At 40.1% G+C, this 72,048-nt stretch overlaps 1 protein-coding gene across 1 annotated transcript; it reads left to right on the top strand.

The window, feature by feature from the left end:
* Nucleotides 1-21,715: 21,715 nt before the first annotated feature.
* Nucleotides 21,716-59,824, top strand: pes (pescadillo). The gene is made up of 15 exons (XM_048556287.1): nucleotides 21,716-21,822; nucleotides 22,252-22,331; nucleotides 26,129-26,282; nucleotides 29,091-29,200; nucleotides 38,334-38,505; nucleotides 41,212-41,301; nucleotides 44,863-44,979; nucleotides 46,772-46,852; nucleotides 46,942-47,028; nucleotides 48,420-48,550; nucleotides 49,241-49,366; nucleotides 50,916-51,100; nucleotides 54,146-54,300; nucleotides 55,122-55,289; nucleotides 58,022-59,824. Exons 1-15 carry the CDS (start codon nucleotides 21,799-21,801, stop codon nucleotides 58,103-58,105), a joined length of 1,764 nt encoding a protein of 587 aa, XP_048412244.1. The 5' UTR covers nucleotides 21,716-21,798; the 3' UTR covers nucleotides 58,106-59,824.
* Nucleotides 59,825-72,048: the final 12,224 nt, after the last annotated feature.

Genomic DNA, 72,048 nt, shown 5'->3' on the forward strand with positions numbered 1-72,048 from the left:
TCTAATGGCACAATTAGCTCTTTTCTAATGAGATTGTCAAGTCAATTTACAGCTGTCAACAAAAGTCAAAAAAAGAACAGAATAAAGCTCACCATGAAACTGCATCCTTTTGTGCAGTTGTCAGGCTCCAATAAGGACTAAAGCGAACAAGTTGTGACTCTAGTTTCAATACTGCAATAATATCTGTTCAGTGTATCCTGGAAACTAATGGTCTAGCACACAGTGCATCATGGAATTTCTCATGTACATAAACAACATTATTGAAGGAAGCACAATGAGGGCAAGCAGAGGGATCTGGAATATTTCCTAGGTGAAATCTATGGTTATAAATCATCATTTTTTAAAAAATCTTACTATTGTTTTAAAATTACATATTCATAATAGTTATCCTGAGAGATTAAATCAAAGGACCACAAAGTAAAATAAAGTCAAAGAATTTTGATTTGATAATAATGCAGACATTAGTTACTTTAAATACTTATTTTAATATGAAACTAAGTAATAATTTTCTTCTGAATTCAGGAAAATAACAAGATGATAGGAATGTCATTGCCTTTGATTCATATTTTTGTGTTATCCAATTCATACTTATCCTTTACTTCATCACCACAGCTTGATCAAAATCCTGGAATGCCCAATTTAATACTATTCTAGGAGTATCGTCACTATAAGGGCTGTAGCAGTCTGAAAGCCCACCATCTTTTTAGGAGAATTTGGGGTGGACATTATAATTAAAAATGCAAAACTGCCATAGGAACTCAGCAGGGCATGCAGGAACCGTGAAGACAGAAATAGAGTTCTGATGTTACAGTGCCAGCCTGAAACAGTAACATGATTCATCAAGTGTTTCCAGTTTTATTTCAGATTTTAAGCAATGAATGAAAATGGTCAATAAAAATGTGGTTCCTCAGCAGTTTCCATATCATAGCACAAAGAAAATAACACTCTGTGGGTGTCAGGAATTCCAGGGAATTTACAAGGCTTCGGTTGCCTACAAAGGCTTCCTTCCCTATAATGAATTAAGACAATCTTAACCCAATTCATACCAATAAGCTCACAAAACACAAACTTGCTACTATTTTGGCACCTCAATCTCAGTAACAGAAGCTTCAATGTTGATTTTGTTGTATAAGGCAATGTTTCTGAAAGGGTTAATATTAGACACTGCATTAAAGTGAACTAATTTGATGATATCATGCCATCTTGGGAAAGGAAATCAGGGGAACTGCTCTGGATTTCAAAGGGATAGATGTGTCATCTATGTCTCCCAATAGTCTTAATAACAGTGTGTAACTAGTAAATGTAACGCGTACCTAATTACTATTATGCAATAAACTATATCTTATTAGGACAAAAGCTTATTTTTAAGACTCACTAATGATTATTCCTATACCACTGTAAATCAAATAGGCCATTAGTTCCAGTCAACAAAAGAGGAATAGTGACAGTACCATCCAACCCACTAGTGTTAACAGGTTTCTCCTGAATGTTAAGATACTGCTGTAGGCGGTCCTCTGATGCCGTTAGCGTTAAGACATTTCTGGAGCATTAGCTCTGTATCTATCACATGTCATAAGAATTGGGAATGTTTGATACTGACAACAAGGGACTGGAACAACAAATATTTTGTTCCTCAATATTCCCACAGTCAAGCACAAAACTGGTCAAGATAAACTTTTACAGGCACAAATATAATTTAAAACTATATTTTACTGAATTTTACCAGCTATCAGCAAAGTGTCAATTGTAGGGACGTTCACGGAGAGTTTCTTCATATGGCGCCCCAGTCATACTAACTTACATACACAAGTGGCAGGAGTACTTGCCACTGCAGGGAAGTGATGTCAGACAGTGATGCCCACATCCCATGAGTAAATGTTTCACAAATTTGCTGATGCCAAAATCTCAGCTACCCAGAAGATTAATTGTCCCGTTCCATGCTGCTGTCCCAGTACTATCACAGTGAATGTATTCTTAACATACTCAAATTTCTACCCCAGTTTGGCGACTCATTCTCTTTTGCTAATTGGAGGCACCAGTGGCATCTACACAGTCTCTGCGCTCAGGAGAGTGGTGCCAAAGACATTATCTTCCATGAGGGAAGAGGAACCTTGATTCGCTCCAGGTGCCCCTTCCTCACATGAAGGAAGGCTGGTGCCAGGCACCCAACTGCTGGAGATACCAGATAAAAGTCCCCCAAAAGTCTACAACAGAACAGGATTTTGTGAAGACTTCCATCCACTTGTAATTTTACCCTTCATTAAATAGCATGAACCATATAGGAAGTTCAAGTCACATTTGCAATTTGGATTATGTAGGGGATGCAGGCCTCAGCAACATCATAACATTTCACAGTGAGCGAAGGATGACTACACACAACTCAGTTCCACTGAACCATGTTCACAAAGTCTGTGTGGCTTGGGCCAGCAGTTATTTGTAGCAGAGATTCATAGGATCAAGGAGCAACCTCTGTCTGAACAGTACTGGTATGAAGCTGCAAATATGAATTCCCTGGAAAGTTGATGTTGAGGGGACATCTAATGTCCCTCATTGGTCCTAGTGGAAGAATGTGTTGCATTGCAGAAATGCTGGCCATCATTATGGCATTCTGACCTCCACCTCTAGACACAGTCTTGCACCACTGACCCTCTCTCATTGGCACAGCATTTTACAGAAGAGCAGTGACTATGGCTCTCCATCATCTTTGGCTGGGTGGCTCAGTGGCTCAGTGGCTAGCACTGCTGCCTCACAGCACCAAGGACCCAGTTTGATTCCAGCCTCAGGCAACTGTCTGTGTGGAGTTTGCACATTCTCCCCGTGTCTGTGTGGGTTTCCTCCAGGTGTTCTGGTTTCATCCCACAGTCCAAAAGTGTGCTGGTTAGGTGGATTAGCTATGCTAAATTGTCTGTACTGTCCAGGGATATGCAGGCTAGATGGACTAACCATGGAGAATGTGGAGTTACAGGGATACGGTAGGAGCCTGGGTCTAGGTGGGATGATCTTCAGAGGTTCAGTGTAGACTCAATGGGCCAAATGCTTCCTGTGGCTATTCTATGACATTACGAGGGCACTTACAGCTACAAGCTCCACTTTTACTTGATGTTGATAATCCTCTACTATATCCTTGACCTCCAATGTTCTATTGTCTCTGTCCTTATACGTTGAGTTGCACCCCCTCCCCAATCTTCACAATTATTATCCCCTCTTCATCCCAGCATGCTTCCTGCAATCCACCCCAATGAGGTCCACAGCACCAACGTAGCAGTGGCCCCTGATAATCTCCCTGCCCCTTGACTTTCAGTGGATAGACACCCAGGACTGATCTTGGCTCACCTTAACCAACTTCAGTGGTTGCAGAATCTGACAGTTTTTTCTTAACATCAAGAATCTCATTTCGGCCAATCTGGTCATATTTTCCCATATTATTTGCCATCCCCCATTTTTTTCAATGTCTGGGAATATTCTGTCTAATATTACATTCTGATGACATTCAAGCAAATTTCCAAACTGTTCTGAAGTCTGTCTGTGCAGTATTTCTTGGTATCTGCAGCTTGGGTTATAAGAAACTCTAGTTGTCAAATCCAATAGGATTTCCCGTAGATTTAAAAATCCATCTTTGTGAAAACCAAAGCCAAAATTAAGCATAATTCTACGAAAGTATTGAACAAGGTGCATATAAAATGTTTTCAAAGGATGGAGTAATAACCTAGTAAATATCTTTGTGCTAACTGAAATAACTTACCCAGCACAACTGAAACTTACAACTGTTATCTAGCTTTATGTGGAAGAAAAATTTTACATCGCAAGGGTAGATAGGAATTTAGGCCAAGCCAGAAAAGGCAGCCTTGGGGGAAACTGATGGCATAGAGAAATAATTTTAATCAGTTAGCATGCGGGATTTTAATGAGCTTAGCAGAAGTCGGGAGGTAGTTACTCAGACTGTGTTATCACTATGTGCATGTTACCTTAGCTACAGTTACAGAAGTATCTTTTGATATATTGTCACTATACCAAGGTTTTAGGCTGAATTAGAGATGTCCCTTGTATCTCTTGTGGAGCCTAGTTACTAACAAGCTAGAGCTTCAATCAGACTGTTTATCACTCCCTATGCTAGCTGCATGCCGAAGGTCATTTGAAGAAGTAATTATTAAGGTACCTGTAAGACAGCATTCCTGTCACCTCAAGTAGCGTCAGTTTTCTTTAAACTTACAATGAATGAATCGACAAACACAAGATGTCATGGGAACACCCTGCTCTGAAGTTAATGGTATAAAGGAGATTGTTATACTCTGTATTAGCAGAGTCGGGCGTCGGTGGAGATCGACACTCACCTTCCTTTGTACCAATTAAGAAAATAAATTGCTTTGAGCAGGAGCCGGCGTCAAGTCTCATTATTAGTTAAGTAGAAATAAAAATAAAAATTTCTACAATGCCTTGTTGTTTTGTAATCACCGTCCTGACCCCTCTAAAAATGGATTAAGGTAATATTGTAAGTGTTTGTTCTTCCTAACCAGTTGACTGTGACTTAGTATTATTTGAAACAGTTATAAGTGCATGTCAAGGGCTCTCATCCATATTTAACACAGCAATCATCACTGTAACAAGCGAAAAAAGAACTGCTACTGCATTCCAACTGAATAAACTGCCTTTTCATATTTTCTGGCCATGAAGCAATACAAAAACAAATTAATGTAAAATCTGCACCAGTTTGCTAAGATCGGATTTGAACCCATGCTCCAGGGCATCAGTCTAGACCGCTGACTTACTATGCCAGTGACATTACCATTACCACTATGCTATTCACTGTCCTGAAGACTGCAATTCACAATACTCATATACTGGATACCGAATCAACTGAATTGACCAGCAGCTCTAGAAGTCCAGGCGGCATCAAAAGACTACTTCTGAGACTTAAGGGAGTTCCCGAGATGAGGAAGACATGGCCCCTGGACTCAGTCTGGGGTTTTTGATGGGCAATCTATTGAAAGATGGGTGTATGGAACAGGTTTTGTCAGCAAGACCAGAAGTTGCAAAGATCCCAGAGGGACTGCCACCAATTCGCAAAGAGAAAGCCCAAAGCAGGCAAACTGCTCCCTTCATTCCCTTTCATCAACGGTGTTGAAAAAGAAACTGCCTGCACACTCTAATCCATCTTTTACCAGCCAGTATATCAAGGTGCTGGAAATGGACTATGGGCCAAAATTGCCCACCAATGGGCTTCAATAGGCATAAACATAGTGTGATTTTTTTGACCTCCATATTCTGGGGACCAGGTCAGGGATGGGCAGGAAGGATGTGAGTTACCACCCAACAGACTGTATGTGTATCCCACAGAAATATGTCCAACGAGGCCATGAAAATCCAACACAATGTCTAATGATTAATGTTGGCATGTTACTACTACATGCAAAGGATATTCCACATATATCCTATAAGCTATTACTCCTCTGGACTGTAAGGGAAGGGCTCTGTTTACCATTTTTTGCCATGATAAAGATAGAAAATAAACTTGTAGTCTATTGTTCTGTTCTCATCTATTACAGGTAGTTTTGTATGATGTATTGGGTAAAGCTGGAAGTTGCCTGCATATTTTGAAACTCAGCCCGTATCTTCAGATGACGTTGCCAACGGAAAGCATGCAGATGAAAATAAAAAGTAGCAGGATATGGATAGATCTTTGGAGGAGTCTGAGGTCATGGTGTGGGGTGGAAGTGAGTCCATTGCTGCCCAGTGCTCTGGCTAAATCAAATAGTTAAGAATGGATCCAAGCAAAGGTAATCACAGTGAGCTAGACAGTGGAAAGGATCAATCATAGCAACGGGTGAAGAAAGGATGGTGAGGGATAATTCACCTTGGTCACAGTCACAAAGTCACATTTCACTTAGAGCTGTGTCAGTAATGACAAGACCAAAAATTTGATTAAAGATACTTAGAGTCATAGAATCGCGGAATTATACAGCATAGAAACCTTTCAGTCCAATTAGTCCACACTGACTGTGTTCCCAAAATAAACTAGTTGCATTTGCCTGCAGTTGGCTTAGGTCCCTCCAAACCTTTCCTATTCATGTACTTATCGAAAAGTCTTTTAAATGTTGTAACTGAACCTGCATCCACCACTTCTCCTGGCAGTTCATTCCATGCAAACTACTTTGTGTGTAAAAAAGCTGTCCCTCACGTCCTTTTCAAAACTTTCTCCTCTCACCTTAAAAACATCAAACAGGGAGTTGGTGGAAATATGCACTTCAATGGCTCAACCTAACACAAATGTCCTGGGGAAAACTGTGGCATGGTCCCAGACTTGGCTGTTGAGACTGTAGCCTTTTGGATTGTAGTGTTGTATTCTTGGATGAAAAGTTTTCATTTACCTGTTATGTCTTCAGTTTTTTTGTTAGTCAGCATTCTTACAGAATCTTCAGTTTATGGGGCTCCAAAAGGAGGTCATTGGTCCAACCTTTTATGGCAGCTCTCTGCTGGGGCACCCAATAAACGAAGTCCCCGGAAAACAAGATCAGGAAACCCCTTTCTACCTCACTTATTAAGTCTAAAGACCTAGAATAATAAATCTAACAAATATAAGTTCAAACCACAGAACAACAATTTAAGTACTTGGATTCAGTTTGAAAGAATTCTGCAAATAAAATGTTGGTACCAATAGAAAGTGACCATGAAGCTGTAACCCTGTCAAAATCCAACCAGTTCCCTGGGGTCCTTCTAAGAACGAAACTGCTGTTATTAGCTTCGGCTGGTCCATATGTGACTCCTCACCAACTGACGTGACCTGGCAAGCCATTCAATTTTATCAACTTTGTTACAAAGAAAAAGTATGAATCAAGAAAGCTGCTCACAAACACCTTCTCATACATTTGGGGATGGAAGTAAATGACAAATAAATTGGCTTCAAAGTCCTCATCATAAGAATGATTTTTTTAAATAAAAAAAGAGCTGAAATAACAAGTTTCCACCTTAATTTTAATTTTTTAATTTTCATCTACTCTGGCAGCACAAATTCCCAGGCACAGAAAATGACAATATCAACAAATGTGACAGTACTTCTTTCTATCTTGCTTTCTCTCAGGATCATTACAATAAACAGGAAAATCGTGAGGTTTAATTTGAAAAAGGTGCAGCATGTAGAGTACCTGGGTGCGGAAAGCGTATAGAAAATGCCAGGCTTGTGATTGTTTGAGCATTTGGACAACTATCTGTAATTTCTATTATAGCCACATGATGGCACCAAAACAGCACACTGTTAGAAAATCCCCCTCATCCTCACATGCTACCCCACCAACCTCCGGATCCAATGCATCATCCTCCGACACTTCCACCATTTGCAATCCTTCCCCTGCAACTGCAGGAAGTGCTACACCTGCCCCCACACCTCGTCCCTCACCCCCATCCCAGGTCCCAAGATGACTTTCCACATCAAGCATATGTTCACCTGCACATCCGCCAATGTGGTATAATGTAGTGCGCTGTACCCGTTGTGGCCTCCTCTACATCAGGGAAACCAAGCGGAGACCGCTTTGCAGAACACCTACACTTGGTTCACACTAAACAACTGCACCTCCCAGTCACAAACCATTTCAACCCCCGCCTCCCATTCCTCAGACGACATGTCCATCCTGGGCCTCCTGCAGTGCCACAATGATGCCACCCGAAGGTTGCAGGAACAGCAACTCATATTCCGCCTGGGAACCCTGCAGCCTAATGGTATCAATGTGGATTTCACAAGCTTCAAAATCTCCCCTCGCCCCCCTGCATCCCAAAGCCAGCCCAGCTGACCCCACCTCCCTAACCCGTTCTTCCTCTCACCTATCCCCTCCTCCCACCTCAAGCCGCACGTCCATTTCCTACCTACTAACCTCATCCCTTCCCCTTGACCTGTCTGCCCTCCCCAGACTGACCTATCCCTTCCCTACCTCCCCATCTACACTCACCTTTACTGGCTCCATCCCTGCCCCTTTAACCTGTCTGTCTCCTCTCCACCTATCGTCTCCTCTATCCATCTACAATCCGCCTCCCCCTCTCTCCCTATTTATTTCAGAACCCTCTCCCCATGCCCCTTTCAGATGAAGGGTCTAGGCCCAAAACGTCAGCTTTTGTGCTCCTAAGATGCTGCTTGGCCTGCTGTGTTCATCCAGCTCCACATTTTGTTGTCTCGGATACTTTGTTGTCTGCAGATTTTCCCCAAGTTTTATCACAGCATCTTCAAAAAGTGAAGCACTCTTCCTTTTACGTCATTAGGTTAAGTGCCCAAGCCAAGGATGAGGTAAATTGCAGTAACTGACATCAATGCATGTGGAAGAGCGTAATGCACTGAAATCGTCTTCTTTGGTACTTAAGTAAAGAGGCCGAGAGTTCTGGATAACATACACAATATAATGAGATCTCAGGCTGCTGCTAATATTTATTGGAAGACATAAATTCGAATAATCTGTAGGTTATGCTGTCTCATTTTACCTTTCCTCCTCTGCAGAACAGTTTAACTTCTGTGAGTTATTGTCTGAGAGCACGCTTGAGGTTATAAACTTACCGCTTCGGAGTAGCAATGAAAATAGAAATTCATAGACCACCATACGAAACTTCACCACAATGCATGTGTTTTTAATTTCTGATTCATAGATGGTCTAAAAATTCAAATTCTACATGGATGTTTTATAAAAAGATTGCTTTCGCAAAAATCTTGGCTAGCATTGCACTAAAAAATGCCTCTGACATCCCCTCTATACTTTCCACCAATCAGCTTAAAACTATGACCCCTCGTGCTAGCCATTTCTGCCCTGGGAAATAGTCTCTGGCTATCAACTCTATCTATGCCTCTCATTATCTTGTATACCTCAATTAGGTCCCCTCTCCTCCTCCTTTTCTCCAATGAAAAGAGACCAAGCTCAGTCAACCTCTCTTCATAAGATAAGCCCTCCAGTCCAGGCAGCATCCTGGTAAACCTCCTCTGAACCCTCTCCAAAGCATCCACATCTTTCCTATAATAGGGCGCCCAGAACTGTTTTGATTTATTATTCTATGTGTTAAGATGCCGCTGGAGAGTGGCAACACTATGCAGCACTTTTCACTTTATTTTGTAGCAAAGAACATGTGACAATAAATTAAATCAAAACAAATCAAATCAAATCAAATCAAATATAATGGACACTTTCCTGGAAGGTGTTTTTCCCCTGTTATGGCAATAGGACGTTCCCTCCATGCAACTCCATCATGTTGATTCTCACCTAGTCAACCGTTTATAGGAAGACTGATAACACATTCCGTATTAGACTCTTTCAGCTTTACAACTTCTCGAAAGCAGCCAAGTTTGTTTGAACTGTTGCCATGGCCTATGCCAATTTTATATATCTCTCCAAGATCAATGAAATTAATCTGAACAAGCAAATAAAGGTTGTGCCTCATATAAGATTCAGTCCAATATAAATGGGGCAGCACGGTGGCTCAGTGGTTAGCACTGCAGCCTCACAGCGCCAGGGATCCGGGTTCAATTCAAGCCTCAGGCGACTGTCTGTGCGGAGTTTGCACACTCTCCCTGTGTCTGCATGGGTTTCCTCTGGGTGCTCCGGTTTCCTCCCACAGTCCAGAGATGTGCAGGTTAGGTGGATTGGCCATGCTAAATTGCCCGCAGTGTTCAGGGGTGTGTGAGTTATAGGGGGATGGGTCTGGGTGGGATGCTTCAAGGGGCAGTGTGGACTTGTTGGGCCAAAGGGCCTGTTTCCACACTGTAGGGAATCTAATCTAATCTAAAGGTGATGTAAATAAAGTACCAGAGAATAAATGACTTCTGTTATTAAAACAAGAAGATTTGTGAAACTTATAGAGCACAAGACTAGACGTGAAAGTAGAACTTTGATTTTTGTGAGATTATTTTATTGTGCTTTTATGTTTTGATTAAAAGATCAGAGTACTCAACACTTTGGTGAAAGGTAAATCGCAAACTCTTGATCCCAGGAGAACAGATAAAACAATTTCCAGGCAAAGTGAAGAAAAATTTTAAAAAACTATCCAGTAATTAAACAGGGAAATGGTAAGCCAAACTTGTCATCACCCTCAACAACTTCTCTTTCAATTCCTCCCACTTCCTACAGCCAAAGTGGGTGGCCATGGGTACCCGCATGGGCCCAAGCTATGCCTGCCTCTTTGTAGGATACGTGGAACAAACCATCTTCCATAGCTACACTGGCCCTAAACACCACCCCTTCCTCCATTACATTTATGACTGTATCCCACAAGGAGCTTGAACAGTTCATCCACTTCACCAGCATCTTTCGCCCCAACCTTAAGTTCACCAGGACCATCTCTGATACCTCTCTCTCCTTCCTTGACCTCTCTGTTTCCATCTCTAGCAACCACCTGGAAACCGATATCCCTTTCAAGCCCACCAACTCCCACAGCTACCTAGAATACACCTCCTCCCACCCACCTATTCCCAATTCTTCTGCCACATCTGCTCCCAGGATGAGGCATTCCACTCCCGAACATCTCAGATGTCCTCATATTTCAAGGACCACAACTTCTCCTCCTCAGTGGTCAAGAAAGCCCTAAACCGTGTCTCCCACGTTTCCTGCAACTCATCCCTCACACCCCGCCGCCGCAATAACCACCAAAATAGAAGCCCCTCGTTGTCACGTACCATCCCACCAACCTCCATATCCAATGCATCATCCTCCAACACTTACATCATCTGCAATCCGATCCCAACACCAAAGACATTTTTCCCTCCCTACCCTTAACTGCTTTCCGCAGGGACCACTCTCTCCATGACTCCATTGTCTGCTTCACACTCCCCTCCAGCCCCACCGCATCCGGCAATTTTCCCTCCAACTGCAGGAACTGTTACACCTGCCCCTACACCTCCCCTCTCAACCCATCCCAGGCCCTAAGAAGACTTTCCACATTCTCCTGCACATCTGCTAATGTGGTATACTGCATCCGCTGTTCGCGTTGTGGCCTCCTCTACATTGGGGAAACCAAGCAGAGGCCTGGAGACTGCTTTGCAGAACACGTACTCTCGGCTCGCAATAAACAACTCCACCTCCCAGTCGCGAACCATTTCAACTCCCCTTCCCATTGCTCAGATGACATGTCCATCCTGGGCCTCCTGCAGTGCCACAAACGATGCCACCGAAGTTTGCAGGAACAGCACCTCATATTTCACTTGGGAACCCTGCAGCCCAATGATATCAATGTGGACTTCACAATTTTTAAAATCTCCCCTCCGTCTACTGTATCCCTAAACCAGGCCAGCTTGACCCACCTCCCTAACCTATCCTTCCTACCACCTATCCCCTCCTCCCACCTCAAGCCCCATCCCCATCTCCTACTTACCAGCCTCATCCCACTCCCTTGACCTGTCAGTCCTCCCTGGACTGACCTATCCCCTCCCTAACTCCCCATTACACTCACCTTTAGTGGCTCCATCCCCGCCTCTTTGACCCGTCTGTCTCCTCTCGACCCATCTTCTATCCATATTCTATCTGCCTCCCCCTCTCTCCCTATTTATTTCAGAACCCCCTTCCCCTCCCCATTTCTGAAGAAGTGTCTAGGCCTGAAACGTCAGCTTTCCTGCTCCTCTGATAGTACTTGGCCTGCCGTGTTCATCCAGCTCCGTACCTTGTTATCTCTAGTATTGTACAAATTGTGTTAATGACTTGAACAAGCTTTTATCAACAGTGAGTGCTGGAGGAACACAGCAGTTCAGGCAGCATCTGTTGAGAGAAAACACAGAGTCAACGTTTCAAATCCAGTGACCTTTGGTCAGTTTTGGATCACTGGACTCAAAACATTAGTTCTGTTGTTCTCTCAACAGATACTGCCAGACCTGCCGTTTTGGTCCAGCACTCTGTGTTTTCATTTCAGATTTCCAGCATCCACAGTTCTCTGTGTTTAAACTTTTACCAATATGTTAAAATGAAAACTACCATCAAAATTAATTTTATTTTCATTTTCTGTAATTGTTCTATGTGTGATATAACGTCTAAACTAAAGTATTTAAAAATGTAGTGCTTAACATACGTGTAATCCAAGAGAGATTACGAGCAGAAATAGATCACGGGATTCAAGTAATGTAAATTGAGAGAATGAAACTTGAAAGACCTATCAAACTTGAAAGATCCAATCATCCGTGACGCATTATTGCTTGTAACTGTAGTCAAGCCTCCACACTTCAATCTACTTTATCAGTACGTTCACTACCTTTCATTATTTCTGTAATATATCATTTATATCACTTGGAACCATATCCAACATGCATTTATGTAATTGTTTGGGCTCGATTCCATTTGATCCACAAGTTGAATGCATTAACATATTCGACTGGCTACTGTCCTGTTTGATATCTCGGTGTTTTTGTTTAATTATTATCAGAAGTCAAGGAAATTAGATACGGCCCCCTGTTGGGAAATTCCCATATTCTGTGTTGCAACAAATTAACTTAATTTAGAAATTTAGGAATCAGAAAAATAATCCTGAAAATTGAAATATTGTCATAATATCATAGTGATTAACAATACTGTTTAGGGACTACAGCCTGACAACCCTGTCCACTATAGCTTACATACAGCTGCAAAGAATCTCTGCAAGGTTCCAAGACTGCAGGAAAGAAACAGGGGCAGCAATTAACAATACCATTCAATACAACTTTGGCTTCAACTTCATTTTACCATTTGCTTCCCATATTCTTTGATTCCCTGAAAGACCAAAAATTTGTCTATCCCAGTTTTCGATGCATTCAATACTGGAACATTTACAATCCTCTGAGAATGCAGAATTCCAATGATGCACGATGCTTCGGGTGAAATAATTATTTATCTTATTTCATCTGTGCCTCCTGTGTTTTAGATTTCATGATTCACAGAAATAACCTCTCAGCATCTACACTGTCAAGTCCCTTTTGAATCTTGAGCTCCAATGACGTTGTTTTTCATTCCTCTGAACACCAGAAAATATAGGCCCAATTTATTCAGCCTTTCATCACAGAACACCCCACTCGTCCCAGAGGCCAATCTAATGAACTTTCCCTGTACCACCTCCGAGCATATCCTTCCCTAAATAAGAAGCTAAAATTGCAATCAAAGAGAAAGAAAATTAGTACACACCAACAGTCTGCTGATGTTCACCAAGACTGTTCTGGAAGCAAAATGCATATCAGGCAGTCTTGAGGACTGGATTTCTGCTCCTCAGTGACTGAACGTCCTGCCCTTAACAGCTACCAGACAATGTGACCAGGCTCGCCCTAACTATAGAGGGAATGCAACAACGGTTCACCAGTCTGATTTACAGGATGGTGGGATGATCATATAAAGAAATTGTGCTAACATGTTCTGTGTTCTCCAGACTTTCAAAGAATGAGAGATGATCTCCTTGAAACCCCTTCAAATACTTAAAGGGGTAGACAGAATTCCACAGCTGAATTCCACAGCTGAGGTGAGAGTGACAGCCCTTGATGTTGTTGGAGGTCAATCACCTTAACTCCAGGACACCTCAGCAAGAGTCCCTCAGGGTAGTGTCCTTGGCCCAACCATCTTCAGCCGCTTCATCAATGACCTTCCCTGTATCATTAGATCAGAAGTGGGGATGTTTGCTGATGATTGCACAATCTTCAGCACCATTCATGACTCGTCAGATCCTGGAGCAGTCCATGTTCAAATGCAACAAGATCTGGACTATAAGTGTATCAGAGATAATGGGAACTGCAGATGCTGGAGAATCCAAGATAACAAAGTGTGGAGCTGGATGAACACAGCAGGCCAAGCAGCATCTTAGGAGCACAAAAGCTGACTTTTCGGGCCTAGACCCTTCATCCTGTCTATTGGGGATGATCTGGTTCCGTAGGCGGGTGCTCTAGGAAGATGATGTGGCTGTGGTACCTGGTTTGCCTCAGGACATGGCCGAGCAGTTTCAATGCTGAAGAGATTACAAGAGAGTTGCAGTGGGAGAGATATCCCCTGAGGTTTGTCTGGAGGGAGGAGGGTAACTTCTTCAGGTTAGGCATCCCGGGAAGAGGCTTTGCAGTGAGGTTAAGATTGTATCAGAGATAATGGGAACTGCACATGCTGGAGAATTTGAGATAACACAGTGGATGAAGGGTCTAGGCCTGAAACATCAGCTTTTGTGCTCCTAAGATGCTGCTTGGCCTGCTGTGTTCATCCAGCTCCACACTTTATTATCTAAGATCTGGAGTATCCAGCCTTGGGTTGACAAGTGGCAAGTGACATTCGAACCACACAAATGCCAGGGTATGACCATCACCAATAAGAGACAATCTAACCACCACCCCTTGGCATTCAATGGTGTTACGATCACTGAAGCCTCTAATTCCAACATCCTGGTGTTATCATTGACCAGAAACTCAACTGGACTCACCACAGTGGCTACAAGAGCAGGCCAGAAGCTAGGAATACTGTGGCAAGTAACTCACCTCCTGATCCCTCAAAGCCTGTCCACCATCTACAAGGCACAAGTCAGGAGCGTGATGAAATATTCCCCATGTGCCTGGATGAGTGCAGCCCCAACAACACTCAAGAAGCTTGACACCATCCAAGACAAAGCAGCCTGCTTGATTGACACTAAATCCACAAGCATCCACTCTCCCTCCACCGCTGATGCTCAGGAGCAGCAGTGTCCACTATTTGCAAGATGCACTGCAGAAATTCACCAAAGATCCAGGCACCTTCCAAACTCATGATCACTTCCATCCAGAAGGACAAGGGCATCAGACATGTGGGAACACCACCACCTCCAAGTTCCCCTCCAAGCCACTCACCATCCTGACTTGGAAATATATCATCATTCCTTCACTGTTGCTAGGTCAAAATCCTGGAATTCCCTCCCTTAAAGGGTCAACCCACAGCAAGAGAACTAAAGCAGTTCAAGAAGGCAGCTCCCCACCTTCTCAAGGGCAGCTAGGGATGGGCAAGAAATGTTGGCCAGCCAGCAACACTCACATACCACAAAATGAATTGGAAAAGAAAGTTAGATGCAAGTAAGGCAAGTAAGGGGTACAATTTCTAAATAAGGAGGATGCCATTTAGAACTGAGATCAGGTGACTTTTTTTAATCTGAAGCTGGTGAGTGAGTCCTTCCAAGTCCCAGTGCCTTCCAACGCCAATTCAACCAAACGGTACTGTATTATTCAGCAGTTTAAAGAATGTACATAACTCAGTGAAAGGCAGGTATTTTTGATTCATTCTCCAAAGTTAATGCTAAGCTGGATGTTATGCGGAAAACAACATTTAAAACAACTTCTAACATGAAGGCAAGATAACAAAGTGTGGAGCTGGATGAACACAGCAGGCCCAGCAGCATCTCAGGAGCACAAAAGCTGACGTTTTCGGGCCTAGACCCTTCATCAGAGCTGATGCTGCTTGGCCTGCTGTGTTCATCCAGCTCCACTCTTTGTTATCTTGGATTCTCCAGCATCTGCAGTTCCCATTATCACTGCTAACATGAAGGGTCTTGAGGCGTAGAAGCAAACACCAGAAAAACTTGTCAATGATACTTAATGATTCAACTTGTCTTTTTATATCTCAGAACAGTGCCCCAGTATTATCAGTACGTTCAATTCCATGGACTACTGTTTTGTTTTACTGATTTTCCCTCATCATCAAAAGTGTCACTGATTTTTTTTATGTTCACTCATGTGACATGGGTATCATTGGCTGGCCAGCATTTTATTGCCCTTTTCTAGTTGCCTTTGAGAAGGCAGTGATGAGCTGCTTTCTTGAACCGTTGCAGTCCACATGCTGTAGGTTGATCCACAATACCCCTCAGGAGGAAATTACAGAATTTCAATCCAGTGAAAGTGAAGGAACAGCGATATCTTTCAAAGTCAGGATGGTGAATGGCTTAGAGGGAAATCTGCAGTTGGAGGTGTTCCCACGCATCTGCTGTCCTTGTCCTTCTAGATGCAAGTGGTGGTGGGCTATGAAGGATCTGTTTGAGGATCTTTTGAGATTTTCTGCGGTGCATCTTGTAGACAGTAAACACTGCCGCTACTGAGCGTCAGTGGCGGAGGGTGTGGATACTTGCTTATGTAGTGCTAAACAAGTTGGCTGTTTTGTTTTAGATAGGATCAAGCTTCTTGAGTTACAGCTGCAACCATCTTGGCAAGCGGGGACTATTCTATCACACTCCTGACTTAATAATAGAGTCATAGAATCACACAGCATGGAAACAGACCCTTCATTCCAAACAGTCCATGCTGGCCATAATCCGAAACTGAACCAGTCCCACCTGCCTGCGCTTGGCCTGTATCCCTCCAAACATTTCTTATTCATGTACTTATCTAAACATCTTTTAAACACTATAACTGCAAATACCATTTCCTCTGGAAGTTCATTCCACACACAAACCACTCTGTGTAAACAAAAGTCCCTCCTATACTCCTTAAATCTTTCTCTTCTCACCTTAAAAATATGCCTTCTCATCTTGAAATCCTCCACACTAAGGAAAAGACACTTGCTGATCACCATATCTTTACCCCTCGTTATTTTATAAACCTCTGTAAGGTCAACTCTCAACCTCCTACACTCCAGTGAAAAAGTTTCAGCCTATTCAGCCTCTCTTTGTAACTCAAACCCTCCATTCCCAGCAGCGTCCTAATAAATCTCTTCTGAATCCTCACCAGCTTAATAATATCGTTCCTATAACAGGGTGACCAGAGCTGGACACAATACTCTGGAAGAGGCCTCACCAATGAACTATACAACCTCAACATGACATCGCAATTCCTACACTCAAAGATCTCAGCAATGAAGGCATGCAAGCTAAATGCCTTATTAACCACTTTATCTATATGTGATCTACACTTCAAAGAATTATGTACCTGAACCCCTTGGCCATGGGCACCCGCATGGGCCCCAGCTATGCCTGCCTCTTTGTAGGTTACGTGGAACAGTCCCTCTTCCGCACCTACACAGGCCCCAAACCCCACCTCTTCCTCCGGTACATTGATGACTGTATCGGCGCCGCCTCTTGCTCCCCAGAGGAGCTCGAACAGTTCATCCACTTCACCAACACCTTCCACCCCAACCTTCAGTTCACCTGGGCCATCTCCAGCACATCCCTCACCTTCCTGGACCTCTCAGTCTCCATCTCAGGCAACCAGCTTGTAACTGATGTCCATTTCAAGCCCACCGACTCCCACAGCTACCTAGAATACACCTCCTCCCACCCACCCTCCTGCAAAAATTCCATCCCCTATTCCCAATTCCTCCGCCTCCGCCGCATCTGCTCCCACGATAAGACATTCCACTCCCGCACATCCCAGATGTCCAAGTTCTTTAAGGACCGCAACTTTCCCCCCACGGTGATCGAGAACGCCCTTGACCGCGTCTCCCGCATTTCCCGCGACACATCCCTCACACCCCGCCCCCGCCACAACCGCCCCAAGAGGATCCCCCTCGTTCTCACACACCACCCTACCAACCTCCGGATACAACGCATTATCCTCCGACACTTCTGCCATTTACAATCCGACCCCACCACCCAAGACATTTTTCCATCCCCTCCCCTGTCTGCTTTCCGGAGAGACCACTCTCTCCGTGACTCCCTTGTTCGCTCCACACTGCCCTCCAACCCCACCACACCCGGCACCTTCCCCTGCAACCGCAGGAAATGCTACACTTGTCCCCACACCTCCTCCCTCACCCCCATCCCAGGCCCCAAGATGACATTCCACATTAAGCAGAGGTTCACCTGCACATCTGCCAATGTGGTATACTGCATCCACTGTACCCGGTGCGGCTTCCTCTACATTGGGGAAACCAAGCGGAGGCTTGGGGACCGCTTTGCAGAACACCTCCGCTCAGTTCGCAACAAACAACTGCACCTCCCAGTCGCAAACCATTTCCACTCCCCCTCCCATTCTCTTGATGACATGTCCATCATGGGCCTCCTGCACTGCCACAATGATGCCACCCGAAGGTTGCAGGAACAGCAACTCATATTCCGCCTGGGAACCCTGCAGCCATATGGTATCAATGTGGACTTCACCAGTTTCAAAATCTCCCCTTCCCCTACTGCATCCCTAAACCAGCCCAGTTCATCCCCTCCCCCCACTGCACCACACAACCAGCCCAGCTCTTCCCCCCCACCCACTGCATCCCAAAACCAGTCCAACCTGTCTCTGCCTCCCTAACCGGTTCTTCCTCTCACCCATCCCTTCCTCCCACCCCAAGCCGCACCCCCAGCTACCTACTAACCTCATCCCACCTCCTTGACCTGTCCGTCTTCCCTGGACTGACCTAACCCCTCCCTACCTCCCTACCTCCCCACCTACACCCTCTCCACCTATCTTCTTTACTCTCCATCTTCGGTCCGCCTCCCCCTCTCTCCCTATTTATTCCAGTTCCCTCCCCCCATCCCCCTCTCTGATGAAGGGTCTAGGCCCGAAACGTCAGCTTTTGTGCTCCTGAGATGCTGCTTGGCCTGCTGTGTTCATCCAGCCTCACATTTTATTCCCTTGGTCTCTCTGTTCTACGACAGTGCCTCAGGCCCTACTTTTAATTGTATAATTCTTGTTTTTGTTTGTTTTTCCAAAATGTAAAGCCTCGCATTTACCCAAATTGAACTCCATCTGCCACTCTTCAGCACATTGACCTAATTGACCAAGATCTGTTTGTAATCCTAGATAACCTTCTACACTGATAGCAGGAACTGCAGATGCTGGAGAATCTGAGATAACAAGGTGCAGAACTGGATGAACACAGCAGGCCAAGCAGCATCAGAGGAGCAGGAAGGCTGACGTTTCGGGCATAGACCGAAGGGTCTGAAAAAGGGTCTAGGCTTGAAACGTCAGCCTTCCTGTTCCTCTGATGCTGCTTGGCCTGCTGTGTTCATCCAGCTCTGCACCTTGTTATCTCTAACTTTCTTCACTATCCACTGTACCACCAATTTCCGTCTCATCCACAAACCGACTAAACATGCTTTCTGTATTTGCACTTAAATAACATATTCATATGTAAATGTCAAACAAAAGTGAACCCGGTGCGGATCCCTGTGGAACATAACTGATCACAGGTCACCAGTCTGAAAAACAACCCTCCACCATCACTCTCCGTCTCCTGTTGTTCAGCCAATTTTGCCTCCATTTGGCAAGCTCACCCTAAATCCCATGTGATCTGACTTTAGCAATTAGTCTACCATGTGGAACCTTGTCAGAGGCTTTTCTAAAGTTATGACGTCATCAATCTTTTTGGTTACTTGCTCAAAAAGCTCAATTAAGTTTGTGAGACACAATTTCCCTTGTACAAAACCATGCTGACTTTCCTAATCATTCCTTGCTTCTCCAAATGCTGTTTCAGAAACACTTCCAACAACTTTTCCACCACAAGGTCAGACTTACATGTCTACAGCTCCCAAGCTTCTCCTTACACCCTTTCTTCAGCAGAGGCACAACATTAACCACTTTCCAGTCAGTTACAGATGATACAAATATTTCTCCTAGGGGCCCAATAATTTCTTCTCTAATGTCCCAAAAAGTCCTAGGATTTACTAGATAAGATCCTGGAGATTTATCCATCTTTATATTTTGTAAGACCTCCAAGAGTTCCTCTTTTGTAATGTAAACTGTTTTCAAAACATTAACATTTATTTTCCTGAGTTCTCCAGCTTCATTTCTTTCTCCACAGTAAAAACAGATGCAAAATATTCATTTATTATCTCTCCCATCTCCTGAGGGTCAACACAAAGACAATCTCTTTGATCCTTAAGGGGGTCTGCTCTCTTGATATGCGTTCCCAATTACTTTTGAATAGAGTGGTTTGCTTTGTCATTCTAGACAACAGTTGAGAGTTAATTTAGAACGCTCAACAAATTATATCGAATGTGACTTCTCAGGTATCGAAGCAGTTTGTGTCCATGTGCAGCAACACCTGGACAACATCTAGGCTTGGGTTGATGAGTGGAAAGTAACACTTATGCCATACAAGTGCTAGGCAATGATCATCACTTCCTGATGTTCAATGACACTACCAATACTGAATTCCTATCAACATTTTTAGGGTTACCCTTGACCAGAAACTGAATTAGCCCAGCCATATAAATACTGTATCTACAAGGGGAGGTCAGTGGTTAGGAATTCTATGATGAACGACTTACCTCCTGCCTTTCCAAAGCCTGTCTACTAACTGTATGACGCAAGTCAACAGTGTGATGGCACACTCTCCACTTTTTTGGATGAGTGCAGCTTCAACCAAATTTAAGAAGCTTAATGCTAATCAGCACGTAGCAGCCTGCAATACTAGTGCCCAACCCACCTTCAACATTCACTCCCTTCACCACCTAATGCACAGCAGTATGTGCCACCTGCAAGATACACTGCAGTAACTTATCAATACTTTCCCAATAGCACCTTCCAAATCTATGACCTCTATCACCAGGAAGGAAAAGGGCAGCAAGATATGTGGGAACAGCACCACCTGCAAATTCCCTTCCAAGCAACACACTGTGAAGACGTGGGAACTCTTTCACTGTTCCATTGTAATATCATTACAGGTATCACTATGCATCAACGATTGCAGCTCACCACCAGCTTCTCCAGGGCAGTTAGAGATGGGAAATAAATGCTAGCCCAGCCAATGACATCTAATTCCATGAATAAATATTTTAAAAAGGGAGTACGGGGATAGAATAGGGATTTTCAGTAACAAATCAGCATCCTTACCCCTGAAAGTATGACAAGCAGGTATATGGACAATTTATATCACCAAATCCTGACAACAGTTCAGAGATAACAAGGTGTAGAGCTGGATAAACACAGCAAGCCAATCCTGCTCCTGTGATGCTGCTTGGCCTGCTGTGTTCATCCAGCTCTACACCTTGTTATCTCAGATTCTCCATCATCTGCAGTTCCTACTGTCTCCTGATAACAGTTCCATTAGCGTGACACCAATGACCCCAACTCTGCTGATCAATTGTTTGATTGGTAGAATACCTTTTTGGAAACAGTAGACACACATTGATGAGTCAAGAGATGAGTTACTCGCCGCAGAACTCTGAGCTTCTGACCTGCTCTTGAGCCCCAATGTGTTTATGTGGCCAATCCAGTTGAGTTTCTGGTCAATAGTAACCCCCAGGATGTTGATAGTTGGGGATTTAGTGGCAGCAATACCATCAAAGGTTGGTGGGTTGGATCATTTCTAATTGGCAATGGTCATTTTCTTGCATTTGTGTGGCACAAATGTCACTTGCCCAAATCTGGATAGGGCCAGATTTTCTTGTATTTGAACATTCAGCATCTAAGGAGTCGCAAATGGCGCTGAACACTGTGCACCGATTGGTGAACATCTCAACTTTTAACTTTATGATGGAGGGAAGGTCATTAGTGAAGCAGCTGGACTTGGTTGCGTCTAGGACACTGCCCTGAGAAACCCCCTATGACAGAAGAAGCTACCCACAGGGTTCATTAAATAACCATTAAATTATATATTTCCCCACCAGAGAAAATAAGGTCTGTCCATCTGCTTTAATGAATTACTGCACCATTTTGAATATCTCAACTACATGACATACTCCACAGAGAAAAAAACAGACTCCGCCCCCTCCCTGAAACTGGGCATGCACCCAATGGGACATACTCAGGCATCCATGAAATGCCTGTAATTAATTCCTGAAAGCTCTGACTTCTCAATACATTGTTTCATTTTTATATGAAAAAAAGTTGATTATGTAAATTTGCAACGTTATTTCTGAATGCGGAACTTGTGCCTATTTAGTACGGCGTGGGATAGCCAACTCTGTGACGACGTCCTGGGGGTCTTTCAAAGTTGTCCATGTGCGGAGGGGTTGTTGGAGATGGGTGGACTGGAGAAAAAGAAGGTGCGGGGCTTGGGAGGAGAGGGTAACCGGCCGGGAATGATTATGTAAAAATCTCTTACAGTTCTGCCGTCCGCTTTGTCTTGAGCGATTCGGCAGCATTACGAATGTGACTTTTTACGATGGCAGCCTCGGGCCTGGACCCAGCAAGCTAGTCTAATAAACCGCCCCTCTCCTCCCATTGCCTGGTAACTAGTAACTGTTCCCCCCCCCCCCCCCGGTATTGCCTAGTAACCAGTAACCCCTACCCATGTCCTCCCCCCCCCACCCCACCCCCACTGTGCCCTCTTCCCTCGTACTCAGTAGCTGTGCCATTCTTACAGCTTCTGTCCTTCCCCAGTTGAAATATTGTCTACAGTGCAGCTGCTACACTGATGCTCAAAATTGAGATTTTTCTTTTGCTGAAAACTAAAATGCTTTGTTTTTCACCAGTACGAAAGAGGAGCTGCTACAAACTACATTACTAGAAATAAAGCCAGGAAGAAGTTGCAACTTAGTCTTGCAGATTTCAGGTAAAATCACGTTTATTTAAATGTGTCCAGCAAGTTATGCATTTAGATGAGGGTGAATGTTATCAAGAAAATTGTGTTAAATATTTCCTGATGAGCTCAATTTTAGGGTCTTTAAAAGAAGTAGCTACCAAGGTAACAGATGCATTGATGTTCTTTTTACAAGATTTGCTAGATTCTGGAAATGCTACACCAGAACTGGAAAGATGGAAACATAATCCCACTATTCAAGAAGGACGTGTGGCAGAAAAAAAAAGGATAGGCCAATTAGCTTGACCTTTGTTGTGGGGAAGGTGCAAATATCAGACATTACAGCAGCCGTAATTATGCACATAGAGTCAAGGTAATTGGGAAGGATCAGACTAAAAACTGAAAGAACTGCAGATGCTATAAAACAGGAACAAAAACAAGTTGCTGAAAAAGCTCAATAGGTCTGGTGGCATCTGTGAAGGAAAAAAAAGAGTTAACATTTCATAGAACATTACAGCACAGTACAGGCCCTTCGGCCCTCGATGTTGTACCGACCTGTCATACCGATCTCAAGCCCATCTAACCTACACTATTCCACGTACGTCCATATGCTTATCCAATGATGACTTAAATGTACCTAAAGTTGGCGAATCTACTACTGTTGCAGGCAAAGCGTTCCATTCCCTTACTACTCTGAGTGAAGAAACTACCTCTGACATCTGACCTGTATCTTTCACCCCTCAATTTAAAGCTATGCTCCCTCATGCTTGCTGTCACCATCCTAGGAAAAAGGCTCTCCTTATCCACCCTATCTAACCCTCTGATTATTTTATGTTTCAATTAAGTCACCTCTCAACCTCTCTCATGAAAACAGCCTCAAGTCTCTCAGCCTTTCCTCGTAAGACCTTCCCTCCATACCAGGCAACATCCTAGTAAATCTCCTCTGCACCCTTTCCAAAGCTTCCACATCCTCCTTATAATGTGGTGGTCAGAACTGTACACAATACTGCAAGTGCGGCCGCACCAGAGTTTTGTACAGCTTCACCATAACCTCTTGGTTCCAGAACTCGATCCCTCTATTAATAAAAGCTAAAACACTGTATGCCACCTTAACAGCCCTGTCAACCTGGGTTGCAACTTTCAAGGATCTGTGTACGTGGACACCGAGATCTCTCTGCTCATCTACACTACTAAGAATCTTACCATTAGCCCTGTACTTTGCCTTCCGGTTACTCCTACCAAAGTGCATCACCTCACACTTGTCTGCATTAAACTCCATTTGCCACCTGTCAGCCCAGCTCTGCAGCTTATCTATGTTTCTCTGCAACCTACAGCATCCTTTGTCACTATCCACAACTCCACCAACCTTAGTGTCGTCTGCAAATTTACTAACCCATCCTTCTACGCCCTCATCCAGGTCATTTATAAAAATGACAAACAGCAGTGGACCCAACACCGACCCTTGCGGTACACCACGAGTAACTGGTCTCCAGGATGAATATTTCCCATCAACTACCACCCTCTGTCTTCTTTCAGCAAGCCAATTTCCGATCCAAACTGCTGTGTCTCCCCCAATTCCATTCCTCCACATTTTGTACAATAGCCTATTGTGGGGAACCTTATCGAACGCCTTGCTGAAATCCATGTACGCCACATCAACCAGTTTACTCTCATCTACCTGTTTGGTCACCTTCTCAAAGAACTCAATAAGGTTTGTGAGGCACGACCTTCCGTTCACAAAACCGTGCTGACTATCCCTAATCAATTTACTCTCTTCTAGATGATTATAAATCCTATCCCTTATAACCTTTTCCAACACTTTACCAACAACTGAGGTAAGGCTCACTGGTCTATAATTACCAGGGTTGTCTCTACTCCCCTTCTTGAACAGGGGAACCACATTTGCTATCCTCCAGTCATCTGGCACTATTCCTGTAGACAATGCCGAGTTAAAGATCAATGCCAAAGGCTCGGCAATCTCTTCCCTGGCTTCCCAGAGGATCCAAGGATAAATCCCATCCGGCCAAGGGGACTTATCCGTCTTCACCCTCTGAAGGATTTCTAATACCTCTTCCTTGTGAACCTCAATCCCACCTAGTCTAGTAGCCTGTATCTCAGTATTCTCCTCAACAACATTGTTGTTTTCTAGAGTGAATACTGTTGAAAAATATTCATTTAGCGCTTCCCCTATCTCATCTGACTCCACACACAACTTACCACTACTATCCTTGATTGGGCCTAATCTTACTTTTGTCATTCTTTTATTCCTTAAATAGCCATAGAAAGCCTTTGGGTTTACCCTGATCCTATCCGTCAACAACTTCTCATGTCTCCTCCTGGCTCTTCTGAGCTCTCTTCTCTGAGAAAGAGAGTTACCTAAACCGAGGAAGGGTCACAGGACCAGAAGTGTTAACTCTGACTTTTTGTTTTCTTCACAAATACTGCAGATTTGCTGAACTCTCCCAGCAACTTTTGTTTTTGTTTGGAAGAGTCAGCATGGTTTTGTGAAGGGGAAATTGAGTTTAACTAATTTACTGTTCTTTGAAACAGTAACATATGCTATAGATAAAGGGGAACTTTGAGAGGTAATGCATTTTGATTTCCAGAAGTCATCTGACAAGGTGTCACATAAAAGGTTATTACACAAAGTATAAGCTCGTATCATGGGTAATACTAGCATGAATAGAAGATTGGCTGGCAGACAGAAAACCAATTATACATAGTGATACTCTTTCTTACAGCACGATGTGATGAACTTTTCATAATTTACATCAATGACTTCAGATATGGGGAGTGATAGCACAGCTAAATTTGCAAGTTGCTGAAAGATAGAAAGGAAGTTGTTATGATAAGGACTTGAGGCTGCATGTAGGTACTTGGCAGGACGAATTTTTTTCAGAAAGCTGAGTATTACATAAATGGCAAATTTCTATCTAATCATTACATAACCCCACAGAAAGTAATGTGTAGCCTCTAGAGGAGAAGCAAGTAGAGGTGCAAAGTCTTTGCATTGCTTGCTTTTTAACTTTAGAGGGGCTGTACAGCACAATGGTTCAGTGATTAGAACCTCTGCCTCTCAGCATAAGCAGCCTGGGTTCCATTCCAGATTTTGGTCATTATGTCAAGTTTGCACATTCTCTCTGTGTCTGCAAGAATTTTCACCACGTGCACTGGTTTCCTCCCACAGTCCGCAAATGTGCAGGTTGGGTGGATTGGCCATGCTATATTGCCCTGTAGTGCTTAGGGATGTGCAGATTAGGTGGATTAGCAGGGTGATTGTGTGGGTTCTGATCCTGGATCAGATGCTGTTTGGAGGATTAGTGCAAACTCAGTGGGTTGTATGGCATCTTTCCATATTCTATCCAGTTGTATTTCTGAAGATTGTGTGGAGATGTGACAACAGCTCAGGATTCATCAGAATGTGTGTTGTTACAATTGGGTTTCTTCATTTTTACGTTGGAGAGTAAAAGAAGATCCCAGAAATAGGGAAGGACATCATTTGAGGAATTTGAAAACAAGGATGGAAAATGTTAAAATAGCTGTGTTACCGGAACAGGACCCAGTGAAAGTTATAAGTCTTAAGTGTGATGGATGGAACTTTGTGAATTTGGATATGGGTTTGAGCTGTAGATTTGATGCAGGGCAAAAATGCTGGGATGGCAAAAGGAGCCCTAGATTTCTGTAGACAGATATGATCCAGTCTTTCAACAACTGTTGATGAAAGGATGTCAAAGAAATATCAGGTTATTGAGCCAAGTTGTTTCCTGCTTATTCTTTGTATTTCTACAAAGTAGTTTCAACGTATTTACTTTATTTATTTCTTTCAATAGGCGATTATGCATTCTGAAGGGTATTTATCCTCATGAACCTAAACATAAGAAAAAAGTTAACAAAGGTTCAACAGCTCCACGCACTTTCTATCTCATCAAAGATATCAAGTTCTTACTGCATGAGCCTATTGTGAACAAATTTCGTGATTACAAAGTAAGTTTAGATTCTTTCTTCAATCCATTTCTTCTCCAGTAAGGAGTGGAATATGCATGTTTTATAGACACTTGACATAAGATTGTTTCGTAGTTGGTTGAGCTGAATGGAGACTTGCCAGAGTTAAGATTCAAAGATTTATTTGTGACCCTCTACTTTTCCCATTTCAATGCTGCTGCATTGGTTTCTCACTGAATCATTTTTTGACTCAGTCTTTAGTTGAAAAATTGTTATTTAGAAGAAGTTAACCTCAAAAGCACGTGACTTTTCTTACTTAAGTTTCCTTTTTTCAAATTTGTTAATTGGAAAATGCTGTGCATCCTAAGGACAGATTTTCTCTGTGCCATTTATCTTCAGTTAAATTGCAACCTGCAGTACCTTTATCATTGTAGTAGAGAGATTCTTCCCTGTAATGTTATAGTCGGTTGATGGGTCTGTGATAGCTGGCTGGTCTCATCTGTCAGTACAGGCTTGGTATGAAAACAGTAGGCAAACACGTTCAAAAGTACAGCTGTAATTTATGTTTTTAATTGTCCATTCTTCCGTGTGTCCACTCAGGCTTAGATGGATCGCTCTGTAGATCGTATAGGGTTTTAAAGTATCAGTAGTTTTATTGTAAATGCCAGTTTAAAATATTTTGCTCTGCAGAAGCTCTGTTTATTTTTCTTCAGCCTTCATTTTTAATTGAAATCTGTAATTTTTCCCAAAAGACTTGTTATTCTTTATCCTCTTTTTCCCAAAGCTTCTCACTATTTTGCCAAAATCCTGAAAGTCAGATAGTAACTGACAGCATCTTTTCACAAGCACCTGCCTGCTTGAAACCCTTTTCCTTCACGTCTCTTTGCAATAGTAAGTGTAGAGAGATCATCAATACTTCTCATTATAATTGTATTTCGGTCTCTTCCTCTGACTCACCAAAACAAACCTGCTCCTGCTCTGAACTGTCTTCTTCTATTTTGTCTAAAGTTTCCCCCATGTAATCTCTTCCTGCCCATGAAATCTTGCTCCCATTTCATCCTCCCCAGTTGGAATAAACTGCAGTTCAGCCTGATTAATTCAGAGGCCTCCCACCAGATAGAGGTGTAAATAATTCCCTTTTCAAAGATGCATTGTCACCCCTTTCAAAGTTGCCATCATCAACTTCTTAAAATATATGTTCTTGACTCCTCCTCGTCTTGCAAATATTGCCCACTTTCAAACATGTATTCCTCTCTGAAGATGACAGATGGCATTCCCTTTCACAATGATTATAATGCAGAAGCAGAGGAGGGGTAATGCAACCTCGGGGGTAACCATATTATCCTTTCCAATGTCTTTATTTTTCCCTCCTCTAGCTTGGTGAGATTCCCCTCATTTAGTTCACTCTTACCTATCTGATCATAAGGTTACAATCCTGTCATACGTTCTTTAAGAAAGAGATCTGAGCACCAAGTTAAGCGGCAGAATTACACTTTTTTTTTAATTCTTAAAGCAAACAGTACTAACTTAACGTGACAGGCTGTTAAGCACTTATAAAGCAGTTCAACTTTTTATTACACCTCTACTCCAATCTTCCCAAATTTTCCAAAAAATTTGAAGATTCATTCATTTTTCCTGGGACCCATCTAAAAGTATGTTACAGCAATTTGGAATTTCGCTTAATTCTTTTTTGTATTTTTGTAAGATTCTGTGTGTCTTTCTGTTAGCTTTATGTCTTTGCTACTCTGCATCTTTTCTTTCACTGACCTTTCAGCTGCGGATACCTTTTTGTGGTATTGGGAGATTCAGTATTAGCACTAACATTGTGATGGGGAGAAAGTCAAATGTCTGGCATTTGTGTGGTGCTTCTTACTTCTCACTTATCAGCCCAAGCCTGAATGTTGCCTGGATTTTTGCTGCATACGGACATGTACTGCTTAAATATCTGAGGAGTCATGATGCTAAACATTGTGCAGTTGTCAACAAATGTGTCCGTACTGACCTTGTGATAGAAGGAAGGTCATTGATGAAGCAGCTGAAGATGCTTGAGAATAGAACATTGGGCTTTTGTGGTGCAGTGGTAGTGTTCCAACCTCTGAGCCAGGAGGTCCTGCTTCAAGTCACAACTGCTCCCGAGGTGTGTAATGACAGATCTGAACATATTGATTAATAAGATCTACCCTGGAACTGAGATGTCGTGCATTGGTAGTGCCCCTACATCCACACCAGATGCTCTGCATTTAAGTCCTATCCGCCCTGCAGCTGTGTGATAACACGTCCAAACAGTGTGCTTTAAAAATAACAACCCCGAAGAACTTCTGCATTGATGTCCTAGCACAGAGGTAATTAGCTTTCCACAATGTACCTTTGTCCAATGTCCAATTTTTGAGGTGCAAAACCTTCCAGTTAAACATTGAGAAGATTAAAGGTACTGTCTGCAATTCCTACCACAAGCTGTTGCCTCTGATTTCATCTTTTCTGTAATCCCAGGTTGTACTAGATTTTGCTTAACACCAGAACTGAGGAAGTTCTGAGGGTCACCGGACCCAATACGTTAACTCGGATTATTTTTCTTCACAGATGGTGCCAGAACTGCTGAGCTTTTCCAGCAACTTCTGCTTTTGTTCCTGATTTACAGCAACTGCAGTTCTTTCAGTTCTGATCCAAGAATGTTCCTTTTTCTTTGATGTTTTCTTCAAATTCTATTTCATTTGTGAAACTGTTGATGATGTAGTGGTTTAAGCACAGTCTGTCGCAATTTTATAGGAAACTGACATCGTAATTATTTTGTAATTCAGCCTATTAAACTCTTAGAACGTAAAGCTGTAATACATTGTTGTGTTTTCTTAGGTATTTGTCCGGAAATTACGGAAGGCCTATGGAAAGGCTGAGTGGGAAACAGTTCAAAGGCTTAAGGAGAATAAACCTGTGTACAAGCTAGATCATGTTGTCAAAGAAAGGTAATTTATGGATCAAGTTCATAAAAGTGAACTCTATAATTTTCATTATTCCTATTTTACATTATGTGCATTTCAAATGATTTTAAAGTCGTGCTCTTTTCAGTTTTAGGTGTACTAACCAAAGTAAAATTCCAAAGGCTGGTTGACAGCTTCTCAACAATTAAGTCGACAGTGTTATTCTGTTTTTCTTGCTGCCCCATCGACTAAAAGATTGGTATGATGGTTGTCCAGCACTTTACAAATGTTCAAAAACATATTTTCAGATTGTTAGATCCTGATCTATGCGCACTTATTAAATTGCCCTTTAGAGGATCTCAAATTAAGTTTACAAACCACTGCCTGCATTTTCCTCCAGGCGCCATAAACTTGCATTAATTTATGTTTTGCTGGAAGAAGGAGAAAATGCTGTCATTGGTATAGAATCACGAGTACCAAATCTCAAAGGGAACAACAATTCATACTGAGACACCAGGTACTGATTGTCTTGTTTGTCCTGGATTTCTCCAAATGTCAGAATGTGTGTTAAAACACCAAAAATAAAGTGAAAGATTGAATTTTTCTTTCTTACTTTGTAGTCAGTCTGAATATGAGAGGTTTGTTCTATCTGCCTCATATCTTTGATCAATTTGAACTTGATTTTTGTTTTAATTAATACATTTCTGCAAGGAAGAGAGAGACACATGGAGAAACCATGGTGTTGCAAGTTTTATTGCCATTTGAATGTTGTGGATAAGGTGAGTGTATGCTCATTCAGCAACTGTGCCACAACAGGAATGATATCATATGAAATGAGGGAATGCTGTAACTGCCATCCAGTTTAGTCAGAGTCTGTTTCTTCCCTGGATGCAAAATCATCTTTCATTGAGGATCTGGCCCAATTTATTGAGATGCAACTAGCACTTTCCATGAAAGACTTTAATTCAATGCCTGATGAAGGGTCTAGGCCTGAAACATCAGCTTTTGTGCTCCTAAGATGCTGCTTGGCCTGCTGTGTTCATGCAGCTCTACACTTTATCTCTTGTCACTTGTGACTTGTGCTGAATGTCTGACCTTATACATTAGAAGATCCCAAAGCCTGATTTCTGATCTTAAACTGCTGTTTTATTTCATCCATCACTCATGATTCAAATTCTAAAGAATGTCAGTCCAGCAAATCATTTGACGTGCGTCTTAAAAATGCCTGCCAGTTTCTTTGTGATACCAATAGAACATTGTTGGGAATGCTTTAAGCGAAATGCAACCTACTTTCAGCAAGATGTACCTAACAAAGAAATACCATTGTATCAGTCCCTAAACGCATGCTCAAATTCCCATAGCTTCCCTTTCTCCATTAAAGTTTCCACTATTATTTATTGTTTTTTACATCCTCTTATAGACTAAGTCTAGTTGCCATGGCTAATAAATGCAAGGTGAAATGTTGTTTTTCGTCATCCACTACTTTAAGTTCATTGCTACAATCTTGTTCAAGTCTGTTACTAATGGAAAGTTCACCTTAGGCTGAGATGGCCTCACTTTTCACATATTACATTTATTGCCAATTTCTTTGATAAGTTTAGCATACTCTTCCTTCATCCTTTTTTAGGATTTGTTTATTCCATCGATTAGAAGGTTGATGTGCAAATTGCCAGTGTAGTTTTAAGATATGTCACTTTTATTCCTTTTAACTGTTATAACCTATTGTCAATTTCATCTGCTCTAAATATTTATTGGAGATGTTAGGTGTTGATAAATGAATACAATAGCATTCATATTGTGTTCTGCGGAACAGTCCTACAGGACTCAAAATATTACCTATTTGTGTCTCCAAAGATGCTGCCAGAGGTGCTAAATTTCTCCAGCATTTTGTTTTTTTTAATTACAATATTGTTCAGGCTATATAAACTGTACACCCACTCACTTCCCAAATAAATGACTGCCTGGCTTTGTTCCATTTCCAATTTTAATTTGTTTTTTTTTTAGTAAATGGTCTACTCAACAGTAAGGGTATTTCACTTTACATCTGTGCTGATAAAGGTCATTTTCCCTAGCTATTTTACAGGCAGTGTAACACTTTGTGACTTAAGCATGCTGACATTCACAAATCTGAAACAAGTAACATTGTCAAATGTCTTTAACTTTGCTTCTCCTATTCAGGCACAGCAGATAAGGGGACAACTGAGAACGGGGGAGGAGGGACAATCAACACAGGACTGAGTGTTGTAATTAAACGCAGTCAGTGTACAGGTATTACAACTGAGTAAAGATAACGACAGTGGTATGAGGAAGGAGCTGGTCAGGGTTGACCAGTAGGGAAGACATTGGAGCAATGACAGAACTTTTCAGGATTCAGGATTGATCCTGAGGACGAGGCAACAAGTGAAATAAATGATTGTATAAAAGCAAAAGAAAAAGCACACCACCTGGTGAAGATTAGTGGGAAGCTAGAGGATTTGGAAACTTAACCTGCAGAGAAGTATTAAAACAAAATGGAGTGGGGAGAAGATGAAATATGAGATTAAGCTAGCTAGTAATACAAAATAAGGTTGCAAGTGATTTTTTAAAAATCCAAAAGTTGAGAGAGGCAAGCATGGACATTGAACCAATGATAAATGAGGCTGGAGAATAGTGATGGGCAACAAAGAAATGGCAGAGGAACTGAATAAGTATTCTGCGTCAGTTTTCACAATGGAAGACACCAACAACCTAACACAACTTCTAGAGAGTTGGGTGTCAGGAGTAAGTGCAATGGCCATCACTAAGGAGGAGAAGGTGCTGAGGAAGCTAAAAAGTCTAAATGCAGATAAATCATACAGTTGGAATAGACTACACCCTAGAGTTCTGAAGGACATAGCTTAGGAAATTGTAGAGACATTGGTGGCCCATCCCTGGAGTCATGGAGGGTCCCAGAAGACTGGAAAATATCTATTGTAATGTTCATATTTAAGGGAAAGAGGCAGAAGACAGGAAACTATAGGCCGCTAACCTGACTTTGGTAAGATTTTAGAGTTTGATTATTAAGAATAAGATAGTGGGATACTTTGAAATGAGAACCATAGAATTAGGAATATCCTCAAGTTAAAATTTCCCTATCCCTAATTTAGTCTGTTTAAATTCAACTATATATTCTTCAATGAGTAACTGTCTAGTGGTTATTTTATTTGATATACATTAATAGATTTGTTTTTATAAATTTTGTCCATAAGTGTTGTTAGATTATCCAGACTTCCACAGTGATCAATTCTGAGCCATCTCTGAGAATATTTTACGGCTAATCCTCCTCCAAGTAGGAAGTGACAAAGCATGGCTTTGGCAATTTCTTTTTGCATTTAGTAAGGTTCAGCTTCACAAATCATTGGTGGGAAATCATGTCCTAATGCCTTTACAGTTGGTTTTGACCACTTTTCTCAAAAGTAACTCAAATTTATAACTATTGTCTGAAAATGACACTTAGTTTGCAGTCTTGACCTTTTAAGCAAGTCTCCTATGACAGCAATGTAAAATCGGAGGCAAGTAGGTTGGTGGGAGGCTGGGGAAAAGCAAAATACCTCTGTTTGTGGATAGATTGAGCCTCGCCAGTTCCCCTTTGTGCCTGTTCCATCAATTAACCCCATTCACCTGCTTAACTACATGCTGTATTTGCAGTCAGAAAGTGACAAGATGTCCAAGTATGGCTAAGTGATTCACCCAAAGCTTTCAAAAGCTCTGCAGGTAGTGAAGACCCTGTACCAGGGCAGGAAGAATTTGAAAACGTGGTTTCTATAAATTTTTAAACCCTGTTTTAACATGTTTTTAAGCTTTTGTTATCAATTTTTTGTAGTAGTAGTACTTCAACTTGATCGTAGAGTGACGCTGTTCCAGGTGGAATAATATCATTTTTACTACTTTGAATGACCATGTGTACCTCTGATACTTAAATTAACAGAGCATACAATTTAAAGTGTTTGTAATTGCCCCACATGACTTCTGGAACAAATGCTGCTACTGTTTAGTAGACAGAACCATAGAAGGCAGGCTTTCAGCGATGGTTAGCTTCTTTACACCAAAAAAAATTATGCTGTCCTGTTTTTTTTATTCTCCTTTTGGCTTCACATCTTTGCTTCAAATAGTAACTCAGACTTTCAAAAAATGCACTGTGGGTAAGTTTGCTTCCCCTGCCATCACACATTTATAAAGTTTTATAAAGTTTTCATAAAAGTATTGAGTGAATTTGGTTTGTTTTGTTTATAGTTGGTAGTTTGGCCTGGGATTGATTGGGGAGGGAAAATGAAAGATTTGGTTACTATGTTCAGCTTTTCCTACTTATCTGTGGTTTTATGACTGGCCATGGTCATATTTCCTACCTCATCGTAATTGAGTCAATGTACTACTAATGTTTGACAAGTCAGTGAGTATAGCATTCATTTCCTCATGCACTGTAGACATAGGCAAGATTTTTAACAATACTAATACATCAGGAACATTAAATTGTCATGGGTTACTTGTTACATCTTTTAGAGCAAGGCTTTGTCATGGAAGAGGAGTTAGGGACTTGTCTTACTGTGTTCCTTTTTGATGATGAGTATCCCCATATTTCATTTTCCCAACCCACCATTTAAAGGCACAGTGGTTTGGTATCAACAAAATGAAAATAGGTTAAGGTACATTGCATGCTTCATATCATGTATCTGCCTGATCCCTTGACGTACCTACTCGTTTAATTGGGAATATTGAAAAAAACTGTGTTCTTATTGATACTTAAAAGCTCTTTTGGTATGTGATTTATTTATTATTATTTTTTATTCACACCATTACCACTACTCTTCCCATCCCTGAACTATACCGCTCCCTCTTTATAGTAAATTAATGTCATGTGTCATACAACAACCTAGTAGATAAGCCAGCTTTGAGAAGCATAGTGTTTAAGGGAGGAAACAGTGGAACTTGAATCTTTGGTTCTCATTCGTATTGAAAACAAGACATCATCAAAATGAAAGCAGTCAAATCTGTCAGTACTTAAACAGAAATTTAGGTTAATCCTTCAGTTTTTTTTTAAATTCCAGATTTCAGTCATTTTTGGATCTCTGTTTGACTCCTTTGCTTCTGAGTTCGGCTTTAGTCCAGTTGTGAAATATTGTGCATGTAACAAATTAATAATGTTCTGAACTTAAAAACAACAAATGAAGACTGTAGGGACAAGCTATAAGTATCTTGGGAGGAGAGGTTTAGATAACTGCAAAAGAGTATGGCTCAAATGATGTCATTCAGGTCTCGTCAAAGATGTTTGAACCTTTGGAAAGTCTAATTATCTCCTTTTTGTGATTTTTTTTTTCCTCTTTCTCTGTCTGACCCATCCCACCTTCATTCAACTTGATACTTCCTCAACAACTTATGCAACTTGCTGCATTTTCAATGATAACTACTGGTGATGCATTTTAATTCCACTGTTGTACTCCTACAGGGTGCACCACACGGCCTGTTCCAGTCTCTCTCTACCTCTTAATCTATATTCTTTTATCTCTTTACCCCACACCACCCCACCCCACCCCACTTCTATGTACCCCTACCCCACAAACAGCACAGCGGTAGAGATGTATAGCATGGAAACAAACCATTCGGTCTAACTGGTCCGTGCTGACTGTTATATCCTAGATAAATCTAGTTGCATTTGGCCCATAACCCTGTAAACCCTTCCTATTCATGTACCTATCCAGATGCCTTTTAAATATTGTAACTGTGCCAGCCTCCACCACTTCCTCTGGCAGCTCATTCTATACATGCACCACCCTGTCTGTGAAAAAGATGCCCCTTGGGTTCCTTTTAAATCTTAGCCCTCTCACCTTAAACCTGTGCCCTCTAGTTTTGGACTCCTTCCCTCCCCCCACAAGGGAAAAGACCATGTCTATTTACCTTATCTGTGCCCCTCATGATGTATAAATCTTCATAAGGTCAAACTTTTTTTTTCTTTTTATATTTTCTTGGAAATTTGCACCTTCTGTTAACCACCTCTTCTTTACCATTGAAATTTTCCCATGTGGTATTAAATTACTTGATGCAGAAGGTGTTTTTGTTTTTCTAAAAAGTGATTTTGATGTTAGAACAGGCTTCTTATGGTGTTTGCTGATATGGAATCATTAGGTATTCATAAAAAGTCACTTTTAAGAATACAAAGTATATTTCATATTTTTAAATGACCTGTCCAAAATTGCAGCTTTGTTTTAAGGGGAATAATGTCTGAATTCAAAGTACTCTTCTTACTGTTAATGATTGACGAGCAATCTGTTAATGCATCCTACATTTGCATGGTTATCTTTAGGTTTCTGTTTACATTCCAAAACAAAAGGTTTCCTAAGTGCTTAAAACCTTTTAGAAACACAGGCATCTCCTGTTTCCCAGTTAAATTAATGCCAAAACATCCACCTGTAATTTCATCCATGACCTTGTCCTATCCTCTTTATTCAGCCTCCTCAAATTGCACATTTTCTCTGACCCTGACCTTCTGTATCTTCTTCCCAACCCTTATGAACTCATGTTGTTGGTAAAACCTTCAACCAGTCCTTCTAAAGGTTTTCTTTTAAAAATAACTATTTAGCTAAAATTTTAACTCGCTCAATTCCATATCACTGCCTTTCAGTTTTAGCATCAGATCTTTCTATTTGTAAAGTATTTTGAGATGTCATTGACTTTTACAAATACTGGTAAGAGTCAGTCTAGCTTCTTATTTACGTCCACAAATCTTATTGGCTTTGAAACTACTTGTCTAGCCTTCTTGTCACTAATGTGTTGAGTCCTCCTCCTTGCCCATTTATCTACTCTACAGCATACACTTGTTCTGTGCCTCTCTCTGTTTTCTGATTTTATTTTAATTGAAATCAGGTAATCAAATGGAATTCCCTATGGCATTGAAGAATTTAAAAAAGAGAAAGGTTGTTTACATTTCTTCCAGTATTGACAAGAGGTTTAACATCTCATCCTACCTCTGCCTCCATTATCAACCCTCCAGGCTGGATTTGGCTCCCTGTTGACTTTGGCTTTGACTTTGTAAAAATTGCATGTGCTGTCCATTTTGCTGCCTCCTGCGCCAGCTCTTGGATTTATGCTTTCCCAGTACCAGTCTGACCACCTCTATCCCTACCCTAACTAATGTTTGGTGACCGGAAGGTGTTGCCATTTGTCATGTACAGAGCGCAGATGTTGTACGAAATGGTCTCCGAATCTTCCGAAGAAGCCACATGAGGAGCAACATATATGATAGACCAAGTTGGCAAATGTACAGGTGAACCCATGACAGATATGAAAGGCTTGCTTTGGGCCTTGAATGGAAGTGAGGGATGAGGTGTAGAGGCAGGTGTAGCACTCCGTGTGGTTTGCAAGGAAAAGTGGACTACACCTTCTCTCACCCACCCTTTTGCAAGAATGCAATTCCATACTGTCAGTTCCTCTGCAGCCTCCACATCTGCTCCCAAGATGCCCTCCTATTTCAAGGACAACCATACCCCCACCAACCACCCCACCTTGTTCTCAAAAAATGCCCTCAACTGCATATCTTTTATTTCCCACACTCATGCCCTTAAACCACCCCACCCAACAAAAATAAAGACAGAATCCCCCGGCTGTCTCAGATCTCCCCACTAACATCTGCATCTAGTGAGTCATTCTCCGTCACTTCAGCCACCTACTATCCAATCCCATGCCCAAAACGAGATTTCTCTCCCTGCCCCTATCTGCCTTTTGTAAGGACTGCTCACTCTGTGAATCCCACGACAGCTCTACACTTATGCACACGCACATGCACCTTCCATTCAATCTGGCATGTGTTCGTCTGTACGTCCACCAACGAGGTCTACTGTGTACATTGTTCCCTGTGTGGCCGCCTCTACATTGGTGAGGCCAAGCTTTGGAGACCATTTCGTAGAGCGTCTGTGCTCTATATGCTATAATCAACAACACCTTCAGATTGCCAGTTGTTTTAACTCCCCCTCCCATTCCCTGGGTGACATGTTCGTCCTGGGCAGCCTCCAGTGTCACACTGACTCCACAGCAAACTAGAGGAACAACAACTCCCATTCCACCTCAGGAGCCTATCGCCTAATGGCCTAAACACAATTCAACAATTTTAAAATCTCCCCACTCCCGGCCTGTCCAACCCTCCCTCCTGTCCCCGTCTCTTTAACCGGAGACAACCGTCTTCTGTCCTACCTATTCATCTCACCCATCCCACTGATCAACCCCCATCACTCCCTACCTGCATTCACCTATCACCATCTCACCTACCTTCCCCAGCCCTACCCCTCCTCTCGCCATTACTTTGTTTCCTACATCTCAGTCATCTACATTGCTGCAGACCTTTTCATGATCTGTAGCTTTCCTCATACGTCTGTGTGGTAGTGCATCAAATGCCTTTTCAACGCCAATGTACACGACGTCAATGTACACCTGATCAACCCTGTGTTATCTCTTCAAAAACTCCCTTGTTAATGGATGCAATTTTCCCTTCAGCAAATCCATTTTGACCATTCTGAATTAGCTTCTGTTTTTCCATTTGACCATTAATCCTATCCAAAGTAATTGTTTCTGGAAGTCTTCCCGCTGATGAAGTTAAACTCCTTAGTATGTAATTGCTAGGGCTATGTTTGTAGCCTTTTTGAACAAGTATAAATGTTTGCAAATCTGCAATCCTCTGAAAACATGCCTGAATCCAGGGAAGTTAGAAGGATTATTGGCAATACATCTGCTTTCCACCAACACTGTTAATGCCCTCACTAAACAAAAATATCATTCTCCTCATGTTTCTTTTCCTCTCTTCCTTCCCAGTCTTTCTGAGCACCCAGTCCTAGGGTCTCAGCCCGAAACATCAGCTTTTCTGCTCCTCTGATGCTGCTTGGCCTGCTGTGTTCATCCAGCTCTACAACTTGTGATCCCTGCCTTCATTTCAGCCAGGACTCCGTTATCATGAAAGCATCATAATCCCACATGGCAGCCTGTGCTTGTAACTCCCTAATCTTTATTAACAATCTGTGAATTCCCATGCATGCATAGTAACCCTGATTTGGAATTTATTACTTTTTTGCTCTGATTCTACCCATTTAATTTTTAAACTTCTTTTGATTGTTATGGTTCCTGTTTCTCCCAGTGACAAGATATTGAAAAGATTGAGGGGTTTTTTTCTCCTTTTAAGGTACCCTACCTTCATAGATGCACTCCGTGACCTTGATGATGCATTGTCCATGTGCTTCCTATTTGCCACGTTCCCTCGCACGGGTAAATGTCACGTAGAGACAATTCAGTTATGTCGGCGCCTATCTGTGGAGTTTATGAATTTTGTTATTGCCTCCAGGTCCCTTCGCAAGGTAAGTCTCAGCTGGTTTTATGAGATAATTTCCAATACTATAGGCACAGAGAAAGAGGGGATGCTATGTTCAGCAAGATGATGAGGACATTGGTTGTTTTTTTTTTCAACTTTTTTTACTGCCAGTATAAACTCTACAAGACCTGGTAAGCTGCATGTTTCCCAGATTTATAACTTTAAAATGCAGTACGAGAGTAAAAACCATGTGAATTGTATGCATAATGGGTGGATTGGTTCTGGAGATGTATTTGGGTCATGATTATCAGCAAGCATACCAACAAATGGAAGAATCACTGCAGTGAGCTAGAGTGCTGACAGAAAGCAGTCAAAATACTCCTGGAAAGTTTTTTTAGTTACTATGGTTCTGAATGTCAGTTTCGAGCAATAATGCTGGAAAAGCTGAAAGCCCTTATTTGATCATATTTTATCATTTTTATGTAGAAGCTGTTTTGGTAAACTACAAATTTTATCAGGTGACAATTCAGTGCTTTAATGATTAGAATGCTATTCATACGGTTATGAATAGTAACATGAACCTCATAAAAACCTGAGATGCTGGTTGGACTTGCTAGCAATAACAAAACAACAGAATTCTACCAAATTTTAGGTCTATTTTGGGCAGATAAATGACAAAAAGTGATATGCTATTGTGTTAAGTCCTGTATTAGGTCAGATTCCATTATCTGTTGTGATGAAGAAACCTAAAAAGCTACTACCAGAATTTTGGGCCAAATGGAAACAAGGAAAATTGCATTTTTGGCTGTGGCTTTTCATGTGATCTCAGGATGACCCAAAACGGTCATGATTAATGGAATACCGGTTAAAGTGACAGATTATAAGAAAAAGGAAATTGGTGGCTCAGTGCTTAGTCTTTAGATTGTTGTTATTTTCTTCACTGTGCAAGAAAACAAACCGTGCACTAGAAAAGGGCAGTAGGACTGATAACAAGAGTGGGAGAGTAAGGATTTAATGGAAGAACTGAAGAGGCTTGAAGGAGAAGAAGGATGTGAAGAATATACCTTTTTGAATGTGGTTTTCCCCTTGTCTGTATGTAAATAAATTAAAACACCTGATATTTGTTTATGATTCTTAAAAAGTGGTGGCAGGGTGGTTCAATTGTTAGCACTGCTGTCTCTCATCACCAGGGACCCAAGTTTAATTCCAGTCTCTGACTCCATGAGGTTTTCACATTCTCACTGGCTGCTCTAGATTGCTCCCACAGTCCAAAGATGTGCACATTAAATAGATCGGCCAAGCTAAATTGGCCTGTGGTGTCTAGGGAGTAGAGGTGAGGTGGATTAGTGAATTACATGGGTAGGATCAGGCAACAAGGTCTGGGTGGAATGCCTTCTTAAGGTCAGTGGGCCAAATGGGGATTGTAGGGACTCTATGACCTGAAAGCCTGTACTGGTATTATCACTAGATATCATGGAATAGTTTCTGCCTTCATAACAGTCCCCATCACACTAAGTTGTGGGGAAACTGCGAACCTCCATTGCAAATGCTGTGGGAATAACGTGAGGATCACTCTTGTCGAAGTCAGTTGGCTAACATTGTGCGAGTTGTGTTGATCTTTCAGACCCACTTGGTACAGGTGAATAGTAGGTGCTAACTGTCTAGACTCTACCTGGGTCATTGTTTTGTAAGGCTGTTGTATGTGGAACTGTAGCTCAGCGTCTGTGGTGAAATAAACCACTGTGCACTGTTGGGATCAAGTGAATGATAGCTATGAAACCATAAGCAACAAGTAGTGAATGCCTTCAGCTGATAAGGGCATAAAATTGGCAGACGAATTTAAATAAAATGGGGTTGACAGTCAATCTCATTTTTTTTTCAAATTGGAAAGCTCTCAACCTATTGGAAAGCTCTCAGCCTATAGCAACAAAATGTAGCATCAATTGACTGGCAGCCAATTAGTTAGCTAGCAGTTTCCTGAAGTTGTGACATTAAAGAAACAGTAGAATCTGAGGATTGTTATATGAAAATTATAGACATAAAGTTTTATAAGCTGGAGTTATTTTGACTGGAGACCAGAGGTTGAGGGCTGACCTTTATAGAGGTTTATAAAATCGTGAGGAGCATAGATAAGCTGAATAGCAAGGTTATTTTCCTCCGGGTTGGGGAGTTCATAACTGGGAGGTGTATTTTTAAGGTGAGAGGAGAAAGATTTAAAAAGGACATGAGGGCCAGGTTTTTGTTTTGACGGAGTGGTTTATGTGTAGAATGACCTGGCAGAGGAAGTGGTGTTTGCAGGTACAGTTAGAATGTTTAGAAGACACATGATCAGTACACGAATAGCAGACGCTTTGAGGGATATGAGCCAAATGCAGGCAGGTGGGACTAGTTTAGTTTGGGAACACTATTAGTGTGGACTAGTTGGATTAAAGGGTCTGTTTTCCATGCTGTATGACTCCATGACTAAGCAGCTGAAATCATGTGAAAATGATTTAATATAAATTGGGCTGTCGTCTTCAAAGTCTGGTGAAGTGATACTTCATATGCTTTTTGCAGTATGTTTAAAATTTTTTTTAGTGGTACAATTGTATTGTGCTTTTAAGAATTAATTGGTCAAACTTAATTGCATTAACAAACATGCTGCATAATACAATTAAAAAGCTATTGTAAATCAACCGCACTGCTTTTTTTTAAACTGAGACAACCTCTTTATCCTTTTGGTTTTAATTAATAGATTATAATTTGTTGCTAGGTATTCTTATCAATCAAAGGGATTTATTATCAAGCTGAAATTCTTGGTCAACTGATAACTTGGATTGTGCCCTATACATTTGCACATGATGTAAGTATTAAGGCTGCAGTCTGACAGATTTTTATTTTTGCTATTAGCAGTCTTTAATGATCCTTAAACAGTGAGTGAATGTGCTGAAATACGATGTGTATTGTTTCAGGTAACCTATGTTATTGCTGGCAGGCTGTCTCTACAATAATTATTTGCTACTGTTTGTCAGCATTTCACTATTAGTCGTTGAATTGACTTTGTAAAGTCCATAATGTTGCAATGACTTTCCAATAGCCCCAGAAAACTGTATTTTGAGAGCCAAGAATTGGGGTGATTACATGGTGGCAGAGAACTGGAGAAACATCTTTGTTAGCATTCTAACACCCTTGAAATGAGAAACCTCCTCCCAGCTCAACATTTTTTTGAAGGAAACGTGCTTGCCTGCCCCAACAGAACATCTTGTGATTAAGTCCTTTTTGTTTTTGAAACCAGAATTAAGCCAGTGCTCTTGTTTTGTAGAAAATTAATCTTTATTTTTTTAACTACGGAATTTGGATAGTTTTGTCGTGATGGCCATTGTTCCTGCTCACGTTTCACAAGCATAATTTTGGGTTACTTCACATTCTATACTATACCACAATCCAGTCCGACTTCAAAGAGACAGGCTGACAAGATGATAATTGTTTGGCACCCTAATGCTAAAGTTACAGGATTACCTGGAATAAAAGCTTGCACGAGATTAACATTGAAGTGAAGTTCAGATTTAGTTGTAATCATAGAATTTTACAGGAGGTTGGTTTGTTCATCAATCATGCACTAGGACTTAGATTAGTATTTTTAATCAGTCCCATTCCCTTTTTCTCCAAATATGTTTGACCAGCAATACTGAGCATTGTTGCTGTTTACTGCTGCTCCTCCAACTGCACTGTTTTCTTTCGAATTTTAATACAAACAAAAACAACTATTTGGCGATTTGATGTCGCAAATATAGTTTTAAGTCAGTGAATGTCCTGACTGATCTTTTGAGATTGAGAATCACTGTAGCTGCTACAATGTATTTTAGTGATCACTCCTAGTCAACAGTATGACCTCCCAAGTTTGCTATGAAAATGAGCGTAAACAGACAGGTCGATGTAAAGTTGAGTGGAAAAAGTTTGGTTATTTCATTTAACACCAATTTATTACGAGCATAAATGTTTTTGATATTTTTCTCCAACCTTTCATTTGAGCATTGAGGTGTAGCTTTGCTTTGTATGTGAACGCTGAAGTATTCAAACTGCAACACCTCAACATTGCTGCTGCCACCCTACTTTTATGACTGCAAACAAGTGCAGCAAAGGCGCTGACCAGTGGATTTTGTTTGATTCAGGGAAAGTGGGTCTCCCCACAGATTTTCAGATACACTGACTGTAGGTTGAGTTGGAGTTCATACAAGCCTTCATCATCTAGATACAAATGCTACACAATATCTTGAACATTTTCTTTGTATCAAGACTGATATTTGTATGAAGTAAAAGTGTACTTCAGTCTTGTCAGAAATTTGGGATACGAGGTATTCCAAACTAATGTGCAATTTCGTGAAATTGTCTAAAGGTGGTCTTGGCAAAGAAATTTTGTAGTAATAATAAAATTGAATGTTTTCTTTCCTTTGTAAAATGGGGTATATTAGTCTATATTTATTTGAAACCTGTTAGTTGTAATACAGGGATTTTGTAGTTTAATCAGGACATCAATGTGTTTTAATTTTAATTATTTGCCTGGAACTACTGGTAAATGTAATTCTTGTGTTGCATTCCTCAGTGTGTTGGACAGCTACTAGCCTCAGACCACCACTTGCCTGTCATTTGTTTAGCCAACTGCAATGCTGTAGGCGTTTTTTAACATTTTAAAAGCTTTCATTTACTGAAAAGAGTCCCTTGTAACATTGGTATGGGCACTGCAGCTGGCTTCTAGCAATAAAGCCTCCATTATGCCTGGTAGTAGATGAACAAAGAGCTTTGCGATTCCTTTTATTCATTGTTTGAATGGTCCCATATGAAAATCATGTGATATTTCTTACTTTTGGAACAGCAGTGCCAAAGTTAAGCTGTGTGAATCTGGCAGCTTAGCTTACAGTGATGGGGTCTTGAGTTCAGTTTGGTAGGTGGGAAGACTAGTAGAAGTAGTAGTACATTTTTGATTTAGGGCATTGAACTGCACTGCTGTTTTAAAACTATTACCACTAACTGAATTGGTAGTTCATGAGAATATCATAATTGCTTGTTAAATGGTTAATCATAATTCCCATATTTTTTGAGAGAGGTTTAGCTGCCATGAGGCTGACTCCATCTCCAGGTCACAGAATGATGGACTGTACTCCTCATGATCTCACTCTCCCAGTGGACCAAAGAAATGTCCCTTATACATATGGAGTGTTACGAATTACGAGACCGCACATTTGATAACATGCTCTTTACACCACAAATCTACCCTGATCTTACTGTTGTTGAAGAAAATGACAAAAAAAATCTAAAAGCATGCCATCATAAATTGCATCAGCTGTTTACTGCAATCAAGTTTAAATGTAAACAGTTTTGAAATCTTAAAACAGTGCCAGATCGGTTGGTGTAATTTGCCAAGATTGGAAAAATAACGTTAGGAGTAAAATGTTCCAAGTTGTTAATGCCCTACATAATGAAGTACTTATTATATTTACAAAACTGTAAAATGGTAACTAACCAACTTGCTGCCGTAGCTTCTTGCGAAGATTTATAGGCCGGGTTGTGGGTGAGGTTGCTGGCTTGCTTGCCGAGCTGGCTGGTTTTCATACAAATGTTTTGAGCTAGAATGGTCGCGTTGTCCCACTTAAATTGGTGACTTTCATTGTCCAAGTACACTGAGATGAGATGACGAACTTTCCCTCAATTCCATGCACTCGGACAATAAAGGCCGTGAATTTAACTGGGACAATGTAACCATCCTAGCTCAAGCCTACCACACATACAGACAGAAATTCCTAGAGGCCTGGTTTTCAACCCATAATGCAATTAACAAACATGTGGAATTAGACCCCATATACAAACCCGTGCAGTACAGAACCAGAAATGGCACAACCCAACTTAACAGGCCAGATCATAAATAGCAAGCGGAATTGAACAACATCAGAGACTGACTGATGATGTTACCTAGCACGGTGACAAAGTGTCGGTGACAATCAACCTGCTCAGCGAGCAAGCCAACGACCTCATTGCTGCCGTAGAGTTTTTTCGCAATACCAGTACCTGCTAATCTTGTTGTGTTATACACTGGTAGACTGGGATCTGGAGTACTGGCGTGATAGTTGACTGTTAATCTAGCATTGATCAGTGCTGACCAAGCAAATTATTTGAGTAGCTTCTGATGTTCATGCTTTGGGTGTCTTGCTGATTTCATGTATTGTTCAAACTACTCACAGCTTAACAAAATGAAAATCCCTTCCTTTGCTTTGGATTTTATAGTTCCCAAGTGGAGCAAAATATGTTGTTTTTGTTTTAAACAAAATCTTGCATTTATAAGGCTTTTGTGTTATCCCAGTTTTAAGTCATACAATATAACTATTGCTTCTTAATCTTCTTATCCTAAGCTTTAAAATTGTGTTTCCAGCATCCCACAGATGTGGACTACAGAGTGATGGCAACCTTCACAGAGTTTTTCACAACCCTTCTTGGATTTGTCAACTTTAGATTGTACCAAAGCCTCAATCTTCTTTATCCTCCAAAGGTAGATTAGATTTCAGTCAAGTAAATTTAATTGCTGAAAGTATCCCACGGGTGATTTGCAACTTCACATTTGTTATTATATCTGATTCCAATTATGTGTGTTCCTGTTTTCCCTCATCGTGTTTTTTTTTGTTCCACTGTATATTTTCTGTTCTCTTTGGTTTGCAGGCCAAGTCTGATAGGAAAGCATATTTAGGACATTGGAAGTGTTAATGACTGCACAACTTATTTTATTAAATTATTGTACAGCATCAAAAGCACAAAGTTGTTTCAATAACTTGAATCCACAATGATAGTGCTTCTGCAGAATGACTGTTTCAACAGGTGTAAATAGTTAAATGGAAGTTGCTTATTCAGAAATGTTGAGAATTTTTCTATAGCAACAAAGACCAAAGTTCTACCTTTTGCATGTGCAATAGTTATCCATTTACAGGTAATGTGGTATTCAGTACTTGAATATTTCTTTTATAGCTGATAACGGCACACGGTTTGATTTTATTTTATTAAACATTGTCCGTTTTTCAAGCCTAAATGTTTTTGGCATGTTCATTATGGTTGTAATGTTTGCCAGGCACATGTGACATTCCACACCTTGAGAAAGCTGGAGGGCAATCATCCAGCAAAGCTCTTCCAGCACTGCCCTTCAGTTGGTTGCTAGTAGACAAATGAATGGTGTGGCCTGCAAAGTAAGGGACTTGCCATCTGGAAAATGTTTGCTTTCCTTTTCATAAACCTATGCACTGATTTGACAACCCGTTATATGAGCATGAAACGAAGTTGGTGCTTTGTGAAACAACCTCTTGAAGCACACTACCTGATCTGATATGGCAAAAGTGCTTTCTTTATGCATATGGTGCAAACAAACACTATTCTGTTGGAACATGATGCAGCTCATTCAGCCCCCTTGTCAGATGTATGTACATTCCACCCCTTGTGTGGAATATTTTTCTTTCACTTCCATTTGTGACCTTTTTTAGATTATGAGCTGTCTGTGTTCATGAGTTAGTAACATTCCACTGTTGATATTTGGTCAGGCCGTAGATGAGGACTAAGAGCCTTTAATGAGATTTATTTCTGTTTAAAAATACTATTTTTGGGAAAAATACTGTTTAATTTGCACACCATTCAAAATACTGGACAGGATTTAATATATAGCTTTCATATTTCCAAAATCATTCATCTGTAATTTATGGACTAATAATTTTTGCAGTGAAAATGTGAATTCAGTAATGAATTTATCAAAATGTGTTCAGTTATTGCAGTGCTCCAGACTATTAAATCAACTAAAGGTGGGAGGTAAAACAAACCTGATCTGGCCCATCAAAATGTCAAGTCACTATCACAGTACTGTAAACTAATTGCTGAAGTCCAAAAAGACTGAAAATGTTGAATTAAGCTTTAAACCAATATTGGCAAATTAAGAAATTCCAAAATGTTGTAAGGTGCATACTATAATGAAACATTTTTGATTAGGAAACCTTCTGTCTTTGCTATAAAAGGTACATTCCATATATGCTTATTGGGTACTTATTCACTGTCCTGTAGATGTCCCATAAATGTAGCCAGTTTTAATATGCTACAGTATTTACTGTTTTAGTATCTTTCCATGAAGCAGGAAGTTCCTTTGTGGTTATTTATTGTTTTGCTATACTTGTACTCCTTGTGTACGGCAACCCATGTTGTAGCTACAGTTGTGATTCCACAATTCACAACAGATTTGTGGATTTAGAAGTCTGGAGGATTGATAACCATTTTGTTTCATTTAACTAACTAAACTGAATATCAATCTTCAGCTTGAAAACAACGCTGAAGAAAGTGACCCGAAGCAAGACAATGAAGAGAAATATGCAATGGATTCTGAATGTTACATGGAGGTAAGTGGTGAACCTGACTAAAGCCTTACCCTCCCAAAAAGTTGTGATCTTATTTAAAGCACCAATTTTAATTTTGTGATTTTATGTAGAAACTGGCTGCGCTGGGTGCAAGTTTAGCTCGTGTGATATCCTCAAATGAAGAGGATGATATACCTGATGAGTTTCCTGCAGAAGAAGTAAGTATTAAACAGTGTTGTTCTTCATTATTGAACAATGTGTTTTTCAGTGAGAAAGGAAACTCCTTTGTTGCTAAATTTTAAATGATTTTTTTCGTTGTTGATTTGGCTTCTGCTTCATTATATTTTCATGACAGAAGATTAGTATAAGCAGAACTGTTACCTGGATGACCATCAGAACTATCCATCAATTCTACAGTTGTAGCACAGATCTTTTTTTTTTACTTTAAACCATTGCAGTCAAAAAATTATTTGTATCCATGAAGCTAGTTATCATTATTATCCAGTGAAAATTGATAAATGTGGGGTTGTTAATTTAAGTTGTAGGCTTTCACCTAGTAGTGATTCTCTAAATTGCCAAAATGCATCAATTGCTTGCTGAAAGTAGAAACCTGATACTGGCTATAAAATATGAATGTACCGTAGTGCAATGAACACTGAATTTAATCAGCTTCGAGTTACTCTTTGATAAATTACACAGGACCAAAATTTACTTGGTATGTACTGCTGACGTTGATACTACTGGAAAAAGACAGAAATCACGTACAATTTCCTCCATGAAATCTTACAAGTACAAATTAAAGGAAATCTTTGTTTATAACTCAAACTTTCAAAATCTATGGGCCTGTATCCACAACAGTGGATTGTTGCTAACTGTTGAGAATTGAATATAACTCTTTATTACCTGAGCAAAGAATCATAAATTAAGAAGCCAAATCTTTTCATGAAAGTTGGGGAGAGGTTTTAGTAAAAATTGTTTAATTTCCCAGGCACCAAAACGCAACTGGATGTTGGACAAACAGACATGCTTATACTCGGAATAGCGCTTCAAAAAATATATTTTTATTGCCATATAATTTGTGTATTCTTTGTGACCTGTTGATGTTTTTGAACAATTTACAAAACCACCTAGATTAGCGTCTCTCCTTGAAGATTTAAGCACATCTATGGTTTAGTTCATTTTTGTGCACTGAACTAGATTTGTTTGTTTAAAAATCTGCTTTCAGCATGTGTTTTATCTTCCCTTGGTATTCTGTTAGTGCACATTTGAGGCATTTGTGTTGTTACTAAGGAAAGGAATGCTAAATCTATGTCAAATTAAGATGGCGTGTTGATGTGTTAATAACTCACAGTAAAATACAGTTTTCAAACTTAGTTTGGCAGTTGGTTAGTGCTTTATGACACAAATATGTTAACAGTGAAATACATAGCAGCCCTTTTCTACCTGCAGAAATGTAATGGAGTAGAGTACCTCTTTTGATCTATTAGAAGTGCTGTCTGATTAAAACTCAATGTTTGCTAGGTTACACAGGCAACTTGTTATTTGTATGAGGTAATTCTCCATGGCAAAATAATACGGTGCACTAGAGTAACTTCTATAATTTATTCAGGAAAATGCAGTACTGCTTGAAGAGAGGCAAAAAGAACAACAAATTCTAGAAAAACAGAAGAAGTTGTTTGAGGGGATGCAGTTTTTCTTAAACAGAGAAGTTCCACGTGAATCACTGGCATTTGTCATAAGGTATGTTACTAATTCTAGTATGTGTGAACAATTTTTAATCGTTCAGCCCACCCTATTGTTTTTGATGGTGTCAGCCACTTGCTTCTGCGATACAGTTTGTACCTCATACGTGACCGTTATTCATTTGTAAACTCCGTTGGCTGTTTTTGTGAAGTTGGCAGACTTGAGGACAAACTAATTCTGTTTTTGCCTAAGTATGCATATTTTCACCTCACTTTGTCCCCTAAATTTAGCTACATAATGCTTCAACTGATACATTGAACCTAGTATCTTCCTAGCCCATGGGGGCTATTTGTCTGATTTAACGTTGCTCAACCACAGCAATTGATGACTATGATGAAACTAGTTGTTTTTTAAAATGCCATCAAATGCTTTTATACTCTTCTTCTCCTCTCTCTCTGAATTTTGCAAAGGTATAGTTTCACAATCTGGCCAATTTATGATTTGGTTCCAGAGACACCACAAATGTCAGTAAGCTGGTTGATTCCATATTGGAGAACATGTGGAATCCATATCTGTTCTTGCTCAATATTCACAAATGCACCATCTGCAGGGAAATGACTAGGTAGCAATAGGTTGGAATGGGCACTGTGGCTGACATTTCTCTCTGTTCTTTATAAATTTATTCACTGTTTTGAAGAACTCTGCTTTAGGGACAAAATAACTTTTGAACCTCTTTAAAACTTGTAGGTGTTTTGGAGGCAAGGTATCATGGGATAAGTCACTTTGTATAGGTGCGACGTATCCTGTAACAGATGAAACCATCACTCATCAGATCGTGGACAGGCCAAATCTGGATAAACAGTTTATAAACAGGTATGATCTCATAAAAACTGAAATGCTACATCAGTAAATATGAGTTTGCTTTTGTTACTGGTGTTGTCTTTTACTTCTGTTAAATCTGGAAACAGACAATTAATTCAGTGTCCTCCATATGGTATAGGAGTAAATTCTTTCCACTGCTTGCTTTAAGAACCTGAATACAAAATACTGCAGCTGCTGGAAATCTGAAACAAAATAGTTCCTGATGATGGCATACTCTTGCATTCTTGAACAGCAAGACGTTAACCTGTTCAAGTTTTGCTTTCGACTTGGCAGTTACATACTCTAAATGTTGGCTGCATGCCCTAGACACACTCCAGTTAAGAGCAAGTTCTTTCTTTCCTTACCTAACTTTACTCCTAATGAGACACAATAAATGATTTTGGTTTAGCTTTTTTTATACTTAGGCTTGTGAAGAGTTTGTTTCGCAGTTAGCCATTGCATGTCTTTGATTAATTCTACTCCTCATTTTAACTGATATTTAAGTCTTCAGGATACATTTAACGTGAAAAACATTTTATTCTGTTTTTACTGACCCTTCAGCATAGTTACTTTCCTTGGGCTTCCAGGCCAAATAAGCCTGTAATTTGAATGCCTGTAATTTTTACATTTTTAAAAATTACAAAACTCTTTCTTGTGATATGAGAGAATGTAAAATATAATCAGAATGCAGTTCCCTTACCTAGCAATGCCATGGGGGTGGCAATGGCCTAGTGGCATTATCACTGAACTGTTAATCCAGTAACTCAGATAATGTTCTGGGACTTGGGTTTGAATTCTACCGCAACAGATGATGGAATTTGAATTAGATAAATATCTGGAATTAACAGCCTAATGATTATCATGAATCCGTTGTCAATTGTTGGAAAACCCATCTGGCTCACTAATGCCCTTTTAGGGAAGGAAACTGCCATCCATACTTGGTGTGGCCTACATGTGACTCTAGACCCACAGCAATGTGATTGACTCTTGAGGATGAATAATAAAGGCCAGGCTAACTAGCAACACCCTCATCCTATGAATGAATGGAGGGTAGTTAAAAAGAATATCGTAAATATACATGATGGGATCAGTTACCAGCTTCTAAGATGAGCCATACAATTTATGAAATAGCTTTTCCTCCTCTGTGTCCCCATATCTGCTCTGCATCTACTTCCTTGAAATGGATAGTCATGTTGTAGCATTGTGAACATGTATATCAACCAGCACCGGAGCTAGAACAATGGACTGCATTTGCTTTGTGAGTATTATATGTTTCGTTTTCTTCTTCCAGTGAAATGCTTAGCTACTGCACTACCTGAAGCTTGCCTAACAATACCAGCTTGCAATTTGAATCTGTTCCCCACTATTTAATTCTGATATTGTGCAATTGTAATTGATGAGAGACTTTTTTTTAAAAACAAAAACTTTTCAAAGTGAAATAAATCAGATTCTCCATTTGATGTGCCTACTTTCCTTTTTACTGTAACTGGCTAAACATGCATAACTGTCCATTGCTACAATTATTTTTATCTTTTTAATCTTTACTATTTTTAACTTTCAGGTATTATATCCAGCCTCAATGGGTCTACGACAGTATTAATGCTAAAACACTTCTTCCTGTAGAAGATTATTTTCTGGGAGTAACTTTACCACCTCACCTGTCCCCATTTGTGGAGGAGAAAGAAGGAGACTACATTCCACCAGAGAAACTCAAACTCTTGGCCATTCAGAGAGGCGAGAGCACATGTAAGCTCTCTGATTCATTAATTTGCATTTAGTTTATTTCCAAATGCATGTGTACACTCAGCACTGCTAATTTATCCTGATTGCATGCCAAAGGGGAACGGGTCTTTGGGGTGCAAAATTTTAAACGCCAGTTTCTGTGTAATAGATTTGTGATTTACAGTAATATGAAACTCCAAGGGTTATGTCAGTTTCTTAAATTGGGGAAAACATAGTTTTAATTGGTTGACCTGCGATACTGAAAGCAGTCCTGTCTACAATACCTGTTCAGTTTAGGTGACTGTGTAACTTTTTCATAATGGGCACGAATTGATGTAAAAACTCCCAAAAAGTTTTACCTCTTGTATTGCCTACTTGGCCTGTATCTCAGTCATTACTGATTTTGTATTGGTTCATGCTCCTCAATACAGTGCCATCTTCCCTCTTTAAAAGTACTTTTAACATCTCCTCCACAACACTAACCACCATAAAAAAACTAAGCTAGTTCTTCTGTCCATGCAAAGATTTCTGGCATATTCGCATCCTTTGATTTGTTTTAGTTTTTTTTTGCTTTTATTCATACTACAAATGTGAGTGTTTATTGCCCTGAAGTGGTGAGCTGCCTGTTTGAACCGCTGCAGTTCTTAAGGAATGGGAATGAGTATGGTAGTGTTAGGAAGGCAGTTCTAGGGTTTTAACCCAACAACAGTGAAGGAACAGCAATATAGTTTTAAACCAGGATGGTGATTGGAATAGGAACATGCAAGTAATGATGATCCCACACATCTGCTGTGTCTAGATGATGGCAGTTGTGTCTTTGGTAAATGCTGTTGGAGCAGCTTGGTGTGTTAATGCATTGCATCCGCAACCCCATGGTGCATCGGCAGGTGAAGGAAGTGAATGTTGAAAGTATTAGAGTGGCAGTTATGCAGGCTTCTATTTCTTGGATGGTAATATGCTTCTTGAGTGTTGTTTATACTGCCTGTTACAAAGGGGGACCAGTGAATATAAAATTCTTTGACCACCAAAGTGTATTATAAGGCTACTTGGTAAGATAAGATTACTGTTGACAGTAGTGCATTACCACAAATTGGCTAACTAATAGATTTGGGATGAGGCCACCATTTTCAGAATGGCAACCAGGTGGATTAGTGGTGGGGCCACAGTTATTGACAATCGGTTAATGTCCGGGCTGCGGAAAGTGAATGCATTATCTTCAAGTTTGCAGATGATACAAATAGGTGAAAGGGCAAGTGATGAGGAAGACAATCTGCAAGGGACGTAGGTAGGCATATTCCATGAAGTATGGATTACAGGAAAAAGTTCAGGCAATAGGGAGGGCAAATGAAATGTTGGACTTTTCAAAGGAAACGTAGTATTACAGTAGAGAGCTCTTGTTAAAACTATGCAAGGTCCGAGTTAAACCACACCTAGAATACCAAACAATTTTGGTACCTCTAACTAAGGAAAGATATGCTGGCATTGGAAGCAGTCCAGAGAACATTCACCATGTTGATCCTGCACATAGCAGCAGGGTTTGTTGTGAGGAGTGAACATGTTTGTTGTGAACATGTTGGGCTTGTGGTGCAATTTAGAAGAATGACACATGACCTTATTGAAAAATACTAGATTCTTAGGGGCTTGACAGGGTAGTTGCTAAGAGGTGGTTTTCCCTTGTGGAAGAGTTTAAAACCAGAGGGCATAATTGCAGAGTAAGAAGGTGTGCCCATTTTAAGACACATGTAAGGAATTAGTTCATCAGTGGGTTGTCAGCCTGTAGAATTCTTTGCCGTAGAGGCTGGGTCACGATTATATTGTTGGCTGAGATAGTTTTTTTTTGTTTAAAATTAGTGAGGGAATTAAGGAGAAAGAAAAGTGTAGTTGAGGATTATCAGATCAGCCACGGTCTCATTGAATTTTAGAGCACACATTGGGTCAAATAGTCTACTTTTGCTGCTATATCTTTATAGAGTTGCACCTGCCCAGAGCATTCCATCATACTCCTGATTTGTGCTTGTAGTTGGTGGACAGGCTGTGGTGAATAACTGTAACTCCAAGCCTCTGACCTGCTATGCCTACAGTATTTGTTTATCTGGTCCGGTTCAGTTCTATGATGTTTATAGTTGGGAATACTAATTTCTCTCACCCCCATAATGCCCCAGGGTATCTGCATTCTTTTAATTCTGGGCACTTGAGTATTTCAGACTTTACTTGCTGCACCATTGCTGGTTGTTCTTTCAATTGCCCTTAAGCTATGGAATTCCCTATCTCTTAGCTCCTCTCTGCCTCTCGTTTCTAATTCTTTTCCTGTAAGATAGCCCGTTAAAACTAAATTTTTGCTCATCTTATCTAATATCTCCTTTTTTATGTGGTTTGTCACATTTTGTTTTATAATGCTTCTCTGGAGCACTTTGCAACATTCTGTTACATACCAATACAAGTTGTTAATACCTACCTTGCAATTTTTGTCCTCAGTGTTAAATTCTTCTTGATTTAAAAGCATCTGAATGTAAGAACAGGATTTGGCCATTCAGCCTCTTAAGCCTGTTCCACCATTCAGAGACTGGCTGAGCTGCGTGCCTAACTCCATAAATCTGCCTTTGGCCCATATCCGTTAGTATGTTTCGCTTTACAAAAGATTTTCCATCTTGGATTGAAAATTAACAACATCTGCTAATATCATGCTTTGTCTAATTAAGAATGGAGTAATTGAGGTTAATTAAAATAAAGTACAGAGTGTACAAAGTACAGCAATTATTAAAAAATACAATAAAAATCTACTCCAGGTGAAAGTAACAGACCAAAATTAAAAAGACAGAGCTTTTTTAAGAACTGTTTAATGTTACCCAAGATGATTACAAACTTGTTAATGCTACTGATACCTGTGATCTCCTCCTTAACTGACAAAGGTCAACCATTTTCTTTAGAAGCTGATTTAAGCTTCCACCCCGTGTGAGCACGGATAGGAGAAAAGAAGGATCCAGTTTCACCAACAATCTCTTATTATAATTTGTTTTGAAAGATTACTGTTTTCATACTACTTGCATTTCTTGTGTTTTTTTATTATAGATGCAAACCAAAATGAATCTGAAGAGGATGAACAGGATGATGAGCCTCAGGATGATGCGTCTGAGGATGAGGATGAAGATGAGGATTTGGATGAAACTGAAAAGCAAGATGAAGAAATGCTGAAGAAGTTGGAGGCTGAGAAGGTGAAAAACAAAGTGAGTTCCATTAGAAACAGCCTTTGATTTAAATCTGTGTAAAATTCAGTCTTTTGTTATGCCATAATAATTACATTTTAAAAATTAAGCTCTAGCCTGTGGCACTCAGGGTTCAGCCATGGCAAATTAGAGACTTTGGTTTGAAATATATGGAAGGCGGAGTTTTAATTTGTGTAACCCCGTTTTCAGGTGTTAGTTGTGTACAGTGCATAAGTATTCCAAGATTCAAAACACCGCACAATCCATGTATGCATCAACCGGTGGTGCTCCTGCAGAATCAGAACAAGTTTACCACCTTCAGTGAATATTCTTCAGTTCTGTGGGCCAAAGTGCCCGTTTCTGTGCTCTATGCTTCTATTTTTGATGTTGTGCTCTAATTAAGAACTGGCAGCCACACAACAGAAGGTAAACTGAATAGTGTTAGGAAGGAATTTCTTATATTTTTGGAGCAATGGTGTTCTTTTAATTTTATCGAAGAATTTCACCAAAAAAGTTAAACGTACACTTTTTCCTGCAAATTGATATTTTATTTCCTGAAAGTATGAAAAGTCTAGGAGTAACAAGTTGCACATTGACTTCTAAGGTGCAGCTTTGTCATAAACAGGCAGTCAAATACACCAGGTGCTTCGAGAAAAACCTGCTACAACTCAAGTGGAACATTACTGTTGCTGCAACTTTAGTGTGATTATACTGACATGTTTCATCATCTTCGTATATATACTCAGAAAGTGATTAGCTGTTCGTTGACTATTTGTGAACCCACAAATTAATCTTTTTGATTATATTTCTTGATTCACTGACTTTTACGGATGTTCCCACAGCAACTGAATGTGAAAGTAACTGCAGGAACTGTCAAATTGGAGAACAAAACGGAAGCATCCCAACGAGAGCAAGCAGAAGAGAAGCGCCTAGCTATCATGATGATGAAGAAAAAAGAGAAGTATTTGTACAAGAAAATCATGTTTGGCAAGAAGAGAAAAGTTCGTGAGGTTTGTATTTTCATCAGTTCTTATTTCTGCTGAATGAAATATTGTGTGGTCTTTATGTTAAGTGCTTGAGTACTAAATAAGATCTGGCAATTAGGATTTTCTGAAAAAGGTTCTAGTTAAGGCTTGAAGGATAATTCCTATTCCTTCACACAGGAGGAAGCAAAATTCCTGCCCCAAAATTAGTAATTGAGTTTATTGGAAGTCTTGAGGGCTAATGAGGCATTAAATTATGAAGTCTCTTCTGTTTAGTCCTTTTAGTGTGTCTGTTGTCTAGTTATAATTATTCAGTGGGAAGGGGCATTGAGCATAAGGTAAGGCAAAGAAAAACCTAAGCGCTATGGAAGGGAAATTCCTAAAACTGTACCAGATTTTGCACGTGAGGAACTAAATTATTGAAAGTATAAGATGAAGACATTACAATAGAGCAAGTGAGTGCAAGCCAAAGTTTAAGGTTCAGTTAACTGACTGGCTCCATACCAAGACTGCACTAAAATGGTAAGTCACTTTCTTTTTGAGGCTGAACAATTTGTTTTCCTTATTTGCATTGCCAGCAGGCTTGCGTGTCTTCCTTGTATACATTGACTGGAGCACACTATGGGTTTAGCATACAAAATAACTGGGAGCAAAAATCTGACCTTATCGAGTAGGCCAGTCAAAACCACAAGTCTTCTCAACAGTGCATTTGAGTTGCAGTTTTTAATTCCCCTCCCTATTTGAGTTCAGTTAAGTAATTAATCCACCATGTGCACTAAATGCTGTTTAGCCTTCATGTAATCATTTATGACACACTACCTGAAGTTTATTTTTGCTTAAAAGAAAGGCTTTGTCTTTATTTGAGGGAAGAAAAAGCATATGCCCACGTTCTATTGGGAATAATTGAAATTCTTATAATTCTTAAGCTATAAGGGGTCCAACCAGTGGGAATAAAACAGTCTTTCACATCCACCATGTTCAATTCACATTCCTTCTCTGACCCTCCACTCCAAAATATGACTTTTATAAGGGTGGCTGATAGCTGGGGAGAAACAGACTGACATTTGCTTTCTACAGGATAATAGCCAGTCTCCTAATAGCATAAATGTAGGAATATGTGGTAGGTATAACACAGAACAAAGCTTTCCAGCACCAGGCAATGCACCAAGTTTATTGTGCACTCTTGGCACCTCTAGTTATTTTTTCTCTTCCTCTAAATTCACCATCTTAAACATCTATTCCATTCCACTCACATACTTGTCAAGTTTTCCCTTAAACATATGTATACTGTCCATTTCAGCTACTTCCTGTGATAGCAATTTCCATATTCTAACACACTTCATTGAAGAAGTTTGTTAACACCTTAGTGGATTTCCTGGTGACTGTCTTTTTATTTGAGGACTGACAGAAGGCAGAGAGTAGTGGTAAAGAAACTAGAGGAATTCTGCAGGGATCAGTGTTATGACTGCAATTCTTCACATTATTAACAACCTAAATGAAAGAACTGAGGGCATTGTTGCTGAGTTTGCAGATGACCGAGATGGGTGGAGGGACAAGTAGGTTGAGGAGGCAGCGAGGCTGCAAAAGGACTTGGGCAGGCCAGAACAGTGGGCAAAGAAGTGGTAGATGGAATACAGTGAGGGAAGATGTGAGGTTATACATTTTGACAGGAAGAATGGACATTGTTTTCTAAATGGGGAAAGACTGGAAATCTGAAGCACAGAGGCGACTTGGGAGTCCTAGTTCAGTATGCTCTAAAGTTTAACTTGCAGGTTCTGTTGGCGGTTAGGAAGGCAAATGCAATATTAGCATTCATTTCAAGAGGGTGGAATACAAGAGCAGAAATGTACTACTGAGACTAAGTAAGTCTGGTCAGACCACATTTTGGAGTATTGTGAGCAGTTTTGGGCCCCATATCTAAGGAAGAATGTGCTGGTGTTGGAGGTAGTCCTGAGGAGGCCTGCAAGAATGATCCCATGGATGAAAGTCTTCTCATATCAGCAGCAGCTGAGGACTCCAGGTCTATAATCGATGGAGTTTAAAAATCTGATTGAAACGCAGAGAATTTTGAGAAGCATGGGTATGGTGGACATTGGAGAAGATGTCTCCACTAGTAGGAGTGACTGGGACCTGAGGGCATCGACTCCATGAAGGGGCGACCCTTTTGAACTGAGATGAAGAGGATTTTTTTTTGCTGCCGTCTTCCTCCGTATCCAGCAGCACTGATCCATGTGGCTTGCCACTTTCCACTTTCTGTCCCTCCTGAATAACGACTACTTATCCCTCTCCTTTTCTGTCTTGAAGCTAACTCACAATTCATTCTGTCACTTGTCCCTGACTTTGCAATCTCTTACCTTATTCATTAGGCTATTGTGGGACACCATATCAACAACCTTAGAAAAATCCAGATATATTGCATCTAAATAAAAACTGACAAGTTCCAAAGCAAAATATACTGGAAGTTTGAAATAACAGAAGCCTTGAAAAACTGAGCAGGTCACGCAGCATCTGTGCAGAGAATAGATTTGATTTTTTTTCCTGTACTTATTAAAAAAAATTTTGCAGTGCTCTGGTGAGGCAGTTTAATGGCAGCCCAGGGAATCCGTTTGACTTCTAGGTTACAAAGTGAAATTCCCATTTTTCTTTGGGTCAGTACCATTTCTGTGGTAGATTATTTAAATTGTTTAAAATTTGAAGGCTTATAATTTAACACCATTGTTGCTCTGTCTAACCTGCATGTTTTTAACTTCCCACTACAGAGAAACAAGTTGGCAGCTAAGAGGAAGGCTCATGACGATGTACTTAAAGCTGAAAAAAAGAACAAAAAAGTTAAATTACAGTAAAGTACTGGTGCATACTTCAGATTTTAAACTAAATTCTTAAGTTTGTTTATACAGATTCTTTGAACATTCATGGGCTACAAGATACCCTTCTTTCACTAAAGCAGTTACATTGTGTCCTGGATTTTGACAGTTGCTATCTAGAAAGAACTCTGCCTGTAAAAAGTAATTTAAGATTTTATTTCTACAAGTCTACTTGTAAACTGTAAGATTAAAATGTTGTCCTTACAGGACATGTCTTATGTTTGTTAATTTCTCATCGTATTGTATAGATTTCTATTTTTAAAATCTAAGAATGCCACTTTGGCATTATAATTGTGTTCTGTGAGCAGAAAGTGTTGGCCTCCTGAAATATCTAATGCCTTTTATGCTGTTTAAGCTTGAATTGATGAACGAAGAAAGCAAAAACTGGAATCGAATCTAGTTTAAAAACTGTAAATGGGATCTTGTGGAAATTGTGGAGCCTAAGCCTAATCCCAATATGTTATGTGCCACACAGGTATCTAACAGGTGACAGTAGCAGATCATCTTCCAGGATCAAGACCCCTGGGGGTGGAGATCCTGATAGTTGTGTAATCAGCAGTGCCACTAGGGTGCCAGTGACAGCTGCTGGTATGACACCTTCTGTGACCTTTTAATAGAAGAGAGATTGAGATATTTGATGGCAGGTGGAGGAGACACATGAATTTTTGGTCTTGGCTTTTGCATCCCCTCCCTGACACCAAATAAAGCGTCAAATTCCTCAGGCAGTGAAATCTTTAAACTAGGTAACTCCGCCCCCAGAGTTTGCTCGTCACGCTCCCTAGATGGTGAACACCCCATGCACCCCTCAACCCCACCCCAACTCTTCTAAGAAAACTAACCATTATCCCAATTGCTACTGAATTAATATCTGCTTTGGCAGGATGAGGTTCCTGATTGGATGTTAATTACCACTTAATCATCTTACCCTGCTGCCAGTTAAGGCTGGAATTAGTTGGGCTGTAGGTGGCGTAATTCCCACCCACCAACCTCTTCATCTGATTTAATTCTACCCAATGCCAGGGGTCAAATCATGAAATTCTTCGCAGTGTATGACCTGGTGGTTGACGTATGCTTTATGTTGTAAATTTTGTTTCTTCTATCATCATCACTTTAAAAGTTTTCTGGTCTGCACCTGTTAATCTGAAAGCTTTGTCATTTAGTGACACTTAATTGAGAACTAACTAGCCAAAAGAATGAACTAGTAACCATGAGGATTAAAACAAAGTGTATAAAGCAACACTGCTTGCTTGTTTTATTTTACTGTAACTAATTTTTAGCTACCAATTTTAGAGTTCTTTCCAGAATATTAACCAGTGTTTTTGAACGTGTTTTTTGTTTTTTTTTGCTGTTGTTGAGGTAGGTAATATCAGCACCACAGAATGGAACATTTTTAAATTTTAACTACTTGATATCAGCAGTGAACAGTTTTTTTTATTGTGTTGTGACCACTCTGTCCTGTAATGTTATTTCTGAATGTTTTCTAGTCCTTCCACTACTTTTCTAATTGATGTAAGGCTGGTATCTGGATTGGTTTGTGAGATGACCACCTTTGGTTATTTTGCATCATGTCCTCATATCCAACAGTGAATGAAATCTTTATCCATCTGGATTTAACAGAAAGATCCAAGGAAAATACTTATGTCCAGTGTAGAGCACGAGCTTCAAGAATTAAAACGTTGATAAGATTTGTTATTTGAATTGCACTGTCAAATGATATGTGCTTGAGTTTTTCATTTGTCTAAGTGTCCAAGTGGCTATCTGATGCCAGAGGTTTTAAGCTGGCTTTGGATATAAATATTTCAGTTTTATGTTTGGTTTCTCTATTGCTTAAAGGAGCACACTTTCATGCCATTGTCAGAAAACCATGGTTTTCACTGAAGTTTAGAGGATTAGAAGGTAGTCTCATTAAAATACTCTGACCAGCCTAAACAGACTGAATGCAGCAGTGATGTGTAACCTGACTGGTGTGGCCAAAGCAAAGGGCTGTGTTCTTGGGAAATGGAGTAAGCTATTTCAGACTGAGTTGAGAAGAAACTTCTTGAGGGTGGTGAACTTACGCCTGCAGTGGCCTAGTTCTGCTTGGATTTTTGGTGTTTCTAACTGCTTAGATTACAGTTATTTACACATTGAGATCTTGGCTTTGGTTTTTCTCCCCTCTGCTTAGAAGTGGAAAACCTCAGTTGATACCTCCAATATTTCTTAAAGTCTTGCAAATCACAATGAGTAAGATCTGTCTGGATGTTTGGACATTGTTGAAGAGAAAAAAGAAATGTTGAACTCTTAAATAACTTATTCTGATTACATGGGAACTAGGTTCTTCTGTAACACTCATCTTGTTATTTTGGATTTTGTCAACCAAAAGGGATTACAAGTGCATGGTGAAGTGCTGAGGTCGTGTGTGTGTGTGTGTGTGTGTGTGTGTGTACACACAGGAGGAAGCAGTGCTTCAATGTATTGTCACCTTTTGTGGCATACCTTTTATAGAAAGGAAAGCATTGGATGAGCTACATATTCCATTAAGCAACTGCATTGAAATGTTCGGTACTGTACACTATTGATAGTGGGGTGCTTACTTTGAAATATCTTCCGAGCAGCTTGCTTTTATTCAGCCAAAAATAATGACAACTGTTGTCATAATCAACTTGCCAGTAATGAATACAAATGCAGTGTAATCTGTGTAACTGAAGCAGTTGTCGTTGCTTTAATTCATACAAATAGGTGCCATTTAGTTTCTGTGTAAATAACAAAAAAGAACATTATTCCAAGCATGTAAATATCTATAAGATGGAGTTTTATTATGTTTTTTGTTTTGGTGTTTCCTACTGTAAGGTAGAATTTAAATCCATCAGTCATAAGTAGCATTAACTGATGTTCTGAATTATTTTAGTGAAGTTTCAAATATGCTAATCGTGAATAATTTTAACCTTCTAGTTCAGTGTCTGCTCTTTTTTTTAAACTTCAGCTTAATTTAATAATATGTGCCAATACTTACTACACTTCTCGATTCCCAGATAATTTGGACGCTTGTGACATTAAATGTAGAGGAGTATTTTGAATTTCTGCTTGGTCAAGTATTTTAAGATTGTGTGGGGTTTTTTTTAAACAACTTGTTTATGTGCTAAACGACTGTGGTGCCATGGGAACCAAAACATGTTATCAAGAATACCATTTCCAAGCCTGAAATGGATGTCTCAGGTGGAGGAATCTGTACTCTAGATGAGTAAGAGCTGCAAAGTCATTGTTGTTGATGCAATAGTAAGCAATCCAATCTGATACTGTCAGATGGTTTCTGAAAGTTTAGATGGTCATGCATCCAACCCACTGTTAAACCTTTGACCTATCCTGTTACATTAGCTTCTGTCTATTGTTTGGCACATGATTTTCTGTAAGGTTGCAGCTAAAATGGACACCCCTCACGAATTTTGATTTCTATATTATGGATACATATTAATAATCTTTAAAAGTCCTTCAAGCTGTTCAAGTTCCACTTTCACCCTAGTTAAGCTTTACTTTTAGCAGAATATGTAATGAACAGCAACAAAAGGCATAGTGATCAAAAACACAGTGCTGATTTTGCTCCTTAACATTTAGTTGAAATTAACCACCTCATGTTAACGTTAAAGAAATATGTAAACACCTGTGTCGCTCAGTTTTGAGATCACCTAGCCAATGATGGTCTATTACTCTATTTTATTTGCTAACTGAAAAGCCAATTAGCCACATTTGGATTCTCAATCAGCCAGATGAAGCTAATGGCTAATTAACTGGATTGGCAGATGTAGGCAGTGGTCTTTTCTAATTAATACGCCTTTGTTGACAATTAACATTTGACAGGTAGATGTAGTAATTGAAAGAAACCTAATAGTGACAGTCCAGCCTCACATTTTATTATCTTGGATTCTCCAGCATCTGCAGTCCCCATTATCACTGATAATGACAGTGCCTGTTTGGGTCTGAAATTGACAATCTGTACCATTCTGTAGTTTTAATGTTTTAATAAATAAATACAATTAGAGGGGATCATTGTCAAGAATTTAGCAAGAAATTAGCCTCTATCTTTTTGACTTGCATACTCATTTACTACCTTTTTTAAGCCACCATTAGCAATTTGATAATACACGTAAGAAATCTGACTGTATTCTGTTTTAAGGTACGATACGTTACAATCTTCATGATGACGCAAATAACTAAAACTTAGTAAACAGCTAAGTTGCTAACTCATTTGTTGTGAAAAGAAATTAAGATGTAATGTTGCAGCTGTGGAATTCCTAATCACTCATTTTACCTGATTATAGTTGTGCAGAAGCCTTAATCTATTTATACCCTATCCTCATTACTACTAAAATGCAAAATCCTCAAGATAATTATTGCACCCATCATCCAGACTAATGCAATTCCCAGCTGTGAATAAGTAAAGAGAAGCCTGCCAATGTTTTTAATCTCGGTTGCTAAAACTTAGCATATCCCAGACTCCATTTTTACTTAACGAATAAACTTGAAATCTCCTGTCTGCCCTTGTAAGTCTATTACTTGTATTTGTTAGTATCTTTAACAAATACATGTTTCCATCCTGTGAATCAGTATGGGTTTTTGGGTAAAAGAAAGTTAGTTTGCAAAGTCATGTAAATTAATTTTGACAGCCTATGTTTGTGATTAAACATGGTTATGATCAGTCTGTATGTCTTATTGTCTACCAGCTTGCATCTAAAAAGCACCTACTTCACTGTCAGTGTCCATTTATCTCAGGAAAGTACAAAATGTTAGCAAATTTTTTTTTCACATACTTTGTGTTTACAAATTTGCACACATCCCACTTGGGACATGTTGAATAACTTGTTGCTGTTCACCCCAGTGAAAAATCCTAAATTCTGCTCTCTTGACACTTGCACAGCTGAGAGAAAATCGAGTATTGCGAGTGTTCATATTCCATTCGCGAGTTTATATGGAGGAAACAGTAGCCATATGATGTCTCTTTATTGTAACTTCACCTGAGACTCACAACAATTTGGCTATCTATACCTGTGAGAACCATAGGCAAATTGTCCATTAAAATGTGGGTGGCAAAAGTGCTTTGGCTTCCCTGCTGTAATGTTTTGTGCCTGTACGTATACCAAAAACTGCACAAAATGATTATTATAAGTTTTTGTTTCATTGATTAGAGATTATAGAGCAGTTGTAGAATTTTTACAATGAGAAGACCATTCAGTCCATTAAGTCTACGCTGGGTCTTTGCAAGAGTAATTCAGCTTGTTGGTCTGTGTTTCCCTTTCCCCAAAACTGTGAATATTTTTACCTTGAGGTTCTTAATCCAATTCCTTTTTGAAAGCCACAACTGAATTACCCTCAAGCAGCACATTTTAAAGGCATAGCCACTACCTGGTCTTCAAAAAAAAGCTTTCATTACTTTAGGTTCACCTTGAAATCTTTGTCCTCTGATTAGAATCATAGAAGTATTTAAAATAAATAATCTGTTTGACCCATTGTGTTTCTGCTGACCCACAGCAGGATCAGTTCACTTCCTTGTTTTTCCCTCTTCTAATATAATCCAAATCTCTCTCATGTCGTGTCTGAAGCTACCTCCATATTTACATAGGCAATGCATTCTCTATCCTCTTGACTCATTCTGTGAAGTTGTTCTTCCTGTTGCTGATGTTTTAATTGCCTTTAAATCCATGCCCTTGGGTTCTTAATCCTTCTAGCAATGGAAACAGACCCTCCCTATCTACTCTTACCAAGCACCTCACGCTTTTGAATAACTCTACCAAATCGCCCAATTTATTTTTCTCCAAGGAAAACTGCCTGAGCTTCTCCAATTTATCTGTGTAATTAAAGTTCTTCATCCTCGTGTATCTGTCAGCACCCCCTCTAATGCAGTCAGATTCTTCCCTTATTGTGGTGACCAGCATTGGACACAATATTCCATTTGAGTCTTGGCTGGAATTGTATAGATTTGTAGCATCTTTTGTATGCTATGATTTTTATTTTTACAATCCTGTCAGCTTTATTAACCAGGTATAGAGCTGGATAAACACAGCCAGCCAAGCAGCATCGGAGGAGCAGGAAAGCTGATGTTTCGTGTCTAGACCCTTCAGAAAAACTTATACTGCAGGCATATCTGTTCCTGCACCCCTGTTGAACTAAACTTGTTAGTTTATATTGTCACCTTGATATCCTCAACAAAATGAAACCGTATACACTACTCGGCATTAAATTTCATCTGCCATATGTCTACCTGTGTCATTAACCTGTCTGACCTCTTGAAGTTGTACAGTCGTCTTACAGTACTTGTAAAGTTCTGTCATCTGCAAGTTTTGAGATGGTGTCATCTACATCAAAGTGTAGATTACTAGTTTATATTGGAAAGAGCAAGGGCCCCAACATTTCCTTCTGAGAATCTTGCTAGAGTGATTTTTCATTTTGTTACTTTTATCAATTTTAGTTTGAAGCTGGGAACTGAGCCAAAGATGACTTTTAGACTGGGAACAGATTGCTTTTTTTTTAAAAACCCACTTAAGAAATCCGACCAGTGTTACTTTACTTACCCCCTTAGCTGTCTTTGTTTGGGTTTACCTTAATTACTTTGTTTTAATTTTTCTCTGCTAAAGCTACTGTATTGCTTTTTTTAAAAAAAATGCTAAGGCTTTTGTTTAAGCTACAATCTGGTGTAGAATCGATTATTCACAGAATCTGGGATTGCTTATTCAAAAGTCTGATTGGGAACTATTGAGTTCAATTTTGAGTCTTTTCAAGGTTTGAATTTTACCGTGTTGCAGATAGAGGTAGTAAGGTTATCATCTTGTGTGGTTTTATATACACCACAAGGAGTTTTGATCTGAAAGCAGACTAGTTTGAGCAGACAGTCAAATATTGTCTTCGGATTTAGACTATTTTGTAACACTTTATTACATATTTAATACGACAGTACATGATATTCAGAGTAATGCCAAGCTGGAAGCTTACTGATGCTTTAATGAAAAACTATTCTATAAACGCTCATACCTAAGTCAGTTTACCCCACATGTTTTCACCTTGATCCTTTTATATATAGCTACATTTCAACCAACAGAACTTCCAACTCACTAAAAGCTGTCTCTCTGCTGTCCCTAAGAGCAGCTCCATGATAAGATTGCTCTGGCTATCTAAAAACTTAACAAATCATTTCTGTGAAAATATACTTGACTAAGCAAGGATAACCAAATCATTTCTTCTTTAAATGTAGCCTGTTGTTTTGTTACGGTTTTGTCTGACAATACTTGATTCCAATTTACCTGGAACAGGTCAGTTCCCAGCCTACAGGTTTTCCCTCATCTGATTAAACCTTTTTAACTAAATTATTCCTTGTCTTCTTTACTGGGACTAATGCAAAACCTATGATACTTTTATTATCACTTTTTTAATGTTCCCCTCCTGGCACTTGACCCACATCATTCCCTAGTACCACATCCAGTAAAGCCTCCTTCCTCATTGAATCAGAAACCGTCTTATCAAGAAAATTCATCTGAACTTCACCCACTCTTGTCCTTGTGCCCTGTAGGCAGTTGCTATACTTGTATAATAAGAATAATTAAAGTGCCTCTAATTCCCTCACAAATTTGCTCCTATCTTTCCCCTTTTGGGGTTTATAGAAAACACCCAGTTATGTAACTACACCAATTATTTCTTAGCTCTGCATAATTGGTTCTCTTGACTGGTTCAAGACATTTTTTACTGTTCTCTTCTATACTGTAATATTCTCCTAAATTAGATTTCCCTCCCCCCCCCCCCCACTTTTTTTTGTATTTAGGAATATTTGGTGCATAATTTTGCACCTGTAACTCACCAGCCTAATACTCAATTTGTATACATGCATCGCAAATACTATATTTCCACCTTCCCCCCCCCCTTTATTCATTCAAGGGATGAGGGCACCGCCAGCTAGGCAGCATTTATTGCCCAGAAGGCAGTTATGAGTCAACCACTTTATATGTGACTCCAGATCCACAGCAGAGCAGACCAAGTAAGGACAGCAGTTTTCTTCCCTAAAGGGCGTTAGTGACCCATATAGTGCTTTTCCAACAATCAGCAATTGATTCATGGTCGTCATTAAATTCTTAATTCCAGATATTAATTGAAATCAAATCCCGCCATCTGCCATGGTGGGATTTGAACCTGGGTCCCCAGAATGTTATCTGGGACTCTAGATTAATGGTCTAGCGCTAATGCCACTAGGCCATCGCCTCTTAGTCTCACTAAATCATTTACTATTTTTTACTCTAGTGCTACCTGCCTCTTCATTGTGCATTTAGTTCATTCTTTGTCCTGGTTACCATTTCCCTGCTTAAACTCTCCACACCAGCAGATTACCCATCATTGGATTGTATCTCAATAAAAATAGTACCATTTCTTTCTTCCTTGTCCGCCACTAATCATGTGTGATTATGGTAGGTCTGCATATCTTGAATCTGATCCATTGGTTATAGGAATGCTTAGTTCTGGCCACTGCCTGTGCTTTTGGCATGTAGGTAGTCCTGTGTCTGTAGTCTCACCAGGTCAACATCTCATTCTTTAGTGAGTCTGGTGCTACTTTGTGCTACTATCCTGCATATGAATCCAAACTAGACCATCCAGCCCCTCAAGTCTGCTCAACCATTCAATAACATTTGTGTCTGACCTGCTTGTAACCTCAACTCCATATTGCCACACACCCTGATAACCTTTCAATCTGTTGTTTAATAAGAATCTATCTACCTTTGCCTTAATAATATTCAAGGACTCTGTGTTTCCAACACTTTTCAGAAGAGCATTCCAAAGATACTTGACCCTCAGAAAAAAATTGTCTGAGAGGATGTCCCTTGATTTTTAAACAATGACTTCCAGTTCGAGATGCTCCCATACAATGAAACATCCTCCCAAGAACCTTCAGATGTTTATGCCTATTTTTCAATCAAATTAATCATTATATCATAGAATCCCTACAGTGTGGGAACAGTCCCTTTTTGGCCCAACGAGTCCACACCAACCCTCGGACCATCCCACCCAGACCCATCCCCCTGTAACCTTCCTAATCTATACCCTCAATACAATGAGCAATTTTTCATGGCCTTTTCACCTATCCTGCCCATTTTTGGACTCTGGGAGGAAACCGGAGCACCCAGAGGAAACCCACGCAGACGTGGGGAAAATGTGCAAACTCAACACCGAATTGCCCAAGGCTGGAATCGAGCTTGGGTCCCTGGTGCTGTGAGGCTGCAGTGCTAACCACTGAGCCACAGTGCTACCCCCAAAATTAGATCTTCCTCTTCTAAACTTCGGTGGATACAACTTAGTCTGTCTGACGTTTTTCTGAAGACAACGTGACATTCTCTGTATTTCCTCCAAATGTGATCCTTCTTTAAATAAGGTGACCAATACACTACATAATAATTCAGATGCAGTCTCACCTGTGCCTTGTCATAATTGAAGCATACCTTCCCCAATTTTGTATTTTCCCACATCCTACCATGGGTAAAGCTAAAGGTTGATAGCTTTTAGTGCCTTAGTACGAGAAAGTAACATTCATTTCAGTAAGCCAGGATCTCTCCTTGGAACGTTCTATCTTTTGTTTAATTTTGAAAACCTGCAAGGCTGTCTACTTGCATGAGATAAAATGAAAGTTTATTAACATCAGAGAGGCTAAGTTCAATCATTTGGTTTGTTTATCATGTGCTGTTTATAATGATGTGTATCATGTTCGCAAACTCATTTATTTATAACAGGTTGACAAAAATAGCAATGAATGGTTCACGGGTCATTAACTGGAAGAAAGTTGTTTACACGTGCTGTCTGAGTGCTGACTCTACTGGCTTTACTTTTACATAATATGACACACAGACTACAAACGTCACATTTATCATAAGCAAGGTATTTTTCTAAATGACATCCATTAGGTAATGACCCTTCCTGTAAATATTTTCTGTATTGGATGTTCTTGTTACATGCACTACTTGGAAGGTTAGTTAGCATCCGAGAGAAACTCAACCGGCTGTATTTCCACTCCAGGCCTCTCCCCCACCATTGTTACGGATATCCAGCAAGAAGTGAAAAAGAAATTTAAAAAGTGAATATGGGGAAAAAAGTTGACTAACTTTTTTTCTCAGCGATCTGCCACATTTCACCCAAACACTTAAGACAAAATTAATATTAAATGAGAGGAATGAAAGAAATCAGGTCTCCTATGTGCGTGAATAGTTAAACAGCAGATTGGTTCTTTTGATCCGGTAATGTGGTGTGAGCTATCAAGAACAGATCAAATTTAGTTCAACATAGTGAAATATTTCCAGCTCAGAAGCAGATAACTAAGTACACTGAAGCAGACAAGGTGTTGGGTTGGAGACAATCCAAAAGAGGATACAACCTCAGAAGAAAGGATGGCAGCAATAGATCTTGGAAGCAAATCCTAGAGCCAAGTGAAATGAATGCATCATCAACCCCACCTCTTTCTCCTCCTTTCCCCCCCCCCCCCCAATGTTTTGCAACTGTCCCAAAATTCCCAATTTGAAACCCTGCAATGAAACTCCAAATACTTCCACACTTCGTAGCAAATCAACATCATAAACGATATTCTGTGTCACTCTAGTATATTATTTCCTCTTGACCCTTCTGCAGTCTAAAATTAGACTTCATCACAGTTCCCTTTCCAATAGCATTCCTCTATTGTTTAGCTCTGTGGGACAATGCATATATCTTTCTCCAATCCTACGTACCATTACTAGAATACTTAAAGGATCCTTTGCTCCATACTCCCTTTTGGTGACATTACCTACATAGGTGGAATCAATTTCTACATAGAAAATGTAGCTCTGTATTTCTGCCAGCTTTCTCAACCTCTTTGTGTCGACATAATCATATAACTATGCAATGTCAAGTGTTGCTTCAATTTCAACCAAACTTCAGCTGACCGTTAGGAAGCTCACAACCAGTGTTGTTGGTCCCCTCCACAAACTATACCCAGGCGTGGCTTTGTCTCATTTAGTGCTGCACAGGGATTGCTGAGGTCTATAGATTTATTAGATAGCAAGGGTGGAGGATACTATCTTGAAGAGTGCTCCCTGTCTGCTGTCTAACTTCGCATTTTATAGACATTTCATCAGGAACACAGTTTTGAAAGAAAATGTCAATTCAAAACTGTGAATCTGGTCCCTCTGAACAGCTCACATTTGATGTTGACAAATATAGCCAGATGATTCAGAATCCCACAGGTATTTGTGGGCAAGTGTAGCACTACCTGAGATAAGATGGTGAAAGCAGAAATGAAGCATCCTCAAAGTTATTTTCCAGGCCCAGGAGTTCCATCCACCAGCTACGACTGATGCTGAGCAAAGGGGGGCAATGAACTAGTAGTGTTCTCATTGCCTGGGTCTCCAGATTACAGGTGTGATATGCTGGCGATCTGGGTTCGAATCATGCCATGGTAGTAGTGAAATTGGAGAGAAATAAAAATCTGGAATTAAAAGTCTAATGATGGCTACAAAGCCGTTGTTGATTGTCAGGAAAAATACCCGTCGGATGCATTAATGTCCTTGTATGGAAGGAAAAAAGAAGCATCCTAGCATACCTGTTGTGGCCTGCAGGTGACTCCAGGTCCACAGAAAAGTGGTTGACCCTCAACTGCTCTCAGGGCAACAAATGCTGGCCTAGCCAGGGACACACACATTCTATGAACAAATTTTTAAAAAAACAAACTCGCTCCTGAGATGCTGCTTGGGCTGCTGTGTTCATCCAGCTTCACGCTTTGTTATCTTGATATGTCCTAGTCTAAATGACTGGAGTCGAATAGCTCAATGAAGCAAAGGAACGCAGAGCTCTTGGGTGTTGTATGACTGGAGGAGATTAGAGATAGCAAGGAGTGTGGCTGTACGTGGGAATGGCTGTTTTAAAACATGCATCACTGGACTAGATACAACAGCATAGGCATTGGTGTGATCAATAAATGGAACTTGATGCAAATTAGGAAATGGGGGAGCAGAAATTTGGATGAGCTCCTACAAATAAGAAAGTGATAATTAACAGAATCTGTTTCTGCGCTATTATTTGAGGGATAACCATTGATCAGGTCACGAGGGATAATTCCTCAGCTCTTCTTCAAAACTAGAGCAGAGAGAGAAAAACACCTAATGTTTCAGGTCAACAACCTTTCTCCAACTTGACAATTTCTCTACAGATACTGCTTGTCATGTGCTTCTAGAATCTCTGGTTTTCGATCACTGTCAGTTTTTCCCCAGGCCTCCACCTACACTGTTCCATGAATGACCACCAGGAATTGTAGGACAACAGTGTGAATGATTTGCTTTCCCAGTTTTTCCTTCGAGCTATCTTGTTTAATGGGAAATGGTTCATTTGAAATGAACCTTCATCTTGTATCGGGCTATTGCTTTTCTGACATTCGGGCATAATTATAATGAGCTGACCACAAAGAGCATACTGGAATGCAAATTCAATGCTTGTATTAGAAATTTGACAGCATGACCTTGCACTTAGTGTCATCCAGTGAAAGTGTGACACAGAGCTATGTTTTGTGTTGATGTTGGCCTTGATGTGAGTTAAAATTTGTTTAAATTGCAGACTCTCATAAATTGAGAGGACTGAGCTGGATTTTATGCAAACTGTTTCAATAGCAGCAGTTCTAACTTAATTTCTTTCTAAGGATCCAATGGCTAAAAGACAAGAAATTCTCCCTCCAGCTTCCTGATACTGAGGATATATTTGTATACAACCTATGTTAATTTTGTTTGTTCTCTTATTAACATGCACATTTTAAGTTTATCATAGAAAATAGAAGCTCTTTGGCAGTTTGTAGGGTGAATTCAAGTGAAAACAGTACAATCCTGATATCCCAAATCTGAAGTTGAAAGGAAACTTCTAATGGCTACATTGTGTTAATGATTGAACCACTCATGCTCACACCCTTTACTGACAAACAACTAGGAACTGCTCACAAAATAAGCTGCAAACTGCAGCAGACTTCTGAAAGTTTTCAGTAGTCTCGAGTCACTGTTTCAAAGGGACCACAGTGAATAGAGACATGGGAAATAGGAGCAGAATAGGCCATTCAGCCCTTTGAGCGCTTCAGCAGTCAATATGATAGTGGCTAATCATCGGATCCAGGACCCAGTACCCTGTTCCCACTTTCTCCCCAAAACCTTTGATCACTTAAACCCTAAGAACTACATCTAAATCCTTCTTGAAAACATTCAATGTTTTGCCCTCAACAATTTTCTGTGACAGAGAATTCCACAGGTTCACCACTGTTTAGAAATTTCTGCTCGTATCAGTTCAAAATGGCCTGTATCCTCGGACAACAACCCCTGCTTCTGGATTCTACAGTCATTTGGAACGTTCTTCTTACATTTACCCTGTCTAGTCCTGTTAGAATTGTCACTAGTGGATGTGAAAGTCATCCTTTTATGTCTTTTGAAAATTTCTTGATTCCTACGAAATTTGGGAGTTTCATAAGCATTTCAAGCAACAAATTCTGACTTGAGCACGTTCTACTCAAGTGTTGTCCCCCGCATCGTGTGTATGTATTGGAAAAGTGTCCAATGGAATGGTCTACTTAATTGTTTATCCAAGAACAGTTTAAGAGTCACTCTTCTCCTCTTTTCTATTAACAAATATTCTTGTATCTTCCAGAAACTATAATTCTCACTCTCATCAATTTTCAGGAACATTTTTACTCTTCCTCACCTCCTTACCACTTCTACACACTATTCTCCACAACGGAGATTGCAATGGCATTGTTGAAACTCAATATTTAAAGTGCCATCCAGACTATTTGTCTGATGATACTGGAAATGCAGACAGAACAGATTTAGGGATGTCATTAAGGTCATACAACATATTGAGTGGAACTAAATACCAAGTTGCACACCACAATCCTACCTGATTAAAGTATCTAGAGTGGCTTA

Source organism: Stegostoma tigrinum, chromosome 26 (genome assembly GCF_030684315.1).
Source record: "Stegostoma tigrinum isolate sSteTig4 chromosome 26, sSteTig4.hap1, whole genome shotgun sequence".
In the NCBI taxonomy this organism is placed as follows: Eukaryota; Metazoa; Chordata; class Chondrichthyes; order Orectolobiformes; family Stegostomatidae; genus Stegostoma; species Stegostoma tigrinum.

Excerpts from the sequence above, each read along its gene's own strand:
- pes (XM_048556287.1), top strand. The coding sequence starts at position 21,799 with ATGGGTGGACTGGAGAAAAAGAAG. Across the intron at positions 48,551-49,240 it reads TCACTGGCATTTGTCATAAG|GTGTTTTGGAGGCAAGGTAT; the intron begins GTATGTTACTAA and ends TAAAACTTGTAG. Across the intron at positions 51,101-54,145 it reads TCAGAGAGGCGAGAGCACAT|ATGCAAACCAAAATGAATCT; the intron begins GTAAGCTCTCTG and ends TTTTTATTATAG.